The 55,860-nt window shown below is 43.4% G+C and overlaps 2 protein-coding genes across 5 annotated transcripts; one reads left to right on the top strand and one right to left on the bottom strand.

The window, feature by feature from the left end:
• Positions 1–8,475: 8,475 nt before the first annotated feature.
• B4GALT4 (beta-1,4-galactosyltransferase 4) lies at positions 8,476–37,033 on the top strand. Of its 3 annotated transcripts, XM_059493862.1 has the most exons (8): positions 8,747–8,965; positions 12,091–12,210; positions 21,785–22,264; positions 23,869–24,101; positions 27,543–27,730; positions 33,394–33,516; positions 35,874–35,978; positions 36,412–37,033. In XM_059493862.1, exons 3-8 carry the CDS (start codon positions 21,997–21,999, stop codon positions 36,551–36,553), a joined length of 1,059 nt encoding a protein of 352 aa, XP_059349845.1. In that variant the 5' UTR covers positions 8,747–8,965; positions 12,091–12,210; positions 21,785–21,996; the 3' UTR covers positions 36,554–37,033. The 3 variants fall into 3 exon arrangements, with proteins under 3 accessions (XP_059349843.1, XP_059349845.1, XP_059349844.1); XM_059493860.1 differs by lacking the exons at positions 8,747–8,965; positions 12,091–12,210 and adding an exon at positions 8,476–8,650; XM_059493861.1 differs by lacking the exon at positions 12,091–12,210 and having other exon boundaries at positions 8,755–8,965.
• A 901-nt stretch (positions 37,034–37,934) lies between these two features.
• Positions 37,935–52,368, bottom strand: LOC132087533 (beta-1,4-galactosyltransferase 3-like). 2 transcript variants are annotated; one of them, XM_059493865.1, is made up of 6 exons: positions 51,846–52,368; positions 44,819–45,054; positions 43,124–43,251; positions 42,319–42,441; positions 39,509–39,613; positions 37,935–38,587 (listed from the first exon to the last, which is right to left on the bottom strand). In XM_059493865.1, the coding sequence occupies exons 1-6, from the start codon at positions 52,087–52,089 to the stop codon at positions 38,446–38,448; spliced, it is 978 nt and encodes a 325-aa protein (XP_059349848.1). In that variant the 5' UTR covers positions 52,090–52,368; the 3' UTR covers positions 37,935–38,445. The 2 variants fall into 2 exon arrangements, with proteins under 2 accessions (XP_059349848.1, XP_059349847.1); XM_059493864.1 differs by having other exon boundaries at positions 43,061–43,251; positions 51,846–52,366.
• Positions 52,369–55,860: the final 3,492 nt, after the last annotated feature.

The raw sequence follows: 55,860 nt of genomic DNA, 5'->3' as shown, positions 1-55,860 counted from the left end.
AATTTTCATGTGCACTGATGGATATTTACCCCGTTGTCCAGTATGTAAAAGTTTTGACTGAGCAGTGCCAGCCTGACCGACAGATTCCCTAGTGCTGACTAACCAGGTGGCTTTTGCTAAATGTTTGAAGATTCCACCACCCATTGCTCTCAGTGCAGTCTTTAATAGTTCATTGCACTGCTCAATTTTTCCTGGACGCTGGTGTGCAATAGGGTGTGTAATATCCACTCACTACTATGTTTTTGGCCCAGTTGTCTACAAGGTTGTTTTGGAAGAGTCTCATTGTGTAAGACAGTTGTTTATGGCCTACCAGGTACCCACAAAACTAGCTTTTCAAGGCCCAGGATAGTTTTCTGTGTGGTGGTATGGGGCCCAGAATATGTTTCCAGCCCTCCACTAAGCCCATGGATGATCTGTGGTAGTGTGATTCATTCACTCTGCCAGGTCTCCTTGTATTTATATTTCAGCCCCTGTCCTTCATACTGGAGAGTCTTTAACCACTTGACTTGCTTAATTGCAGCATGCTGCACATTCATGGATAGCCTGGGTGACAGTGTCCATGGTCAAATCTACCCCTCAATCACTCTCTAATCTGTCTATAGTTGCATCGCTTTCTTGATGGCCTGAGGTGTCATGGGCCCACTGAGCTATAAATAATTCACCTTTATGTTGCCAATCCAGATCCGTCTGACCCACCTATTGGTTGTTTTGATGTTCTGCAGTGGCCTGACTCGAGCACATGAGCATTTATGTGATGCTCCTTCCCAACAAGGTTCTCCACCCAGGCAGCAATATCCTGCTAGAATGCAGCAGCCCAGTGGGTTTACCTCTGCACTGCCAGTTCCTCTGCTTCCATCACTGCAACCCCCTCCACAGGGCATTTGCCATCATCCCTGAGTCAGTAGAGTGGTAAAGTATCGGCCATTTTCCCCATTCAACAATGTCTAAAGCCAGCTGCATGGCTTTCACCTCTGCAAACTGACTGGACTTACCTTCTCCTTCAGCAGTTTCTGCAACTTGTCATAGGGGCACCCCATACAGCTGCCTTCCACCTCCAATGCTTTCCTACAACACAGCGGGACCCATCAATAAACAGGGCATATTGCTTCTCAATTTCTGATAATTTGTCATACTGTGCAGCCTCTTTGGCACATGTCACATTCTCCTATGACCATATTCTGAAATCTTTACCTTCTGGCCAGTTCATGATCACCTTCAAGATTCCTGGGTGCCTGGGTTTTCCTATTTGAGCTTGTTGTGTGGTCAGTGTTATCCCATTTATTCCACGTAGCCTCAGCTGTCTGAAGTGCAGTGGACACCTTCCCTTTGAGCATCCAGTCCAGCAGAGGTAGCCAGGGTGCCAGGAGCAGCTCTGCTTCAGTACCAGTCACTTCCAAAGCAACTCAAACCCCTTCATAAGGTGCAATTATCTCTTTTTCAGCTGGAATATAGCAAGCCTTAGATCCTCTGTATCCCTGTCTCCAAAAGCCATGGGGTTGACACCAAGTCGCCCATGGTGCTTTCTGCCAAAGGTTCCATGTCAGGTCAATCTCCCTGGCTGCAGCAGAGAGCACATTTCTAACATCTTGCCCTGCCCTGGCTGCAGCAGAGCATTTCTAACATCTTGCCCTGCCCAGACTGTCCCAAGGGCTATTGCATGAACCATCTCCTATTTAATTTGTTCTAAGACTTCTTGCTGCTCCAGGTCCCATTCGGTACCACTGTTCTGCTGGGTCACTTGATAGAGAGGACAGTAATTTGGAATGTGCATTCTCCAAAAACCCATAACACCTAAGAAATCTCGTCTTTCTTTCTTGCTAGATGCTGGACATGTGGCTGTTGTTTTGCTGATCACGCCTACTGGGATCTAATGATGTCCATCTTGTCTGGGTGACATATAACATCTTCCTTGAAGGGATGCTTTGACAGAAGTCTGCTTCAAAGGCTGAGGACTTGTGTCCCTTTCCTAATAAGATTGTCAGTGCCCCTTTCCCTAGAGAGTAACCCCAAATGATTGGCTTCCCTACTTGCTAATTCCAGGCTGCTAGTCCCATTATCCCAGCATTTTAGCAGCCAAGTGATAATGTGTTCACCTGGACAATAGATGAAATCTTTTCCCATAATGCATGACTCACTCAGTGATAGGGATTGAGTGGTGGTTACTTTTTGTTCTGCTTCTTCCTCCTTTTCTTGGGGTAGCCCTGCTTTGTCCCCCTTTGCTAAATTAGCAGACTTTTGTGTTCATTTCTTCTTGTCTATAGGGGTGACTGACACTGGCATGGGTTGGGTCTCTGGTTCAGCTGCAGTCTCTGTCACTGGGGTTGGAGTAGTTGCAGTGCCTAATGCTTTGCCATCAGATCCAGACCATCTCGTCCCCTTGAGGTACTGAAGAGTGTTGAACAGGGATGAGTAGGTGTGGGCCAGGCCCCAGCACATCTCAGTGACCTGTGCCTGTCTGGAACTGACAGGGTAACAGCATTCTTTTCCCAAATATTTATTCTGCACTTGTTCAGGGAGGAGGCTCCCAGACACTGGAGGTGCCCACTGTCCTAGGTACTTGCCACATGCTATCCCACACATCCTGCTACTTTCAACTATCCAAACTCAGGGAATTCTCTTGGTCTTATTCTTAAATAGTTCTTTAACTGTAAACAAGACCTGGAACACATTCAGCATTCCTGGAAATAGGACCGTGCTGGTTTCAACATCACAAGGACATTCACAATTTTCAAAACCCTCAAACACTACTGTAATTAGCCTGGCAGGAAAGGGGAAAGTGTGGAAAGATATCTCCTCCATAGGTTGTCTCCTGGAGAAGGAAAGACAAAAGGTGTGATTATTGGTAGTTCCCAACAGATGGCTCTCGAAGAACAGAGGTGAGCAATGCTGAGTACACACATCAGATTAGTCTTGCAACCAGTAATTCTATCATATCACAAGCCAGCATTACAAAGTACAATAAAATGATAACCTCAGCCCAGACCTCAAAGGTGATAAAGCCAAGAGAGGGAACGCACGCTGCAAGCAAAGTGCTGCATAATACAGCCCTGAGAACAAGTGCAATGACTCTGAGAGCAAGTAAATCAATGTTGTGACCAGTGATCGTTAAACCAATGCAGTGAATTCTTATAACAAATTTGTTTTAACGTGCTCTGGTCAGATCTGTCCTTATCTCAACCCTCAGTGTTTCATGTTGGGTGCCAAAAAGGATATTGACACAGTGTAACACCAGCTGGCAACTAAGTAACACCCAGACTCACTGCCCCACCCACCCCACAGAGGGATGGGGAGGAGAACTGGAAAAAGATCAAATCTGTGGGCTGGGATAAGAGCAACTTAATAATTGACATAAAGTAAAACATTAATGCAACTAGTAATAATTGTAATGAAAACAGAGATAGCGGAAAGAGAGAGAGAAATAAAAGTCAATATAAGAAAAGTCAACAAGCCAACAGTCATGCACAATACAGTTGCTCACCACCCACTGACTGATGCCCAGCCTATCCCCTAGAAGCCAGCAGTGACTCCTGGCCATCTTCTTCCAGTTTGTACACTGAGCATGACATTCTATGGTATGGAATACCCCGTTGGCCTGCCTGGGACAGCTGTCCTGGTGATGCTCCCTCCCAGTTTCTTGTGCACCTGCTCCCTAGCAGAGAATTAGAAGCTGAAAAATTCTTCACTTAGGGTAAGCGGTACTTAGCAACAACAACAACATCATTGTATAATCAACATTATTCTCATACTGAATTCAAAACACGGCACCGTACCAGCTACTAGGAAGAAAATTGACTCTATCCCAGCCAAAACCAGGACAGCTGTTCTGTTTTACTTTTAAAACAAATGTCTGGAAGGGGCTCTGGTAAAGTCTTTTTGGCTTATCAATGTCATTGGGCTTGTTTCTGACAGAGAATTCTCCCTCTTTATTCCCTGCCAGCAGATCAGGGTCTGTGCCTCATGCATTCATTCACTTTCCTTGCTTCTGCCTCAGCAGCATCCTCGCATAATTTCCATGTCTACAAACTGGATCACAGATGCTGCTCAGTGAACAGACTGATTGTGTCTGCCTCACTGCCCTCACACCTCAGCCTTGCTGATCCTTCCCCTTTAGCCACAGAAATGACCAGTGACAGCCCAGCTGTACCAACAGACTGTGTCTGTAGTTCTGTGTCTGAACCTCTGTAATGCACACCTTGTACTAGGAAATCTGCCAAAGCATTCCATTGCTCCAGATCAGCTGCAAAAATTACCCAAACAAAACAATGAAATATTTAAGAAGACAAATTGTTCTTATCCTCAGTCCAGTTGTCTCTGAGGCCTGAGAGGCCTGCTCCAAGAGAAACCTGATCTTTGTGTGAAATACGCCCAGGAGATCTTAGCTGATGGAACTGTGCAACAAACCACAGTACAGTAGGAGACAGATCTGTGCTAATTCAACAGGGGTGAAATTCCTTCTCAGTCACAAATCTGAACAGCAGTTCAAGTCCAGACACATGCAGATGGACTTTACAGCTGCTGCACATTTTGACTAGAAGAAGTAATTTTGTGCTATTTATAAAAGTTAGGCTTATGACTTGAGTACAGCTTTGGTTGGATGCTTTAAAGGTTTACACACCCTCCTCCCTAGCATATTATGTATTAATTGTTATGCCTACAGGATTCAATAAAATGGTATGGAGACTTAGGTGTCTCATCTTTTCATTTCTCATTTTCACATGGCAATGTTAATGTGGCCAGAACTATCATGGTGTGACAATTTATACCCATTTACCCTTGATATAATATTTCAGAAATAACTTGGATTTTTCTGCCAGGGTCCTTGTATGCAATCCATGGCATGTTGTATTTTTATCACTGAATTTATCAAAGAGCTGCATGAATGTTTGAGACCTTGCTTTCCTCATACTTGCGAGGAAACTGTAATCCAGATTGAGCCAAGGAAACTAGTACTGAGGAACAAGGATCAGGTCAGGCAGAATGGGAAAGGTGAGACCCTCCTTGCTAAGTTTTGTGAAATCCCCCTTAGTTATCAGTCTTCTAACTTATCTTTCTTGGGACTTTAGCATAAATCATTGGGTTACATGTGTGAGAAGATCATCAAAGTAAACAGGCCCAGGCTCAAAAAGACCCTTCTTTGATTAAATGTGTAATTGCTGCAGGATCTTAGATAAAACACTCCTACTGAGTCATGCAACACTAGTTTGCCCCCAGCAAACACTAACAGTATAAAACTTTTATGCTGTAAGCATATTTGATTTTCCTATCTGTTCCTTCCAACTCTCATTTCCTTTCTGATATTTAGGTTAATGCCCTTTTCATGTACTTCTCGCTTCTGCTACGCTTCGTGTCTGTTTTCTGCTGTCCCTGAGAAAACATAGATCCCTTTTACTGCTCACTCTCCTTCCTGTTTCAAATCCTTTTCCTGTCTGACTGGCTCATCAATTTTTCATTTCATCAAACACCTCCTCTATCCTTTCACTCCAGGGCTATTGTTCCACAAACTCTGGGGCATAAACAGGTGATCCTGAACAGGAACAATCCTTTAAATTTACCCTGGGAGCACCCAATGTGGACTTTGTGTCCAAGAAAACAGGTCTTCTACGCATCTTCTAAAAGTATGCGTTATAAACAAATTTATTTCAAGTCACTGATGTCTATGGGAGTAGGAAACCAACCTGCAGGGCTTCAAAATCTACTGCAGCTCAACAAATAGCAGCATTAACAACATGATCTGATTCTGTTTGCTCAGAAACTCTGCCATTTCTATGGCACAGTATTGAGATAAACTAGTAGCATTAACAACCTGCTGAGAGGGATTTGATTTCTTAGGGAAACCTTTTATGTTGTGCTAGGCAAGTTGATGAGGTATCAGGTTTGCTGTTAATATCATTGCTGCTTCCAGACTGGAAAAAAAATTCTTTTCATCACCTCAATGTAATAATGTTGCTCAGCATGTCATGTACTGTGTGACCTTCTCCCAGCTGGAGATGTAGCATTCCACTGAAATACGTACTGCTAAGTTTACAGATAATTATTTATTGGATAGCATTATTTCCACAACTAATGATCTTTGCTCCTTTTCAAACATTTAAAGAATTTCATTTTACACCTTGAAAACCTTGAGGCATGGGGAAATTTGGGGAAAACCCATCTTGTACTACATTTGCATGTGATGTGGAGCTCAGCAATGGTTGATATTCTGGCTGGGTTCAGTCCCTGTCGTATTCTACAAGTGAGAATAAAATCAGCAGCTAAGGAGCACACCTAAGACAACCTGAATATTTGAGGTAGGGGAAAATGTAAGGTTTGCTTAATGAAAGAATAAAGATAGATCACTGAAGGAGCCCCCAGATTCAGGTTGTTTCTCAAGACTGCTCCCATGAGATCCACAAGGTGTTATTTTTTGGAACAAGCATAACATTTATTCCAGAGAAAATAAACCTGGTTAAACAAAGTGAGACAAACGTTAAATTTACAAGATAAGAATGTTTGTGGAGGAAAACACAAAGAGAGACTTTTATAGAAATGCAGTGTCCCATGGGCCATAAACAGAGTTAATTGCTGTTCTCAGATTGTTTCCCACATTGCCTGTGATCACTGCCATAGGCCAAGTTTCCCTTTACATACACCCTTTAGACCCCTGCAGCACAGTATTCCTGATGGCTGCAAGTCCACACAATGCTTTCAGATCCTCTGCATAACTGAGTTTGTTTCTAGCATCTTCACACATACCTTTGTATTTTATCTCTCCCTTCCCTATCCTATGAGACCACCAGTACGGTAATTTCAGGTCTCATTATTTGCTTCCTTCTCTTTGTTGGTCTGTAGGACGTGTGATCTGCTGTGTGCACTGGGATTTAAGATACACGCAGGTTAAATCTGTGGTATGAGGGTGGAGTGACAAAGTGATAATGCCAGTGCACTCTCAATGGGTCAAACAATGACTAACACTGTGGGTCACTCTCTCAGAAGTGTGTCGTCTGTATCTACAGTTCTGACTGACACAGCACTAACAGAAACATACTACATTCGAGACCGATGTATTCTGGCAGATTTCTTTACAATCAGGAAGTAGCATCTGGATCTGATAAATACAGAACACCATTAAACTTGACTAAAACTATCAACAGGTGTGACTGATGCCACTAGGAAAGGGGCCACTCATACAGCTAATACTGCACAACTACTCACATCCCTTTTAATTTTGGATTATCAACATTCTTTACTATTTACAAACAGAAGGAATGTAATACTATCCTTCATTCTCCCTCAGATCTAATTTTTGATAATTTTATTGTTTTGCCTTTTTTTGATTTCTTACACTTTTAAACAGAAACTTTCTACTCTCTGGTTCTTTCAACAGAAGTAATCTTTCTCCACAAAAGAGAATGAATTTTCCCCTATTCTTGAAGGACTTTTGTGGTGCTTCAGAGCAGATGCCCCATGGGTGCAGCTGTATGCAGTGTGGGTGGCATATTCCAGCTCCTGGCAGGCATATATGCAGGGCCATAGAGAAGCAAGCCTCTAAAGCAGGGCAGCATCATGGTCATCCACACTGCTCCCATTTTGCTTTCCTTGCTATGGTCAGTGAAGCTGCTTAGTTATTTGGTCACATAGTTTAAAATAATTGGCCTTTTTGGCAGGAAGGGGTGGTTAGGTTGAAAAGGTTTGCATGATTAAACAAGCGATGCTAAGTTACAGCAATGTGAACTCTGGTTAATCCATACGGTGATCTAATGTGTAGTGCAGGTAAAAACACCTTTGATTTTGAGGCTTTTTCCAAATATTAACTTCCTAGCAACAGCACCTTCAGCCATCTGCATGTGGGCACCAAACTTGAAGGGGTTTTCTGCACTCTTAGAGCTCGACACCAAAAGATCTGTTGTGATTTCACTTAAGGAAGGGGAACAACATTCCCGCCCCTGAGCAACTAGGTTTTCGAAGCAGGCATTTTAAGTTCTTATCACTACGAACTCCTGCGGAGCCCCAGTTAATTTTCACTGTAAAGAAGTGCTGAATACCACAGAGCCGCAGAAGCACAGAAGGGTTCGGGTCGAAAGGACCTTAAGGATTCGCTGGCTCCACCTCCCGCCACGGGCAGGGACATCTTCCATAGATACGTCTGGAGAGGAAGTGAGACTCGGCTGCTGAGAAGCACCAGCCATGCAAACGCTGTGATGCCCAAACTCTCGGAGCTCCCCCGCAGCTCCAAAAAAACCAAACTCCAGGCGGTTCAGCATTCCCGTAAATAGCACGAGCTGGCAGAGTTCTGTCACCGCCACCAACGCCCCCGGCGTGCCAAGCCGCTGGCACGGTCCGAGCGGCGCTGACAGAGCCGCGCCTGGCGCGTTTGCTCGGGAAGCACAAAGCAAACAGGCGGCTGCGGCCCGGCGGCCCGCTATTCCCGGGATGGCCCGGCAGCGGCAGCGGCAGCGGGAGGGGCGCTGAGGGGAGCGCGGGAGGGGCGGTGCGGCACCAGGGCGCCTGCGCGAGCGGGCGGGTGGGCGGCGGGCCGGGGGCCGCGGCGGGAGCGCGGCCGTGGCACCGGGAGTGTGTCCTGTCCCTGTCCCTGTCCCTGCGGCACCGGGAACCACGCCGGGAGCCTGTCCGTGCCCCTGTGGCCCTGAGGGCAGTGGGAGGCGCGGGCCCCGTAAGTACGAGCTCCGCCTGGGGAGCAGGGGAGCGCGGTGAGGGGCTGCCCGTCCTGAGAGCGAGCGGCAGAACCGCGGGGGCGGGTGTGGAAATAGCGCTGGGGATAACGAGTGTCCGGCCGGCGCTTCGGGTTGGGATCGTTAGCGAAAGGCGAAGGGTGTTGGTTTCATTGCACCTCCTCGGACTTGGAGCATCTGGTCCATGGCCGAAACTGGGTCGTCTTGTGCAGCTCGGGACTTCCAGGGAGTCCGTGTCTGTGGGGGGAGCCCCTCATGGAGCATCACAGGCGGGACTTGAGGCGGTGATCGTACCAGTAAGTCTACCGGGACATAATGTTCATCATAGCCTAGCTTCACTGAAATAATTGGCCGTAGTTATATATTTAAAAATTACGTACTCGGTGGAAGTAGTTACTGTACTCGGGATCGGGAATTGTAAGTTAGGAGGACGTCTGCAGTGCACTGGTTTTTGCATTTAAGTACAGCTTTGGATGGTTTTGTGTTGAAATAAATGTTATTTTCTCCATTTCACACGTGGAGACCGGAGAACAGGCAAGTGATGCTCTTCACTAAACATTTTCTCACTGCCAAGACATAAATGATTTCACTTGCTTCTCCTGATGTTAATTTGGAAGAGCCAGAATAGTGATCAGTGGGCTTGAAAGGAGACTTGGACAAGTTCACAGAAACTGTCATTTGACAAAAATACTCCAGGTGATGATGGAAGCAACTACCTGAAAGGAGGTTGTAGCCAGGTGGGGGTTGGTCTCTTCTCCCAGGAAACCAGTGACAGGACAAGAAGACACAGTCTTAAGCTGTGCCAGGGGAAGTTTAGGTTAGACATTATGAAGAAATCCTTCATAGAAAGAGTGATTGGGCATTGGAATGAGCTGCCAGGGAGGTGGTGGAGTCACTGTCCCTGGAGATGTTTAAAAACATCTGGATGTGGCACTTAGTGCCATGGTTTAGTTGATAAGGTGGTGTTAGGTCATAGATTGGACTTGATGATCTCAAACGATCATGATTTCTAACATAGCTAATTCTGTGATTCTGTGAAATGTGTTTGCAGGTGTTGAGGGGGAGCAGAAGTGGGGCTACTAGCATGAGTATTCAATCAGGTTTTAGCTCTGAATCATAATATAAATGCTTTTAAAGTAGAGCTCTGATAAGATCTGAAACTTTGCAGGCTTTAGACTTTCACAGCATTTTGGTAGTAACAGTCAAAAAGGAGAAAGTGTGTATTCAGTTATTACTAACGCTTGCTTGTCTCAAAGAATTAACAATGAATATCTCTCGTGGATTTAACATTTTTTCTACCCCTTCATTTAACAGCTGTGGAAGTTCCCAAGAGACAGCTGAGGCAGCCAAAAAGACAGTTTTCAATAGAGAGGTTTAGAGAAAAGGAAGGTGAAAGTTTGATGTCTTTCAGATAGCTACTATTAAAAGAACCCGGACAAATAAACTTTGTGGTCAGTTTGCAGTCCTCAAATATTTACAGTTTTTTCAGTAAAGTTGGTAGCTATGTGAGATGCTTTCTCTAAATATTTTTTTTTATTTGCCAACTCAGTGATGATTCTGTAGGTCTGCTGTTGTTAATTACAAACACTGATTAAATTTAGACTATGTAGAAGTGCAACTGTGGGGTTTTGTATTATTCTCTCTCACTGCTCAATGTGGATAATGTTGCATGAACCTTTCTTTAACAGTGTGAAGTATCACCTTTCATCCAAGATAATGTATCTGTGACTGAATTTTCTTGATAAACACTTCCTTTAGGTATGATTGATCTTGCTTTGATTTATGTAGATATTTCCTTGTCATTTTTGTAAAAGCTGTGTTTCATTTTCACAAATATGTTTCAGTTAGAAATAAGACATTTGCTACTTCAACTTTGGAAAGCTTGAGTTTTTGTTTTTCTCTTTGGTTTGAGCTGGCATGTCCTTCTCTTTTAAATAATATGTAGGAGAAAAATAGAAATTGGAGGCTGCTTGATTGCTGGCTTTCTGTGATATGATCTTAAGTCTAAGTTAGCTTTATGAGTTTGGTGAACTTGGTTTTTGTTAGTTTGAAGGAGGTGTGCCTTGAGATTCTGTAGCCTAGGTGAATGACACAAGAATTTGGTTAAAAACTCTTTTCTTTTTTGCAAATACGTAGTTCAAAAGTCACCTGGCAGGTCTGCTGCTGGGATAGCTGTTTTTTTTTTTTGCATCAGAGACTGGAGGCTTTGCCCTGCATACAAATGGGACTTTGCAAATATTGTAAAATAATGGGAGAGTGCTTCCTTCACTTTGTCTTTATGGGTTCAACGTATTTAGGGTGTTTTATAAGTATTTTGTCTTCTGTTTGAAGTGCTTTGGCACGCCTACAAGTAACATGCCTTACAGCTACAACTGTGTCATCTTGGTGTCCTGAGAGCAACAGCTGAGTAAATATTTATTTATCAGGCAGGGAATTGTGGGATAAAGCTATCATGCATTATAATTCAGATAATCCCTTTAAACAGATACAGTGGTGATTATAAATGTGTGCACTTACAAGTAATAGCAATGTGTTTGGCTCTGATGTTGATGAGGCATCATCAGCACTAATCTTGTGCTTCCCCTCAGTCTTCAGTCCTGTAGTTGATTTCTGAACTCTTGCATCTGATTTTGTTCATCAGTGAGAGGGGAAGGGGTAAGACCTGCACAGTAGGTCCAAAAGGTTTAACAATATCCTGACTCTCAGGAGTATATTTTTCAAATTACTTCTGCAAGCATTTGGTTAAAATTTCTTGTTGCAATGTTGTGCTAGTTTTGAGCTCCAAAATGTTGTTCTAGGCCATATCACTTCCAAGGGGTTTGAGTTAGAGCTCTTAAATTGTATGTTTGAAACTTTTCTACTGTATAAAAATCCATCAGCAGATTGGTTGAAAACTGGCATAGGTGTAAATTGTGTTTTAACATGGAAGAAGTCCTGTACACTTAATAGCTTAACAAAGTCATGCTGTCTGTACAGCTTTCTGATGGATGTTTTTGCAGTAGGCCCTGAGAATTGATAATCCTTATTCAGATAAGACTGCAAAAATAACAAAAAAGTAAATCTGTTCATGCCTAAGGAAGCTTTACCTGGAATGTCTTTGATACAGTTCTCATGCTGAAGCACTTTCATGAGAAACAAAAAATGTTCTTCATGAGAAAAAAAATTAATTTTTAGTTATGCTTTCATAATACATGTTCAACTCTATTAATTGTCTGGGTTTTTTTTTTTACAACTTTGTTCATAGATACACATAGACTGAAAATTATAAATGTATTAAGTAGCCACAGGCCTACACTACTTCTGTATTGCTGTAGCTATCTGTGGTTGACACTTTCATTTAAAAAAATGTATTGTGAAGCTGAAATAAGAATATTTGATATTGTAATATAATGGTTTTCTCAGATGTTATTTTACTCTGCAGGAGGGAATTGAGTGAGAAATTTAACCAGAAATGTGTTGAAGTGTTTTTGTAAAGGCCTCTGACATCTGTCGTTTATACTGACTGATGCCACTTCAGCAAGGCCACAGCTGCCAGAAAAAGGTAGAGTATTGCTGACTTGAGTGGTGACCTGAGCATTCCATTACACATGAGGTTCCTGTGTTCACAGAGATCTGTGTGATCTCTGTGTGATCATGTGTTTTTTCAGGACAGTCCACTCATTTTGGGCAGGAAGGTGTTTTTAAAAAGTGCAGTATTCCTTAAATGTTTCTGTGGTAAGCATTAGGGAGCGATGGGCTGTGCCAGAACTCTCTGCTGCATCCCTCACTCTGTTGCTTTGGCTGGGCTTGAGCTGACTGTGCCGTGTCTTACAGTGAGCTCAGTGCCTCAGCTGTACTTGTGTAACAAGAGGGGCCATTCATAAATGTGATTCTTGGCTTGGAGATGCTAGATTGCATTTCCTAGCCTAGCACCAGGGTTCACTGTGCCTCAGGAAAGTGAAAACTGTGCTGCAGGATAGGAGTAGCACCCGCTCATTTGCTGTGGCTGGGGAGAACTCTCTCACCTGAGGGTGCAGTTGTCAGTCTCATGTTGCAGCAGGAGATGCCTTGAAAGGAGCTGTAGCCTGGGGCATCCTGGCCTGGATCAGCAGCAGTGTGTCCAGCAGGATTAGGGTAGTGCTTGTCCCCCTGTACTCAGCACTGGTGAGGCCACACCTTGAGTCCTGTGTCCCTTTCTCGGCCCCTCACTACAGGAAGGACATTGAGGTGCTGAAACAAGTCTGGACAAGGGCAGCAGAAGTGGTGAAGGGCCTGGAGCAAAAGTCCTGTGAGGAGCAGCTGAGGGAGCTGGGGTTGTTTAGCCAGGAGAAAAGAAACCTCAGGAGAGACCTGACCTCTCTTTAGAATTACCTGAAAGGGTTGGTCTCTTCTCCCAAGTAGCAATCAACAGGACAAGAGGAAATAGCCTCAAGCTGCCCCAGGGGAGGCTCAGATTGGATGTTGGGAAACATTTCTTTATGGAAAGGATTGTCAAGCCCTGGAGCAGGCTGCCTTTTGAAGTGATTGAGTCACTGTTTCTGGAAGTATTCCCTAGTCATGTAGATGTGGTGCTTAGGGACATGGTTTAGTGGTGGGCTTGGCAATGCTGGGTTAGCAGGTGAACTCAATGATCATGGAGGTTTTTTCCAACCTAGATGATTCTATAATTCTGTGACCTGCATTCCTTGTCCCCCTGCACTGTTGTGGGTTGGGAAGTGGATAAGGTGGGAATGAATGATTGAAGTTGAGCCTGGGAAGAAGGAAGTGGAGGGGAAGTGTACTTTTTGCCTCTCACCATCCTACTCAATTTTTAATTGACAACAAAATAATTTTCCCCAGGTTGAGTCTGCCTTGTCAGTTGTAAGTGACCTCTGAGTCTTTACCTCCCCCTCTTCTGTTCCAGAGTGGTAAAATGAGAGTCTAGCAGGCAGAAAATCAGGAACACACGTTCAAAGGACAATGGACTTCACATATACCAGTGCTTAGGGACTGCTGCATTTGTCTGATGCATTCCCAGTGGAGACAGTTGCTCAGCTTATTGATCATAAACCAGAGCAGGCTGGAACATGGGAATAGCACTCCTTGTTTAGGTAATGTTGTGAGTGGAAGAACAATGGTGTCCCTGTTAGGGATATGGAAGATAATGAGACACTTCTATTTTCTTATCTGTCCTGCATGTCAGAGTTAAAAATGTATGGAAAGTTCTTTCTCAGTGCTCTTTTGCTATGAGGTTCTCTTTTTATGTACTGGATTTATTGTATTTATCTGCCAAACCTTTCCTCATTTACATCGTTGCAATCGCTTCTTTGGTGATGTCCACACCCCTGGAGACAGTAAGTTGTGTAAGCTAAAATATCCAGGCTATTCCCCTGGTTTCAGCAGGGATAGAGTTAATTTTCTTCCTAGAAGCTGGTACAGGGGTGTGTTTTTTGTTTAGTATGAGAATTAAGTTGATAACACAGGAATGTTTTGGTTGTTGCTGAGACGTGTTTTCCCCAAGTCATGGACTTCTTAGTTTCCCATGTTCTGCCAGTGAAAATGCTGGAGTGGCACAAGAATTTGTGAGGGCACAGCTGAACCAAAATGGCCAAAGGAATATTCCATACCAAAGGACATCATGCTCAGTGTATCACCTGAGGGGTGGGCTGGCCAGGGACAGCTGCTCAGGGTCTGGCTGGGCATTGGTGAGCAACTGCATCATGTCTGTTGTATATTCTAATTCTCATTATTGCCACAGTTATTCTAATTATTATTTTCTTCCTTTTATGTCCTATTAAACAGTTTTTATCTCAGCCTGTGAGTTTTCTCACTTCTACTTTTCTGATTCTCTCCCCCCTCCCACTGTTGGTGCAGAGTTGAGGGAGTGGCTGTGTGGTGTTGAGTTGCCAGCTGGGGTTAAACCACAGCAGCTATTTCCTGGTGTGTTAGGTATTCTTTTATTTTTTTTTTTTTTTGGTTTGTAATTCAGGGAGCTGGAGCTGCCAGTACCTTTGCTCTTTATATTGAGTATCAAGCAGTTATCAAGGAATAAAGGGTGTGGAGTCAGCACATCTGTGTATCTCTTTGTATTCTTGACATAACTGGAGTATTTAGCTGGCAGTGGCTGTTACCGTAATCAGGCCCCACAAGAGCAACTTGGTCTGTTTCTTTTTAACTCATACGTTTCCTCTTTAAAATTGCCTGGTTCCAGGCAGTTTGTAGAATGTTACCTGTCGTTGCCTGGAAATATCTGTTATCATTCTCCTAAAATAACCATTCCCAGTCAACTGAAAGCTGAACTACTGTTTTTCTGCTGGTTGTCATATCAGTTTTTCTGACATTTTTCAGTGGGAAGTGTAGACAAAGGATTACAGAAGGTTGCTAGAAATTCTGCTTGCTTCCTAATCCAGCTAGCTCTGTGTTTTCATGAGAGCTTGTGCTGGTGCAGAGAAATTCTAGTTTGGGGACTGGACCAGAGAGAAAGATGAGATGGTGACATTTGAGACCCAGACTGGTTTGGCTTTGTGATTGATCAGTTTAAACATGCGCTAGTGCTAAAGGTTCTTTCTGCACTACTGAGTGTCTGAAATGAGGAAGCTTTCCCCTGAAATTCTTGTGCAGTCCTGAAAATAGAGAAGACCTTTGTGGCACAGAGGAGGTGCCACTGACTGGGGAAGCCTTGAAATACCTTCCTGCTTGGAATGCATGTGTTGCCCAAAAGAGTTCAAACGGGTTTGAGTTACAAGAAATCTAACACTTGTCATGAGGCTGTACCTACTCTTTCTCTCCCATCCTTCTCTGCAATCCACCTTACCCATGTACCCTGTGTCTACTCAGGTCGTTGCAGTGCTGCATCCCTGGTAGTCTGAGGGAGCCCCAGATGGGTGAGATGACAAAGTGACACCTCTGTTTTGATCCAGCTGATTCTGTGGGGTTGCTGGAGGAGTTTTACGGGTCAGAGTGGTGGAAAAAGCACCAGGGAAGGACAGCCTAGTAATAGGAAGTTGCTTTCCATGAAAAGGGTCAGTGAGCCAGGCTGTTTGCATAAAGTAGATGCTTGCATAAAGTAGAGTAGGGACTGCCATCAATGGGTCTGTTTAGGTGATAACAGAGAGGAGTGAAGTGGGAGCACTGGGACTTCTCCTCAGATATGGACAAGAGAATGGGCAGCTTGATGTGTGTAAGAAGAATGACATCTCTTAATGTCTGAAATCTCCAAATGGAAAAGATGCTAAAAGGGCACTGGTAGATTGTGGTTTGCTTTTAGGAGCAAAGGCTTGAGCCTTTGTTTCCACTGGGAGGGTTTGTTGTGGGAATTATTTCTGAGCAGTATTGCTTCTGTCCCGGTATGCCTGAGTGCCAGTGTGCTGGTTCTGCTGTGCCAGGAGGAAAGGAGGGAGGCTGGCTGCCGTCCCGGGCTCGTTCATGAGCTGAGGGAGGAGCATGTGGGACAGCACCGTGGAGCCTCTTTGGCCTGAGGAAAAGTGGGATGTGTTGGCTCCTTTTTTTTTTTTTTTTCTTTTTCCTTTTAAATTTTTTTTCCCATCCTGTGATATTGAGCTGATTCTTTCCTGCAGCCTGTGAGAGGTAACAGAGGTCTCTTTATGGTGTGGGATTTCCTGGATAAAAAGTATCTGATGCTTGTGAAGTGCTCTGCGTAGTTTTTGGAGTGAGTGTTCGACAGAAAGGAGCGATGTGGCAGCAGCAGTGAGTGGTTTAATGTGTTTTCTTTATTTGGCTTGAAATTCTGAGACGTGAAAAGAGAATTTGTTTGAGGATTTGATTTATATTTTTTGTTGTTTGTTTTTCTTTTGAAGTAGCATAATTTCTTGGTGGGTTTTAAATAGGAAGAGGTAATAGGATTATGAAAGTGTTGCGTAAAAGAGGTGTTAAAAGCTATTGGTTTAACTGCCCTAATAAGAAACTAATCTGTTGAAAAGAAGGAAATGCCTGTGAAAGGAGCAGGTATAGACTCTTGTAAAACTTGAAGACTTGAACTATCCTGCATAGAAAAGCTGATGCTGTACAGTGATCTTTCTACCTTGCCAGTTGTCAGGAATTTTAATTCCTTCTTGGTGGATATCGTGAAGAAGACTGCTACACTTCCTGAGGTACCCGGAGCTAACCCTTTGCTGCTTTTGATTCTGGCCTAGATAAAATAACAAATAATTGTCTGTTTAGTGCAGAGCTGATTAAATGCAGTCCCAGGGAACTCTTTCATGCTTCATTTCCTGCTTGAACTTATTACAGTTTTTAGAGTTAGGTTGAAGTGAATGCTCGTTGCTGCTGAACCTGTTCTGCTGCCTTTGGAATTTGTGCATGAGCTTGAGGAGCTTGCAGGGGCTTCTAGAAAATCCTCTGTGGGAAATCTGTCCTTACTCGACCATGTGAAACAGGTAGTCAAAGTTGGTTTGTGTAAATTAAAAATTAATTTTCCTTTTGTCAGATGAAAATATATTTCACTCCTATAGGGTAAATAGTTTTAAATGTGAACATATGAAAGGTAAAATTTAGGCATCATGTTCTCACTGATTGTTTATACTGTTAAGCATAACTTTTTTTGGATAAGTACTCTAGGCTTTAGCATAATCATCACAATGACAGTTTTAATCTAAAAATGTATCAGGGAAAAATCACGGTTTGGAACATAATGAGTTTTTATCAACTCCAGTTACTTACCAAATTTTGTTCATAAGGTTATTTTCCTTCACATATATCTAGATCAAGGCTATCAGTTCTCAGCCTTCTGGCTGATACTGACTTTGTCTAGGAATTCTGCAATGGTGAAAAAGAACAGCCTTTAGTCCAGTATTCCTGGCCACTTCTGAGCTTGGTAGTGCTACTGCCTCCAATCAGGAGACAAATGCCCAGGCTGACCCTGCAGCCCTTACATGGGGAACCAGCTTGTACATGTGTTGCTTGCTCATTCTGTGCTTACACAGTGTGTCATACTCCAATGCATGTGTGTTTCTGCTGGGAAAACCCTGGGTGAATATGGATGGGTTCTGGTCATCCTAGTTTGCTTCAGAAGTCTTGTCCATGCTGGAACCTTGCTTACTGTTTTGTACTACCTGGATGGAAAAGGGCAAGTTAGGGCTTTGTGTTTGTGCCGTCATGCTCAAAGATGAGAACTGAACGCCCCTGTTCCTGGAGGAGTCATACAGCTCCGTGTCCTGCATGGGTTCCTGCAGATAAATATCTTATGAGCAGTGCCAGGAACCTTCCAACAAGGAAGCAGGGTTTGGAGTGTGATTCAAAACACATTGCAGCCTATAGAACTTGGCTTGTCAGACAAGCTGCAGAGCACAGGGACAGTTGTTGGTACAGATGTGGTTTGGGGAAGGCAGAACACTCACTATTTTTGTGCCTCAACATGATTAGGGAGCTATTTGGAATTGTGTTACAGCATCTGTCTAGATACAAGTATAGCTGCATGTAGATGGAGACCTTTCACCTTTTCCATCAATTTTAGAATTCTGACTTATGCCACATTTGCATAACTGTGGCTTTTTATGCATTTTGAAATGGGTACTGTAGTGGTTTTGACCTTGTGGTCTGAAGGGCCATTCCCTTCTAGCCAGCTGTAACTTTCTAAACTAGCTTTGGTTATGCTTCACTGAGATTTTTTTTGACAAGAAAGTTGCACTTTGTTTCCTATGAAAGTTTCTTTGGTCTGTTTTATGAAGGTCACACACAACTAGAGTCAGGTTTCAGAGCTATGAGAAGAGTTTAGCTGCACCACAAGTGTTCTCCCACCCATGTTTAAGGGTTGGTCACCCTGAATTATGAAGTGCAGGAGAAAAAAGAACCATGTTTCCAGCTTCTGAGATACTATTGTTTCTAGCAAGATTTGTTCAGTATTGAATTTTTGCTTGCACATGGTATAATGTATGACTAGGTGGCCTTTTCTCACCACCACCCCTAACCAATGTATCAGCCATAATCCAGGGATATCAAAGATGAAAAGATGTGCTTTATTAACTATATAGGGAACAAAAGAAAGATGGGAAGTTGATCAGTGGGATGGGGGACTTGGTTGTTCAGGATGTGGGAAGGACTTAGCTACTGGATATTCCTTCTGCCTTAGTTGTTACTGAGTTGTTACTGTCAAGACTATTAAGGCTGGAGTAGGTTTTGCATGACTATTCTAATCAGTATTTGATTAAGACTATTCCATTAATAATGATTTCATGTTATGTATTATAACTCTGCCTTTTTACTACTTCTCCAAGTATGGCTTTTTAGCAGCAGGCCCTGAGCCTAACTTTTTCTTTAACAAGGTCCAAGCTCTGGTCTTTTTGACTCTGGGTTAGCTGCCTGAGTTGGCAACCAAGGTACTTTAGGCTTGCTGGTGAAAAATGACCTTTTTAACTGAAAAGTCCTTAGTGTGAAATGGTAACACAACACCCTCCAGAGGTGCAATGGCCAAGGTTTTTTTTTTTTTTTTTTGTTTCTTGGATTTCTTGGACAGGCACGTTCTTATTGAGGCTTAACTTCTTGCTTGTCCTTTTATTCTCATTGTCTTCTTAAGTTCCCAAGTTCTCAGTATCTGGCAGGAGTCATACAAGTGACAGCTCTTCACTTCTTCATTCATAAGGGTACAGTTCTTCCACAGTTCTTCCTTCTCTGTTGATAGAATCAGGTTTGCCTTTCTGCGCACATGCCATTCTCATGTTTCAGGGGAAGAAAGCCAGGCAAACCACCTTTTAACCTCTGAAGTAATGATGGAAGGTAAATTGGTGTGTCAATTGATTCAACTGTGTTTTTCCATTTCAAATACCAAAATCCTTTGTGTGTCTGCATTTCGAAATAAGCGCTGTATTCTCTGTAGATAACACAAAAAAAACAAACTGTAGGTTTCTGAAATGTGAATTATTGCCCCTCTGCATGAGAGTTGTGATGAGCTGAAGGTGACTAACGGTTGTGATCATGTGTGCATATCTATGATGCCCTGCTCAAGTGTATTTTAAGCAGGAGCAGCATTCTGTTGCTGCCATAGAAGCCAGTGGAGATGTGAGTTTAGTTATTATGGGAAATTATTCACACTGACAGTAGAATAGTGTGAAGATTTGTCAGAGACAAGTAACATGAACTCCTAGTAGCAACTACTTCTAGAATCTTGCAGAGCTGACAAAGGAAATTCATATGTGTGAGATTTGAATTTGGAGTGGAGGAGAGTAGAAATAAGGTTGGTGCAGTAAGTTCATAATTTATGTCCATAATTTTAACAGCCTAGTACCTTAGCAATTTTACACCTGCATGTTCTTCCTGATATTTTAACAAAACCAACAAAATATTTCAGAATCCACTTCTTCTGATTAATACTGACTGTCTCCTGTTTATTCTTTATGTGTTTTCCCACAGATAGTTAATTTTTAACTTTATTTATGAACAAAATAATTTCTTATGGGGGACAGCCCATTTGCACTAATCTGAGTACCAGTGGTGAGCAACTGTTTTAACTCTTTTTAAAGATTGTAGTCCATTTCTGGGAAAGTGGGAAGCTGTGAATATAATAATCACCTTTTGATAGTTGTTCACTGCATGTAAAGTTCAGTTTTTTAACTTTCATGCTGACCTTTAATTAATTAATGATTAATCTGGGGTGCACTTGGATTGGGTGATGGAGAAGGAAATTCTCTCCTTGTGAGACCTTTGGATTTTTAGGAGGAAACTACACCCTTTGGAGGAAGTGCTTCACCTGATGAATACTGTATAGTAGCTGAAAGGCAGCAATTTAGATTATTCTATAGAAACTTGTAGAGTTTAGATAAGGAAATTCTAAGGTCTTTGATTTATTAATTACAGGCTATTATCACCCATGTGGTCCACACTGCTCTCAGATGATTCATAGAGCTTATCACTGATTTCCTGTGAGCAACAGTTTCAGGGTGTAAACTGGTGAGGAAGAGTGGACATTTTGTCTTTTATTGGAGTCCCTTTACTTGGAGCATTGCTATGTGTTTCATGTGACTGGGGAGAGCAGGTTGGCTGTTCCATGAAGTGCTTGCCAGGAAGGACAGCAGCTGGTAATTCCCAGTGAACCCAAAAAGCTTGGGAGTTCATCTTGGTCGTCCTGGGTCAGGGTCCCACTGATCAGCAAAATTCCCTAGAAGACACCAGGCCTAAACTAGTGGAAATGTGGAGTTACTGCACTCCTTGTGCCTGTGGATATCTCTCCAGGGTCTCATGTACTTTAGAGGCTGGTATAAAATAACCTTTTCCATGTTTTTATGTTTCTTCTCTTTGATCTAGCCTGTTTCATGCGCATAGTCTTTGATCATTGCCTTTGCTTCACTTAGTCTCAATCCTTGTTCTTCTCAGAGGCTGCAGTTTTCTTGTGTGTTTTCTGTATCAGAGCTCTCTTTCACTAAAATTTCATTCTTTCTTTGCTATGAAATGATAATAGCAGCCAAAAGAAGTAGAGTGGTAGCTATAGTATGATGGCAGTGAAAGGCTGTATGAAAATGGAGCCCTTGAAAGAGGGCAGGAGGGGGAATAAAGGATTGGCTCCTCACAGACATAACACCTTTGAAAAGCTGAACCTTTCTCTTAAAAAGCAGGAAGACTTTCCTCCTTCAAGTGTATGAGAGGAGGAATACTGAACAAAGATCCAAAAGGTGGTACTGACATGCAGCAGATAAAGACCAATGATTTCTGATACCAGTCAGTGTTGTTTCACACTGCATTGTGCAGAGCAACATAACATCAATAATACTGTCTTTCAGAAGAAAACAGTTCATTTCTGCAAAGATTCATGTGCTTTTCATTTCAGATGGGCTTTACTCATAGCCAGCAGAATCTCTTGCTTTGCAGCTGTTGTTAATTTTGGTAGGAACAGAAGTAATAAAACCTGTGTATTGCCAGACACTGTACACACACATAACATGGGATAGTGGTTGCACTTTCTGATCTGAAAAAAAAAGAAAGATTGAGAGAGAAGAACAAAACAGGAAAGTGATTTGCATAAAATCATGCAGCTGGTTTATGACTGAACTAAGACCAAAGATCATGGTCTTGGTTTCTGACCAGTTGATCGTACTCGCTGTTCCTTTTGTGTATTGTCATAACCTATGTTCATGGAATCTGTGAGGGTGTAGCAGTGGAGGTGGTAGAAACTCATTTTCTCCTTCCTTTTTTCTTTTTTTGTGGTCCAGGTTAAAGTCATATTTTGTGACATTTGAAGAGGAAACAATACTATGGCTCCATGAATTTCAAAACTGCAGGAAGTGTGGCAGCCCTCCCTACCTCCAGCTTTACTTCCCTACTGTGATGTTCTTACTGGGAGCTGTGGTTTCATCCCTGCAGGATATGCAGTGACCTGCTTCATCATCAGAGGAGAAGAAGCTGTTTGTGGATTGGGGAAGCCATGGCCTTGGGCTGGAATGTTTTTAACCTCTTCTATAAGTTCAAAGTATTGGTGCTTGTCACTTTATTTGTGATGGTGCTATGGACCACATTCAGTTACTTAGTGGACACCAGACAGGAAATTCCTAAAGCTAAGAGCATGATGGAGTTTTTCTGGAAGGTAACTCGCCTGGAGCACAGTCAAAAGGAAGAGAAGATTGAATCCACTGCAGATGCTCCCATGGTGGAGTCATTTCAGGATTCCTGCCCAGCTCTGTCTCCATACCTGCGTAAGTGATGCTGTTTTCCTCTCCTCTCTGACAGCTTCATCCACTGCAGTGCTGCTGACTTCCCAGCCATATTCCAGCTGGATTCCTTTCCTGTGAAACCAATACAGCCAGTTGCAGGAAGCACTGCTGGGTGAGGGACTGTCTTGTGGCACCCAGTGCCCTTGCTGGGTCTAGCTGGGAGAGCAGCTGGTGCTGGGCTCTGCATTTGTTGATAAAACAGAGCACACCAGTGATACACCAGTAACTTGCTGACTGTGAACAGTGTTTGCACTCTGCTGAGGCTTTGTCTCTGTCAGTCCTGGCCCCCTAAAATCCAGTGGGATGGGCAGGAGGCTGGGAGTGAACACAGCTCAGACTGCTGATCCCAGCTGACTGCAGGGGTATTCCATAGCCTGTGACTGTGCCATTCATCATGCTCAGCAGTAAAAGCTTGGGGAAAGGAGGAAGGAGGGATGTTCATGGTGGCAGCATTTGTCCTCCCAACAGCTGCTGTGGTGTATGTGGTGAAGCCCTTCCCTGGATGTGGCCAATGCTGCCTGCCAATGGGGATTAATGAAGAAATTTTTCTTTTTCCCTTGCTTACACATGCATCTTTTTATTTAAAAAAAATTAATTTTTTAAAAAATGAAATTATTTTTGTCTTAACCACAAGTGTTTTCATCTTTCCTCAGTTTTTCGCCATTTTATTATTTAAATATACTTTTTTGCATCTGTATTAACAATTTAAGGACTTCATAACACTATTGGAGTTGGTGCTAATTATGATGAAGGTTCAAATGGGTGACTGTTTTCCTGGTTTGGGCATTTTTATTATTATACTTTTTTCTTGGCTTGGTACTGCAGCAGCACCAGGCTCCTGCTTTGCATCATTATTGTGTCATTTTCTTCATTATCAGTATCATGTCATTATCCTCTTTCTCTTTCTTATTGTGAACCTGATTAGGGATTTGTTTGGGAAGCTAGATTCTTCCTTCTTCCCTGATGTAGTACATAAACCTTTGTCTCCCTGCACACCCTGACCCCAAGACACATTTGATTCAGCAAATGCAGCAATGACTGCAGCCATCACAGTTGCCTGTATCATACTTTTTCATGGGCTTGCTGAGTTCAGAGGAGCTGGGATTATAGCTCAGTGCAAGAGAAGGGATAAAAATTTCATTTGGCTACAGAAAGCTTTGGTGTACTTTATCTTATTAATTTATAGCCTTAAGCCTGTTGTGCTTTTTTTTGTGCTTTAGATACTGATGACTTCTTACAGCCACAGTCCTGTGTTTCTTTCCATTTCTTCTCCTTTGCTTTGCCCTGGCAGTCATTCCTGCCCAATTCTTCTACAGTAGCTTAGATCTTCTCTTGGTTTTTTAAAAAATATTTTTATTTTATTGCCACTACTTCACAGTCACTTTAAGCAACTAACATGCTTGACATCCTCTCCTTCCACTGCCTGCATAGAATCCTTGTAGTGCTACTTTTCTCTTGGAAGGGCAGGGAAGCCAGCTGGGGCTTGAACCTGGATTTCTTTCACTGGTTACACAGTGCCTCATAACGTGACTGGGCCAGCCACAGCCTGAAACAACTCAGGAAATGTTCTTGTGCTTCTCTTACAGGAGGTGCCAGCAAACTCTTCTTCAAACCATCTGTTACACTGGAAGAGGTGCAAAAGGAGAACCCTCAGGTAGCCAAGGGCAGGTACCACCCTGTGGAGTGCTCAGCCCTGCAGCACGTGGCCATCCTTATCCCTCACCGCCACCGGGAGAAGCATCTGCTGTACCTCCTGCAGCACCTGCACCCCTTCCTGCAAAGGCAGCAGCTGGATTATGGCATCTATGTCATCCACCAGGTGAGGCAGCTGTGCAGAGCTGGTTGGGTGAGGGTGATGGCTGTGCCCTGCAGCCTGAGGAGGGGCTTCTGCTGCCTCTGCTGTCTGACACCAGTCCTCCAAGCCTGCTTCCAACAATTCTGCTTGCTGAGGGATGCAACACTGCCTGCAGCCACTGCTGCTGACATTCCTGGATCTCAGGGCTGGGGAGTATTGGCAGTGTCTCTAACTGGTGTTAATTTCTCAGTCTGAGTAACTTGGTGTTTCTGAGTTAGCATGCAGGGTAAGCATCTTTTGCACTGCTAATGCAAGTGACTTCTCTTGCAGTATCCACACATGTAACTAGGCTGGCCTGTCTGTCTTCACATTTGGAGTCATTTGGATAGAAGGCCCCAGTTTGTCTGTAGCCCTTCCCTCCCATCAGGCTCTTGTGCTTAGTAAGTTTTGTGTACTGTGGTTTTATTTTTGCTTTCTCAAACTAAACATGACAGCTGCTGCTTGTAGCTGCTTTGTTTGCCCAGCAAGTGCAGTGGGAAGTAGTTGTCATGGAAGAGCACTTGGTTCCTGAAAGATTTACTAATTTCTTGATTTACATTTTTTCTAGCAAGGCTGTTCCAGTGGCTAAAATTAAGCAGACCTGTGCCGCATTGTCTTTCATCAAGGTGCTTATGTTCTAATTGCATGTGCTAAAAGCATTATATGTTTCTCTTTTGTAATATGTTGTCTTTTTCTTGATCATCTGTTATGTTTGCTTTCTTTTACTGTTGTTTACTTGCATGTTCTGCTTTGGCTCCAAAAAGTCATTTGAGACAGTTGAAGAAAAAGGTGATCATAAATTAATACAGTTTCTCTTCCCTCCTGATTAAAGAGCCTAGAGTCAATTAATCAGTATGAGACAGTGCTTTCTAGGTGAAAGCTTCCACTCTTAGCTTCTGCTCAGCTGAAAATCTCAGCAGAAGACCAATAAAAGTTGTGGCATGATATTTTTACTTGGAATGAATTGTTCTTTCATTGTTTAGAGTCATCATGTGGCCTCTAGAGTGGAAAAATGAGGGCTTTTTTTCTGCATTAATATGTACTATAATCATACATTTGCTGGCTCATTCTAGCAGGAAGCAGTGGTTAGCAATAAATTACTGGGAGAATGGGCATATCTTTTTAATTTATTGAAATATGTGAAGTGGAGAACTGCTGTTGTCCTGTTAGCAATAAGTAATACAAAAGTATGGAATTTTTGTCTGATGAGCACAACAGTGTCAAGTCTGAACTTGTTCTATCAGAGATTGTGCTTGGAAGGTTGAAGCTTTCACATAGCTCTTCCATGTAGATAGGCATGCCCAAAGACTGGAAAGTGGGTCTAACAAAACTCTGCTGGGGCAAATCCATTTTCTCTCTCGATTTGTGATGTCAGAAGTTGTTCTAAGTCTCTTTTGAGGAACGACAATACTCACTCTACTTTGGAGGTAGATTAAATGGGCCTTTTGTATTTTTTTTCTGTGAACCACTGGAGGGCTTACTCCAGATTTCTTCTTTATGGGCTGCTTTTAACATCTCTAAAGTTGTGCTCCTCTAAATGTGTGTATACATGAGTGCTGCACTCCAAACAAGGTGAGTTTGTAATCCTTAAAGGGTGAATGATTTCTTTCCCAACATAAGTTTGCCCTGTGGTCAGTGTTATTCTTCCATAGAAACAAAGGGAGACAACTCTGTCCTTGACAAAAGATGAGTAAATTTTGCTGTTTGTTCAGTATATGGTCTGACATGGCAAACTGCCCTTCCTGGAAAGCCATGTCAGCTGGCATTTGGCTGTTGTGGTGGCTTGCACTAATAAGAACAGCACTTAAGCAGATGGAAGAGGCTGTCCTGAACTAAGCTGGGTTTGATACTCGACACAAGTGATGTTCTCCAAATGTACCTTACCAGACATCTGGTTTGTTCTGTTCACTCAAAAACCTATGTTTTCATTCTCAGGAGGAGGCTGTCTCATGGGTATTTTTATATATGGGACTTTTTAAGGAAAAAAAACCACACCAAAAAACTCCCCATTCAGAAATTTGACATCTTGATTTTGGGTAAATTGTATCTAAACTTGTTACTGGAAAATTTCCTTCCAGATGATGGATGCAATTGATTATCCATCTTGTAATTTCTCAGAATGGGCACTGTATTGTATTTTTCAGACTGCAGGTATGGAGTCATAAATCTTCTTCATTCTGGGGCAGATGGTTGTTTTAGTGAACAAATTCTACTTTAGAGCAAAGTGTTACTTTTTAGAACAATAAAACATGCTTTGTATACAACAGCTTTTCTCTACAGCTCACCTTCTCTCAGCCTGGTGAGGCCAGCTTCTTTCTCATTTTCCATTGGCCCTCTTTCTGTCCAGGCATCTTTGAGAAAATTTGCTAGAATTCCAAGCAGTTTCTCTTGAAAACGTTTTTTTATTATTCTTTCAAGTACACAGGTTCCTTGCTCAGGAAAATGACTGTCCTGTCTGTGTCTGGGAGGGCTGGGGTTGGCCCTCTGGCTCCCAAGTGGGAACTTGAGGTAAATCCCCACTTTGTCCTCAGGAGCAGAAAGCCTTCTGCAGACTGGTACAGTGTGCAGCCAGGTAAAAAATGAAAATAGCAAGATAAGCACATGTCTTGCTCCAAACTGAATGTTGACATGATAAGCTTACAAAACTGCCAGGTGTGTGTGGATATACTTGCACCTCAGCAGTGAAGAATTAAGAGTTTTGAAAAGTGAATACTAAGTAACTTACAGCAAAAGCAAACAATGGAGAGAAGTTAAAAGGTGAAGCTCTGTGCTAGGAGCACATCCCCTGCAACAGCATCATCAGGCTATAGGTGGGAGGTAAAAATGAAGAGACCTGCTTTTCACTCCCACTCTGCCACTTACGTGTGAGCTGAGGAAATACAGGGAGCTCTTTCAGCATTGCTGTCCTCCAAGCTGAGGGGACAGGCATTAATAGTTCATGGCAAGGGCTCTGACATCTAGAGACTAATTAGCATGGGATTAACATGGGGGTTTGGTTTGGTTTTGCTTTTCTTAAAAAGAACTTCCATGAGCCTTACTGACACAGTTGTATGGAACACCAGTTTCTAGACTGTACTGGTACCTCTTCTGTTCTGGAGCCTGAGGGTAGCTCCAGGACTGGGACAGAAGGGTGGTTGAGCCATGGAGCAATCACACTTGTGGTGCCCAGCTCAGCACAGGCTTTCCTGGCCCTGGCTGGGTGTGGTTGTGAGGGATGGAGGCTGGAGAAACACTTTGCACTGTTGGCCACTCCAGTGCTGTGCCCAGTGTGAAGGGGCACCCTGTGCAGTTACTGCTCCTGAGGTGCTGGAAAAGCCACACGGGTGTGGTTGCAACCATGCAATCAGAACAAGTGCCCAGGAGCAGCTCTGGTTCAAAAGCTGTGGCACCTTCTTCAGAGTTGTTTTTTCCCATTCTTTTCCACAGGCTGGCAACACCAAATTTAATCGAGCCAAACTGCTGAATGTAGGATACCTAGAGGCTCTAAAGGAAGCAAACTGGGACTGTTTCATTTTCCATGATGTGGATCTGGTGCCAGAAAATGACTTTAACATTTACATGTGTGACACACAACCAAAGCACCTTGTAGTTGGCAGGAACAGTACTGGATACAGGTAGGAAACCAGGAATATGGAAAGAATACCAACAGGGAAATGCCATGTTACTGATAATGTTCCTCTTCTGATGGAGCTGTGTGCTGGTATCTACCCTTCCTCATGACACGAGGTTTCTGGTGTTAACACTTCACCTCTCTGGGGTACAGAACTGGACAGACACCTCTGCAGTCAGCCCTGTGGTCACCTGCACAAATGATGATTGTCACTGTTTTGGTTTCTGGAGTTGAATTAAGAGGCATTTTGAGAGGAAAGCAATGTGCCCGAGGTTGTGCAGAGACCTTCTTGCAAAACCAGATACACATTTGCAAGTTTCCTGATCCTGTGATTTGAAGGTGTGATCTTACTGTAACAGAACTTGCTGCTCACTTCTGCTGTTGAAGAGGTAATGTCTGATACTGAGAGCTCAAGTGGGGGAATTTGCCAAGGCATAGGGCTGTCCTTTAATTATTTGACTGAACAGTGTATAACACAGGATCATTCTGATTTTTAAATGAGTCCCCTAGGTGCTCATGTGATATAAATAGTTCAAGGTGAAAAGTCAAGTTCAGTCTACCTCAGAGAGAAAAGGCTCCTGAGCTTGGTGAATTTAATGACCAAACATGTTCTCATTGAACTTGTTTCTTTCAAGATTCATTCATGTCACATCACTCTAAATATTGATTAGAAGTGGGCTTTTCAAAAACTGATCTCAAAGTACTTTGAAGTAAAGCTCTGCTTTGCTTCTGCATTTCCTTTGTTAAATATATGAGAATGAGGTGGGATGTGCCAATACTGACACAGAATAATATTCATGTTCCAGTCATATAGTGAAAGCTGGAACAAGTACATACGTATTAGGCTTGTGACAGGCTTTTGGAGCACTTGCAGAGCCTTGCAGAGTATTCCACTGGAATGCTGGTGGCTTGAATTTGATAATTCAACTTGAATTGATAAGTAATACTTCTTCTGTGTCACTGCCTGTGTTTATGCATCCATGAAGTGGGGTTAATAATGCTCTGCTTCCAAGGCATGTCTGAAGGAATTCAGATTCTGAGCTCAAGAATGATACTTGAACTGAGCTGATACTGCAGGTTGATACCAATCCTAGTTGGGTGACCTCAGTGTTTTGCTGCAGCTGAGGTGAGCATACTGAGACATTGCCCAGATAAGGTAGAGAAAACTGAACCCATCCATGTTCTGTATTAACACAAATTGTCTTGGGCAGAAATGTGGGTTGGTTTGTGTTTTGTGGGACTTTTTAATGTTGGTTTTGGGGTGTTTTTTAGGGTAGTGGGTTCTTTTTTTTTTTTTTTTTTCTTTTTTGTTTGTCTGTTTTTTGGTTTTGGGGTTTTATTAATTTCCTGATCTGGGGTGGGGGGGAATTATTTTTCTTCCAGGGGGGTATATTCTATTGTGATGCAGTGTGCAGTAATCTTAGCAGCCATGTGCCTTTGGAGATCCAGTGCTTTATCTTTAGCTACATAAACTACAGCTCAGTTTTGGATTCTTTTAGACAGAAGACTTATATATATATAAGTTTTGAAGATAAGGTTGGGAAAACTCTTCTATTTTAATTAAGGTTTTTCCTTGAGACCAGCACAATATCTTTTCCTCCTGACCATTCCTATTATTTGTGTTCTTCAGTCCAATTTTAAGAATTCCAAAGGAGCTGATGTTCTCTTGTCCTCAGGGAAGGGTAGTTACGGGGGCTGTTACAGAGATGCATTTTTGCAGGTGACGTCAGCTGGGAGCAAGTTATGCCTGGGCTCTGCCAGATCTGTGCTGCCTGAGGAGGGTTGAGTGGGCAGCATTGTCCTGGTTACAGATCACAGAATGGAGGGGGTTGGAAGAGACCTCTGGGAATCATCCAGTCCAACCCCTCTGCCAAGGCAGGGTCAGCTAGAGCAGGTGACACAAGAACTCGCCCAGGTGGGTTTGGAATGTCTCCAGAGAGGGAGAGTCCACAGCCTTCCTAAGCAGCCTGTTCTAGTGCTCTGCCACCCTCCAAGGAAAGAAGTTCTTCCTCATGTTGAGGTGAAACTTTCTGTGTTGTAGTTTATGGCCTTGCCATCCTGTCAGTGGAAACCATTCAAGGGTCTGGCACCACCCCCTTGGCACTCACTTTGCAGATATTTATTTGCATTGATGAAATCATCTCTCAGTCTTCTCTTCTCCAGATTAAACAGGCCCAGCTCCCGTAGCCTCTTCTTATAAGAGAGATGCTCCTCATCATCCTTGTAGCCTCTGCTACACCCTCTCCAGCAGTTCCTTGTCTTTCTTGAGCTGTGGAGCCCAGAACTGAACAGAGCACTCCAGATGTGGCCTCTCTAGGGCTGAGCAGGGGAGGAGAATCCTCCCCTTGTCCTACTAACCCCACTTCTGCCAGTGCACCCCAGCTCTGGCTCCTTTGGTGTCTCCTCTGTGTGGTGGTGTTCACAGGGGTCCCAGGAAGAGGGAAGAGACGAGGATCTGACTCCATGTTTCAGAAGGCTTGATTTATTATTTTATGATATGTATTATATTAAAACTATGCTAAAAGAATAGAAGAAAGGATTTCATCAGAAGGCTAGCAAGGATTAGAATAAGACTGGAATAATAATAAAATCTTGTGACTGTCAGTCTGAGACAGCTGGACTATGATTGGCCATTAATTAGAAACAACCACATGAGACCAATCACAGATGCACCTGTTGCATTCCACAGCAGCAGATAATTATTGTTTACATTTTGTTCCTGAGGCCTCTCAATTTCTCAGGAGAAAAAATCCTAAGGAAAGGATTTTCATAGAATGTGTCTGTGACACCTCTGCAGTGGTGCAGGGGAATTACAGGGTGAATAAGCAAGCACTGGGGTGTGTATATGGGTGTGTGCCTGGGAAGCAGTTCCCAAATGGTCAGGCTGCTGGAATGGGATGTGGCCTTGTAGGTGACTGTCCTGAAAGCAGGGCTGGGAAGGGCTCTGCCTGCTGTTCCTGTTTATGGGACCACCTTGCTGTCCATTCCATTTGTTTACTGCATTCCTCTGGAGTATCCATAGCAGAAGTCTCAAGGTAGTAATGTGTAATTAAAACTTGATGGAACTTCTCTACTGTGGCTTCTCTCTTCTGGGGAGGTGATAAAGGAGAGAGAACAAATCTGTTCACAAGTCAGGCCTGACCAACCTGATAGCCTTCTCTGATTTGCCTAGCTTGGAGGAGGGTGCAGTAGTGGATAATGGTTATCTTAGGTAGGCTTTCAGCACTGTCTCCCATAATGGCCCCAGTGACCAAGTGATGAAGTATGGACTGGTAAGTGGACAGTGAGAGGGGCTAAAACTGCCAGAACTGCTGGGCTCAAAGGGTTCTTATCAATAGAGCAAAGTCCACGTGGAGGCCAGTCACTAGTGGTTTACAGCAGACCTTTATAGTGGGGCTGGTACTAGTTAGAGTCTTCATCATAACCTGGAAGATGCAGCAGATTGCACCCTCAGCAGGTTTTCAGAGGACAGAAATCTCACAGGGCTGGTTTGTGTGGCAGGGCCTTTGTCAGGCTGGAGAATGTGGCCAGCAGGAATCTGAACAGAGAAGTTCAACAAAGGGAAATGCAGTGTGCTGCACCTGGAGAGAAGTAACTTTGTGCACCAGTAGCTGCTGGGGGCCAACTGTCTGGAAAGCAGCTTTACCATAAAGGACCTTGGGCCAGCAGGGTGCCCTTGTGACAAAGGTCAGTGGCATCTTGGGCGGGGGGTTATCAGCAGGTTTTGGGGAGGTGATTGTTTCTTTCTTTCTACCTCAGCATCATGGAGATGATACCTGGAGTACTGTGTGGAGAGTCTGGTTCAAGCATGGCTTAAAGAAAGAGGCCATGAAGGCATACAGTTGAGAGAAAAGGTAGTTGTAAAGCAATTCCCAGGCTTGATTCTATAAACAATTAGGCTCTCTCAAGCACCACTTTATAAACAATAAGGTTCTCAGACAGTCTTCCCATAACAGGCAAAACACTCTGTCCTTGGGCTCTCTGGGAAAAGATAGCTACTCTGAGAACAGATATGGAAGTTTTGGGAACTTGTCATATCACAGTGAGAACGCTGGTCCTGTTTTCAATAAACAAATCATAGGTATTGTAAAACAAAAGGAGGGGTTAGAGTTTTCTCTGTTAACCTATCATGAGTTTGGATTTTGCAATATGCATGAAGTTAATTAACACTGTTATATAAAGTGGCTGATTGATCAATAAATCGAAGTCAATGCTGATCAACGACAAGGTGGGTTGGCTTCCTTCGCTTTCGACAGTACTGTGCCCAGTTCTGGGACATACTGGAGCAAGTCCAGAGGAGAGCCTGAGAACGAGATTAAGAGAATGCAGCATCTGACATGTGAGGGAGGCTGAGAGTGCTGGGGCTGAGAGAGAAGGCAGAGGGGGATCTTGGAAATGTGTATACATACCTAATGGAAGGGAGTAAAGACAGACTGGAGCCAGATCCTTCTCAGTGAAAGGCAAGTGGTAATGGGCACAAACAGGAAATTCCACTTAAACATATGAAAAAGTTTTTTTTTTACTGTGAGGATTGCCAATACTTGGAACAGGTTTCCCATACAAATTGCTGAGTCTCCATCCTTGGAGATGCTCAGAATCTGACTGAACATGTTCCTCAGCAAGTTGCTCTAGTAAACCCTGCTCTGAGCAGAGGGGTTGGATTATGGGATCTCCAGGGGTCCCTTTGTACACAAAATCACAATTTCTCTGTGATGTACACAATTCCTCTGTGATGCTGTGAGCAAAAATCAGCCAGGAAAAGTCTTGAGGGAGATTGTGTTGTGAGGGTCTTGTGTTGATTTATTTTCTCCTTTGCTGTTTTTTAAATTACATTGATGGTAAGCCAGAAATAATAATAACCATTGTCTAGCATGTCCAATGCCATAATGTGTACTTTCCAGCCCTGGCAATTTGTTAATCTGTTTAGATTCACATACATGTACAAATGCAATCTGTAGCCACGTGCCCATCACCTCTGAATGGGCTGGGGCAGGATAATAGAGGCTGTGTTGTAATGTTCCCTTCAGGGCCAAGACAGAGAGCATCATAGAAAGCAATTAGCAGAATGGCCTAAGAAGGCAAATAAACATGATATGTAAACATCTTGTAAAAGTAGATGCATTTTTCAGGATGAGGAATGTAAAAGTTAGAAATTAATCTCCTTTAGAGCTGAGCCCCATTGCATTGGGTTACTAAGTAACTTGCACTGTACCTTATCTTGGAATTTTTATGGCACAGTAGCACATATGCCCTTGCCTGTGAACTGATTTCTTTCCAAAAGAAAGTTTTTCAGATTGAGCTCTAAGACAATCAGTGGCTCACTGTTGTTATTGCAGAGCTTCCGCTATATTAGTGCATAGCTGTGTTGCTGTTCTATACCTGAGAGTCCTTGAAATGAAGCACCTGCTTGGCTGGCAGGGGAATTGTAAAGAGAGAGAAGCTTCTGAATAAGACTCTCTTCTCTCAGTTGGAGAGGTAATTTTTTCTGGCCTAAAGCAACTCATCATCTTTTTGTGAAAAGAGAAAGAGAACAGGACCAGCTTTTAAGGATCTGTGCACCCTTAACTCTGTGAAAGACAAGTCTAGACCTGGAGTTATCAGGGTGATGTTTTCATTGTTGATAGAATTTGACTTTTAATTTTTCATTCTCTCTTCTTGTACATCTAGGTTACGGTACCGGGGATATTTTGGAGGTGTTACTGCTCTTACAAGAGATCAGTTTTCCAAAGTGAATGGATTCTCTAACAACTACTGGGGTTGGGGTGGAGAAGATGATGACCTTCGAATCAGGTAAACAATGAGGAACTAGTTTTAAAGAAATTTTAGAAGTTGGCCCTTTTAGAAATTTTAGAACTTTGCACTAAGCCTCCAAGAGCAAAACACCCCAGGGGCGTTCATTCAGAACAGGACTGAACAGTATTGCAGTGGAGATGTGAAGTCCAAGATGCAGTTCTGTGAGCATTTCCTCTTTGCAAGGGTTAGGTGTGTCCAATGCCTAATCCTCTTCCTCATGGCACTTTTGGCTGCGTGTGGGTTAAGTTCTTTGGTTGGTCTGCTTTGGTTTTGTTTCAGACACGCAGTATTTGTATTCTTGCTTGGAAATTGGTTATAATTGAAGTCTGGAGTGTGGTTTGCCAGAGATGCAGAAATGTAAGGAGTTCCAGTGCTTTGCTAGAATGTGGGAGTGTTTTGGTGGGACTGGGTGTTTTGCATTCATTGACTACTGGATTTAATCCAAGTAGGGCTTAGTTTGTATTTGTGTAGTGTTGATTATAGTGAAGACAGCAAATAACTTGAATTTTAGAAAGGCTACATATACATGCATATGCCCTTTGCTCTTGTGAAAACTCATTTGCAGATGTGCCTGTCAACACAGGAGAAACCTGTTGTCTGGAGAGGTTTAGTGGGACAAAGAAGTCTACCAAACTTTTATGTTGAACTTTTGCTCTTTGCCTAGGAATAAACCTCTAATCCTGCACTGCTATTAGTAAATAGAGAAAAAACCACAAGCAAACAGCAGATAAGAACCCACTACTCTACAAGCTCTGCTGGCAGAGCCTATCAGTTTGTAACTCAGTTTATACTCTGTCATTTTTAAGTTCTTATCCTTTTCAGTTGCTTAAATTTGCAAACACTTTGGGGACATAAAATTTATATCTCTGGTGATGTTATGTAAATATAGAGGGGATTAAGTATGTTAGAAGTTAGGAACTTGCAAATGAAAAGTGTTTCTCGGTGTCAGTTCAGCAGATTGGTCAGCTCTACCTGAAGAAATTGGAAAGGTCTGCTGCAGGTATGGGTTTCTGTCCCTTAACCACAACTGTTTTTTCTTTCTTACTCCTGGCTAGATGCACCAACTTCTCTGTGACCTCCTGGGAGCTGACTTTTATAGTTCAGGGAGTGGCTTGGTGCTATTTTATTCCCTGGCTTCCCATGGGTAATAGTTCTTTCTGATATTCCCTTGGGCAGCAGAGAAGCAGCAGGACAGCAGGATTTACTGTGGGTCTCTACAATCTTTGCAAGGGGTTGGAAACAAGTGATGTTTTTGTGTGGCACATTGTAACTTTGCACTATTGAGGTCTTGGTGGGGAAACCAAGTCCCGACCCAGTGTGTGCTCTGCAGCCGGACTTGGCTTGTGCCTTGGGCTGGCCTGGTGACCGAGTTTGCAGGGGTAGGTAATGGCAAGCTTGCTGTCTGGTGGGCTGTTGTGCAGAGATCCTTGGAGCCTTCCCGAGGGAAGTCAGCAGATGGCAGCATCCCTTCGGTGCTCGGGACTCTCACATTCTGCTGATCTGCCTCGGAAACAAAGGTGATGGTCTCTTTTGGGCCCCCTCCTAAGGCGTGTATCTCAGAGAGATTCTTCAGATCATTTGTTGTAGTTGTTTGATAATTTAGTTCTACAAAGTCATGGAAATCTGTAAGGGGCTCAGTTTTTTCAAATCTTGGTTTCCTATTTTTCTTTCAGCTGATGAGTGACTAGCAAAAGGTGGACTATTCCTTAATTCCCTTGTCATAAAGTTTTTTTCTGCTGTCAGGGCAAAGCTGTGCTCCAAAGGTATGTGTAAGGTCAGAAACTCCAACTAAGCAACTGATGTCAGACATTTAAATCCATGCATAGGGCTCAGTGCTTCTGGCATTGTTCTCAGAGAAATTTGCTTAATGTGAACAAATAAAAGTTTTGCAGCTGTCTGACAGCTACTAAAAAAGAAAACAAGCTTTTAATTTATTTTTGGAGAACTATCAAGTATAAGGGTTTTATTGCAGGGCTTAAGATGGACTTGTTGCAGAACATGTGGAAACTTGCTACAGGGCAGTGCAGAGTAGTCCAGTCAATATTGATATAAATGTACTCTGTTTTATAATGTCTGCTTAAAGCTCTACATCTCTATTGTAAGTAGTTACCTGCTTCTGTTCAAAAGAAAGGTGTATCTGTCACCCCCCCAGACCTCTTCTCCAGGAATGCAACTCTGAGCCTCATTTCTCTGGCAAAATGGGTTGTGGAAGAGATGCAGATTAGCTCTTACAACTCTGTATTTGCTTCCACAGCATCTACAAGAGATGGGGTCTCCAACTGTTGGGTTTTCTTCATTAACAGCTGGTTTAGAGGTGTTGTGTTCCTCACAACACTTTTTATTGCTTCTTGCAGGGTTGAGATGCAGAAGATGAAAGTGGTGAGGCCGCCTGCTGATGTGGCCAGGTACACAATGATCTTCCACAACCGTGACCATGGTAACGAGGAGAATCGAGAGAGGTGGGTCAGGAGCAGGTTTCTGCCTTGCACTGTCATGGTCTGTGGCTGAGCCAGGCAGCTGGGGGACAAGGTCTTTGCTCCAGGCCAAACAGGCTTCTTGTGGTACCCAGAGGCTCTGGGGGACACCCCTGTGACAACACTGTTCACAGCTGGCAGCTGCTTCCTCTACATGAGATCTTCCTAGAACTGACTGGGTGGTGTTCCATAGAAACTTCCAAAATTACACTTCCATAGGTATGATTATAGCAAGATTTCAGAGATTGAGCCAAAGGATTTTTCTCCCCATATGTGACTGTGCTGAAAACAGAACAACTTTGTATTTCTAGTAGATAAAAAGCCGTAGCTTTGCTTCCAAATTTACTACCATTGGGAAAGAGACCAAAACTCCTCTCCTGTGCATGTCAGTGAAGGTTTTTCTCCTCTTTGTCCTCAGGATGAAGCTCCTCCGTCAGGTCTCTAGAACATGGAAGACAGACGGGCTGAATTCCTGTTCCTATCAACTGCTCTCTGTGGAACACAACCCACTTTACATCAACATCACAGTGGACTTCAGTGTGCAGCCCAAGGTCTCATAGGGGCCAGCACTTCCCAGGTTATAGGAAATGGCAACAGATCTCCTTTGTGGCTGCTGTTAGAGCAGATGACTTCCAGCACCTGCTTGGGAGAGTCCTTCAGTAGCACAGGAGCAAGTAAAGTGCTCCTTCACAGCATCTCATTGGGTGGTTGAGAGTTTCCTTTTGTGAGGACTGGAGTTACAGACTGACCCAAGGGACAGTTCCTCGTGTTCTTCTATGCACTTTTTGCTGGGACATTAGAAAACGTGTCCTTGTTTGGGCTGGTCCAAGGACTTGAACCAAGTCTCTGAAAAAATACTTGGTTTTGCAACTCTTTCTAAAGTTATTTTTGGTCACAATAATTCTTCAAAGAACTACAAACTTGATGAGAAAAGTAAAATTTTTTTGGCCTAAGGAAAAACTGCTTATGTGTGAGAGAAGAGCAGTAATGGTAATGGGTAAAGAGATGTTACAAATTTCTCAATAAATGCAGTCCACTGAGCTCCAGAGTGTCTCGTCCTTCACACCACAATGTCCCCTGCTGAGGGGGACATGTCCTGTGGCAGTGATCAGTCTCATTCTGCAGCAGGATCCCTGTTACTCTGCAGGGATGGGGAAGGAAAGGCAGTAGCCAGCTCTGTTGGAGGGGGAGAAATTCCACTCCACTAATTTTAATGCTTTGGGCCACACTGTTAGCAGAGTGTGACCCAGGCCATTGTCATCTGTGAGTCTTGCTTAAGTAACCAGCTGTTCCACTGTGCTGCTGGATTTGAGCAGAAGTCTTGATTAGAGCACTGGACCTACTGCATTGTATTTAACTGTCTTTACATGTTGATGTGAAGGCAGGCTTGGGAGAGTTTCTTTTAGGACATTATTCCAATTGTGGAGAAGAGTGAAACTAGATGTTTGTAAGTACAGTGGCATGGATGCAGCTTTTCAGTGATGAAGGAGTTTTTGTATCTTCAAGGAACAAGCCAAAATACCCTGTGTCACACTCTCAAAATAACTGGACCTGGCAGGCAGTGCTACAGACTCAGTTGGCAGAGAAAGTAAGTTTACAGCAAGGGCAACGGTTTGGGCTGACTGTGTCAATCTCACAATCAGGTAAGTACAAATGCTTTCCTGCAGGGTCACAGCTCCACTGTTGACATGTTTGACCTCAAGGAAAAACTAATATTTAATTTCTCACCAGTATTTTATATTGAAGACAGCTCAGCATTCAGTGATACCTAATGTCTGAGCAACAGCTGTAGCAGTAGATTAATTTCCCTGCTCTGAGCAGGAGGTTAGACTTAGGTGACAGCCTCAGGTCCCACTCAGTCTGCATTACTTGCAGCTACAATAAAACAATTTCAACAGTTGTGGTTCAGGTCAGAAAAAAAAAAATCAGGGATTTAAACTCTGGTTTGCCTGGTTTCAGGGCAACTTTCTCTTTTATTACACTCTCATTCAGTATTCTATAAAACTGTTCAGCCAAACACATAACTCCATTTATACTCAAATTTACAAAAGATATTTATAGAACAGTAAATGGCTTCAACACCTTCTCAAAATACAACCTGTCAGAGGCCAATCTGACAGAATGGCTTGCATCCCAATTAACACTTAAGTACAAAGCAGGACAGAGCTGTCCAGCTACTGAACAAAGGTTCCAGAAAGCTTGGATTTGCTTACCATCACAGATATGGCTCAGGGGTCAGTTTTACAGTGACTTGGACTATTTTTACAGTAAGCCACAGACTGTTTAGTAGCTGTCATATCCTGTTCCTGGAGCCTCTTCTAAATCTGAAACAGTTTGAAGAAAAAGGAAAGGCAAAAGGGTTAATCTCAGGTGGGGCAGACGCCACAGGAAAATGGGAGAGATTGGCTGAATGCCCATGTGGCACCCAACCTCTGCTTTTGTTTTCAGTCTCTTAAGAAAATGGGGGAACATATCCAATGTCCACAGTGATCTTGGTATAAAGAGGATGCTTAGTCCTGGAAAGGAGCCTGAACTGTAATGTATTCATTCCATCAGCTTTCCATGTTTTTCTGGTGTTGTGTTGGGAAGGAGGCCTGAGGGAGAAAGAAGACCTGCAGTTATAAGAACGAAGGTAACATTGGCAGCTGAAGCTGCAGAAGAAAGAGTCTTCCAGAGGGCAGAAAAGCCCTGAGACAATTCTTCCCATGATACAGACTGAACAGATTAGAGTGAGTTCACAGTGAGTATTCCAAAGAAGGAGGACAATTCAGACTGGACCCTGATCATAGAGGGAGACCAGTGAGGTGGCAGCTAGAGTCTCCAAAAACCAAGGAGCTGTCAGCAGCCTAGAGAGACCTGGGAGTGCAAGGCAGAAGTTTGCAGCCACAGTGTACACAGGCTGCTGTAGGTAGGTTTTTGACAGGGTTGTTATGGAAACCTGAGTTTTGAGATGATACAGAGAGATCTGCACTGCTGGTATGAGAAGCCTCCACCACACTTGACCCAACACCCTCCTCCAGCTCTTCTATATAAAACAGTCTTTGATAAAGTCTCTCATAGCACCTTTCTCATGTCTTCAAACTATAATATTGCTTTCCACTATTTTAATGGCACGTTGTAACTCCACACAGACTGAACAGCAAGCTTTTAATATTGGGAACTTGTAACACAGTGCCCCTTCAAACTGAAATCTCCCTATTTATAAGACCGGCAATATTTTTTCCTTTAAGTTTTACTCCCTATATAATTTCATGTTTAAATCTAGTGTTAGCTTCCTAGCTGGCATCTGTCCTTCACAATAGGAAGAAAAGGCAGGAAACTAGGAGAAACCCTTCAAGTGTGAAGACAGGAGCTGAATGATTCAGTTGAAAGTGACTGGGGGCTGTTTTTAAACAGCCTTCCTAAAGCGGAAAAAGCAGCAGTGACATGAGGCACATGCAGCCCGTGCTGGGGAAGGTGACAGCAAGAGCCAAGCTGTCCCAAGGCCCAGAGCAGCCCCCAGCCCCACCAGGTACCTCCTCCAAGGATCTGGGATCTCTGTCTCTTCCTTGTAGTCTGTCACTCGGTAGCGGCCAATGTGAGGGGATGTCCGGACTATTTTCATTCCTGCCAAGTGAATCCTGTAAAACAACATATAAAAGTGTTTGCTTGGGCATAGAGATGCCACTTCCAGGCTTATGGTCAGAGATGATTTTCAGTGCTAATGCAATAAAAACAAAGTGCAGAAGCAGCACAGGGCCACATGACCTTCTCTAGCGGGCTCTAGGCCAGGCTTGGGCTAGAAAGCTCCCAGCTGCAGTGCACTTTGACAGGGCACAAGGGGATTAGAGCAAGCAGGGAATGAACATCAGCATACAGAGCATTCAAGAGCAGTTCCCCTGACTCTGAAAAATGAGCATTATTCCACTTCCTCCTAAGAGTGAAGCTTTTGCTGCCTAGAGGTCCATCACCTGAACTTTAAGGGAAAAGAAAAAAAAAAAAAAAGACCTCATACTTGCAGTTTCTGAAAGGAAGCCAGTCCTGAGTTTCAAAACCAGATTAAGCCTCTCTTCTTTGAGAAGTGCCATTCATTCAGATGGCCTGATTAGACTGGTTCATAAAAGATTAGGGATAAATACAGGCACCAGACAAACATATGTAAACTCAGCTGCAGTACAGTTAGATAAGAGAAGAGGAACTGAAGGCTCAGAATTCCAGAACAGAGCTTCTAAGCCCAGCATTCTGGGTGACTTTCAAGCAACTCACAGCCCACTGCTGATAGCACCTATGTTACTTTGCCAATAAAAAGTGCCTTCAACAGTGCTAGCTAAACCTCCACTAGTGCTACCACACCTCTGTTATCACAGGACAGCCCTCAGGCAGAGAAAATTCCTGTGAATGTAAGAATGAATGTTTGCTCAGTTGAGGTTATCTAACTGGCATGTTTGCAGCATTTGACTGCGTTCCATTGGGATCTGATACAGCAGGAATGTTAGGAAGCTGAAAGGCCACAGAATTGAAAATATTTGTCAGGCTAGAGCCACCAGATGATTATAACACTTCACTGACAGTGTTATAGTTCCATTATTTCACATGGAGTTTTAGACAGTTTCTTTTTTTCTGAACATAAGCTTATGGCACATTCAACCATAAAGAGACAAAAAAACAAGAACACTAAACTAGCTTTGCTGTCACAGTTTTTTTGCATTACAAATAAGACTAAAACTGAATTGTTAATACATTCATTTACTGGTAAGAAGAGTCCAAGAGACCTTCCTGTAGTTGAAAATGTTAACACATGAGTGGCTCCAATTAGAATAGTGTTTTCTTCTGGTATTTGCTACAACTTGTACTAGAGAGTACTGCAGTCTGGCAACTATAAGAGCAGCTGGCAGTTTTTTTTCATTAACTCTGCTTTTTAATAAGCAATATCCCAGAAAAAAAAATCATCTTTGCACAGAATTTTTGAAAACTGGACACTGAAATGTCAAAAAAAAAAGATGCATTATTTTTTTGATACATGGTAAGAAGTGCTTGAGCTACTCCCAATATCCAGATCCCAGCTGGTCACTGAAGAACAGCCAGCTCATTCCTAACTTCTGCAGGCTGAGACTTCAGAATGTGAATAAATCATTAACAGGCATTGTCCACAGCCCCCATGTATCTCTGGGCCAAAACATTGCTAATCATTAGTGTAAGTTTTCTCTGAAAACATAGGCTCTAATTCCCTTCCAGAAAGGGCTATTCTGGGAGCTATAGAATTCACTTGCCTTCCAGGATTCTCTTCAAAGAAGTGCACTCCTATGCATAACTGGCATGACTCTACCCTAGGTACCAAAACCCAAATTAGATGCCTAAGCTATACTAAGAGCAGCTGAATAGACCCAGCATTGTAGTACTTGATATAAAGATCTATTTTCCTGGCATTCTATTCCTTTCATAAATGCTGACTCTCTAAACAACCGTACAACCTTTTAGTTGGCTTTCTCTGAAAGGCAAAGGAGGAATTCTATATTAGAAAATCTGGCTTTCAATTCCCAGATGAATGCTGCTTTGAAAAAAACCCTGTAACTTGTCACGTTACGCAAGACAAAAATAACAAAGGCTTCCATGGTCAGTTTAGTTTTATAAACTCCCCATGAGCCTGCCTCAGTGCTGGATGGTGCACAGGAAGGTGCACAGTGCAATTCCAAAGCTGAATAAAGAAGCTGCAGCCATGATTCTGTACTTGAAGAATTCACATTAGGCAGAGCACCTGGAACTAAACTCATCTATAGAATGCTGCTGCCAAGGCAACCAAAGTACAAGAAAAACCATCAACTCTTGCTGTCACTGACTCACGCTGGTACACAGGCTCCTCCATCACCCAGCACTGCAGACAAAAGACAGAATTCCTTGTGCTCCTTAATCCCAAGTGTCAGTGATTAGGTAACACTTGGAGCAGCCTAAATGCACTTAACTTAAATTCCCAACTGTCTGAGAATTAGTTAAGCACCTTCTTATTCCTCAAGGTTGCAGATTCCTTCCCTCCCTTGGGGCTGTCAACATCAGTGGAGGCACTTGTCAACCACAAGTGATTATCACCCCTTGCACTGAAGGCACAAGGATGTGAAATAACATTCTGCTCCCCAGAAATGAGAAAGCTTCATTTTCCCAGCACATAGTGATTGGATTCATAGGTTCTGACCATTTCCTGACATAAAGCATTCCCAATAGCAACAGCATTTGGGATTATAATGGTACTGCAAGCACACTAAGGAACAATGTGGTTGGTTCCTTTCCTAGGGTGCTGTTATGCTTCACTTGCCAGCGTAGATCCACTTCAACCTGTCCTGTGCACTGGTACCTTGTAGCAATGTCATCATTTTCACCACCATCGCCCCAGTAGGTGTTGGGAAACCCATTCATCTTCATGTAATGTTCTGGAGTCAGAGCAGACACGCCCCCAAAAAAGGACTTGTATGGCAGACTAAAAGAGAAAACAAACAGGCAAACAAACACCACCCTCCAAAAAAACCCAACCACCAAAAACCAGAGTTCACTACTGAAGGTAATGCCTGTCCTCACAACTAACAGTGTGATCCAAGTCACACATACATGAATTGCATACTTGCAGGCACTCTCATGACAATGCCAAACCCCAAACCAGTAAACCCAGTGTAATTCCCATCATGTTCCATTCCCCTCAATGTTTCTCACCACGTTCCCCCAAAACTGACCAAAGTAAAGCTGGTTTCAAAGTTTGTATCTTGGATCAGTTTAAAGTATCGGTATCCTAGCACATCATATTCCACCTGATCCAATATTCCCACCTTATACTTTTTTTCTTAAAGGAAAATCAAACAGAAACCTGCCAGTCATTTGCCAAGCTGAGCTAACTGTGGAACAGGGAACTACAGGCAAGGAAACATTCAAGATTGCATGCTTGAGTCAAAAATATCCTTTTCTAGGAAGTAACTGCTGCAAAACTAACACACAGAAAACTTCATTAAGTTTGTGTCTTTCACTGTTCCCACCCTTTCCCATACTTTCTAACCGGAAGTGAAGCAACTGGAATATATCCACAGAAAGCAAATGGAGGCACTCACGTGTACTGAAACTTATCTATGGCACTGGCCATGTGCTTGGGATAATATTCATCACAAACGTACAGGTTATAATCATTCTCAGGCACCAGGTCAATGTCATGCAGGACAAGGCAGTCCCACTCTTCATCCTTCATGGCCTCCCGGACACCAACATTGAGCAGCTTTGCTCGGTTAAATGAACCAGTCCCTACCTGGAAAAGAAAACCTACATTTCTTCACCAAAACAACACAGATGTTGTAAGATAGCTCAGTTAAAATTTGTTTTAGTCAAAAAGCCTTATTCAAATGAATGAATCAATACTGGCTGCAAATTCCATGCTCCCAGCTTTGAAAATGTCACCCACCCTCTCCACAACATTCTCAACAATTGTCAGCTTTGCTGTGTCAGGGGCCTTGCACTGTTGGCACCTCTCAAGAGATCCATCTATAAGCCATTCCTCAGGTAAACAGGTGTACAGCAACACTTTTGCCCTGACTACTGTTTACTAAAACTTACAAATCAGAAAAAGATCTTGGTCAAACAAAAAGCTTCTTTGCCCTCCCAATAAACTATTGGTTTTAACTGATGAATCCAAAACTTGCTCCCTTGCCACTGATCTTTTGCAACACCAGTCCATGTCAGGTACAAAAGGCTGCTTGACCTGCACAGACTGCCCTGCCAAGCCACATGTTTGTATGCGACATAGACTAAAAATATCCAGCTTCACTCCAGCATTCAGTCTCCAATTCTGCTCAGTAGTCACACTGAAGCTACAGACAAACCACATGCAAATCTCAGAAAGAGGAAAACAAAAGTTACAACTGCCCTGGGTTACAAAAGGAAAGCTGCGGGGTGTAACCAAACTCTACTTTCCTCTACATCATTTTCAGACAAACTCTTAAAGAAGGGTCGCTTGCAGCAGCTGCCCAGTGCACAGCCACCCCTCAGGATACAGCTGGGTGTTACATAAGGAAAAAAGAGGCAGCCCTGTGAGGCAGGGTAGTGTTTCTTTCTCTTCACACTCAGTTGTGGTACCTCCCTCCGGTAAAGCAGCAGTCCCACCCATCCTGAAGGGTCTCCGCTAAGGGGCCATCATGAACTCAATGGCACCAGCAGAACACCTGGCAACAACCACCAAGGACTCCAAAAATATTCTGTCCCTCATAGGACTACATCATTCCATTGTGAAACTCCCTGCCCTGGGAGGTACCACCTGAACCTGACCACATATCATCTCGATTTGGGGACTTGGAACACCATCACTGCTCAAGGGACCCAGAGGAGGACCAGACCTTCCACAGGACCACCGTTTTCAACACTGCAGCCATCACTTAATCAGGCTGTGACCACCATCCTGACCAACAGGGGGACAGGCTGTCACTTAAACCCAGTGTTTTTGTATTAATGCATTTATTGTAATCTTTCTATTAAGTTGTAATTCCGATCTGAAATCTTTCTCAAGGTGATTGTCTGGCAGTTCATTACTCCTGCTGGTTTACTTTCACAACCACTTAGTGACAAATTTATACTCCCAGGAAAAAAAAAAAAAAAACACAACAAAACCACAACAGAACCAAATAATAGCAGAAGGATGATCTTGACAAGTGGTACATTATTTCAGTCATTAGCAGTCATGGAGGCAGGACAGCTATCTGACCTCCTCCCAGCCCATGCATAAAGCACCATTTCCACATCACAAGAGTCACATTTCTTCTTCAGAACCCAGCCCTTAAGTGGTGTGGCTGAGCTCCCAGCAGGCACATTAGACTTGGATTTACCTGCTGGATCAGGTAGATGGTGTAGCTGAGCTGCTGGCGCTGCAGGAAGGGATGGATGTAGTAGAGAAGGTGGCGGAGTTTCTTCTCCTGGTTCCTGTAGGCCACGAGGATGGCGGATTTGTAGCGGGCAAAGCAGTGAGGTGGCCTGTAGTGGCCACCAGACTGAACAAAAGGATTTCTTTTTATGATCATCCTTTCACTAGGGAGCACCTTGAAGGTGATGGTTAATGGACCAACTATAAGGAGAGACAGAAAAAAGAATCATCAGGAGAAACATCAATGATCTATCTTTTTTCAGACCTACGAGATCAGCTACCCATGTTTGCTCCTTCAGACAGCAGCCCCACCAGAGAAGAGTTAACAACACCCACGCAGATGTGGCTCAGTGATGAATTTCACTGCTGCCTGCTGGCCAGCTCAGCACCAGGGGACACACACACCACCTGCCAGGCATGCCGAGCCCGGGCACGGCCAGCAAGCCCCACTGGGCTGCGGCACAGCTGCTGCTCCCTGGGACTGCCTGCCTGCTACAGCCTGGTGCTGCTTAGATGAGATCCTTGAGTAAGTGGATTCGCTGAAAGAAACAGCGCTGAAAATTATTCAAGATGAACAGACACATCTGCTTTTGCTACCCATTTGGAAAATTTCTCTAGGCCTCTTTCAGAAGAGATTCAAGGACAAAGATGTGCAAGTGGATATTCAGCAGGTCAGGGGAGAAACAGTTTGAAGCCTGGATGAATAGAAATGCTTAGAAAATGTCAGTTCTACCTTTAAAAGCATTTCAAGTTCAATTTGATGTTACAATCACATGCCACAATAGCTGAATTTGCTATATTATTTCATTTTATACACTTTGATAAGCAGGCAGTACTTCAAAATCTGGGAGAAGCAGATGACAGACCTGAGAAAGAAGAAAGATATTATATTTTCAGGAACAGGCACAGGATAGCAAAAGAAACTATACATGGTTGTTGTTCTACTCAGCACCTCTTTTTAAAATACAAAATATACTGGATATCTTCAAGAGTTATTGCCTAATTATAAAAAAATCTGCATTTTTACATGAATTCTTCCATTCTTCAGATGGAAAAATACTGACAAGTCATAAGTGAAAAAGAATCCATATAAAGTGTCAATGCCCATTTTAACACAAACCTCATTGTTACAGTATAAATAAACAAATTCTACAATTATCTAAATGCCTGTACTCCTGGGTTGTGAGAAAAGCTTCCAGAAGCAGCAGAAAACTTGTATTTATACAGAAATCAGTGTGTCTTAATGGTTTTCTACAACTGTGAACTTTTAAGAAAATAATACACAGATGCAGAACAAGATTACCATCCAATGCTTAAATGAACTAGGAAAAAACTTTCACCCAAATCATAATTAGAAGCTGGCGATTTCAAATGACAGTTCTATTAAAAAATTCTTTGCAGGCCATGTTACCAAAGGCAAAATCTTTTTTTCACCAAAAGTGTGCAAGGCAAGTTTGTAGCTGGTGGTGGTTTTTTTTTTTTTCATAGCTATAAACAAGATTTTCTTTTCTTTCCAAGCTGATAATTAACACTATGGCTGTCCTAAATCAAGGTTTTAGTATCTTCTAAGTGAGACTCCCTCTTAAACCACTGAAATAAATAATTCTCTCAAAAACCTTCTGATAATGAAGCATGGGAGAGAGAAAGCAAACATTTAGGCCTAGTGTTTAGGAGCTTTCATTTGAGCAGGAGAAGGTACAGGTGTGTTTTACGACTAAATAAGCAAGTGAGTCCAGAATATGCTTCCTTCAGTCCATCCTACATTCAAATCTCTGCTACAATTCTAACAAAAACAAACAAAAAAATTGAGCCTGCCCACATCCACATCCTGTTTAACTGACACAGAAAGAGGCAACATCCCTCCACTGGTTTTGGGGGTTTGCTTGGTTCATTGGTTTTGGGTTGGTTGCAGGATTTTTAGAGCAGTAACATGCTTAATGAGTAAATTTGCCCTAAAATTCAAAGTGTCCATTCTGAACCAGGGAACATTTTGCTACTATGAGGAAGCTGGTACACCTCATATTTCTGATGGGCAAACCTGTATTTGATAAGTGTCTCCTTTTCTCCCTCAAGGAACACACAAATGGCATTTCCTGAAGGTCAGTCTGAAGAGCCACTCATCCCATTTCTCACGCTGTCAAAAATGTCTGGTCTGAATCTTACTGTGTGGGTTTTCATTGGTTTCTGTTGGTTGGTTTGTTTTTAAAAAGAAAGCCTGACTTCTGCTTGTCAGCAATATTTTGCAATAGCTGACTCCTAAACATCACTTTTCAGTCCTTCTCCAACTACTTAAAATACAGGAGAATTTGATTTTCACTGCATTACCCGCAGCAGGAAAGCAGAGTACACTGCCATATATTTGTACCCAAAACAGAAGAGAGGTTCTTCAGAGAATCATTGTGAGGGCTGTGAACCTAGGTCACATTTACAGTGAACATTTCATGAGGTTATTTCCTACCTCTGTGCAGGCAGCTTCCCTTTCCACCCTTAAGACTCCCACGTTTCAGTCCAACAATGTTATCAACCTGTAGTTTATGTTGCTGTTTAGATTAATGGACTCCCTGATTATCAGATCTTTCAACCTAAAGCACCATTAACCACTGATTCGATGACAACTGGAGCTTGCTAAAGAAGTATTATATTCAGGGATTTCAACTATAGATCATTGCTCTAAAGAAAAAATAATAAAGGGAATTAATCCCTTTTATTCTCCCACAAAGGCAAGGTTTTGTTTTCTGTAAAACAATTGGGACTCTGTATTGCAGAGTAAGATTCTGCAGCAACAATCTTCAAATTCCAGAAAAAATAAGACCTTAATTTGAATGTAAAGGCATGAGCAGGACAATGCGAATAACTTCACTCCTGTTCTCTCCTTCCATACCCAAGCATTCCAGGAGTGTAACATTTGTATTTTCCAGGTTTTTCAAGATACTGTGTTCTCCTATGCTGCCTGGCTCCAGATCTCAAAAAAATCAGCTCAGAAGCTTAATCTGGAATATGCCAAGGGAAGGAAGAAAAAAAAAAAGAGTGTGACTTACATCCCCAAAACCTCTGGCTGCCCTACACTCCTTGGCTACAAGCTACATTCCGGCTCTCATGTCTCCCTGCCGTCCAACTAACAAAAGGCTAATGCAATCTAATCCAATTAATTCCCAAATGTGAGCAGAGCACTTGCAGGCTGGACCAAAGAGGGATAAATAAAACTGCCAAAGCACAGCCTTGGAAAAGGAGGAAAAAAACATCTTACACATACTAGGAAGCACAGGATCCCTGTTGAGGCAGAGTACAGAATCAACACCCTGAAGTGTCCAAGCAATTTTTCCATGGCCAATTTTGTCATTGTTCCAAAGATGTTTCTGTGCCTGTACCATCACACAGAGGGTGTTTAATGAATATGAAATTTCAGTGTACAGTTAGGTCTCACAATTCCCTGTCTGTGTTAGCTAGTGCCACTGACAGCACACTCCCTGCTTGCTTCACTCCCTAGACAACACACTTCCCTGTGAGGGGACCTATGGGCCTTGGCCATATCTATCCCACCTTACGAAAGGAACTCCAGGACTTCTGAACTCAGAGTTTGCAGCTGTAACCACCAAGCCCAATGAGAATAACCAGAACTTACACAAGATGAACAGACAGGAACAGTAGCATGGGTGAATGCTGCACTCAGATACTGCAGCACCACACACTACATTAACAGAGTCATATTTCTGTAATTCTACCAGTGCTTGGGGAAAAAATAAAAAATCAGACCAACAGCTTTCATTTAAGCATCAGTTTCTAATGACAGAATACAAGGCTGCCTCAATGGCACCTGAAAATAAATCTCAGCATTAGCACTGCCACTTCTTTATTTCTCTTTCAATCCAAGAGAAGAAACTCTGGCAGCATTAGAAAACATAGCAGGAGCTACTTAATACAACAGATGGCCCTGCTCATGAAAAGGTTATGACAGATGGGAGTGAAAGGCAGTAACTACTATAAGAAGGGCTTGGAAAAAATCCTTCCATAGCATGAGCAAATTATAAACAGCAAACTTACAGACAGAACTTTCAACTATTAAAGTCCTCGAGGGCCACACCAACTTATTCAGCACGTACCATGCACAAAGGAAGGTACCCCTTTAAACCAAACCAGAAATAATACAATACAGCCAAATCTTCTAGCACCAAACTTTTTCTTTGTGAGTAGAAAAGATGAACTGAAGCAAGGTAACTTGCATGCAATGTGAGAAAGTCAGATTTTGAATTTAAAAGCTATTTAGTTATGTTTAACGAAGTATAACCCTGGCATATAAGCACTTCACTTTTTCTAAAAACAGAGGAGGAAGAAACAGGCAATGGGTTATTTGTGTAGAAACTTTAACTTCTGAGGGAACTCAAGTAATTTATTCACTTTATTAGTGAAGACACTGAATACCTGCAATGCTTTTCAAGTTCTTGGTCACAAAATGTTCAGTGGACACCACTAGGTGTTTAAAAGCACCACTAGTCAGCAGGAGTCTAGTTCCTCCAAGGCAGAGATGATTAGCAATTACACTTCAATTCTTACTTCACAGCCCTGGAAGAACCAAGTTGCTGCAGATTCAGGAGACAGGAAACAGACAGATGAGCTGCAAGCTGATTAACATTCACACAGTTATCAAAATGATCTACTACATATATAAATGGAAAAAGTGCTGCACTTCATAAAAGCCCTGATGCAGAAACCATTTAAGCCATTTGGCATCCTTCCAGGTACTTTAACACACTTTAGAGTGGGCACTGTGACTTATTACCATCTCTGAGCAGGAGGCTGAGTCCTCAAGAATTGATTTGAAATCTCATTTAATAGAGTTTATGAAATTAATATTAAAAGGCATTGCTCTCTGCAATATAATGCTTCCAAGAAACATCAGTCTCGTGAGAGATGATGGCAACAACTATTCAAGACATTTATAAAGTATTTATCTCAATTCATATGTGCCCATCACATATAAAACAAGGGACAACTCCCTCACAAAACAGCATGCTTCTCAGCTAAGAAAAAAGCAAAACACCCAGAAGAGGCTGGCATGCAGTGACAGAAGCAGTAATTTACATCCTATATTTCCAGGGAAATACCACTGAGTAAAAGTTAAGCAGTAGCAGAGACCTCATTTTTCTGAAGCTGAATTTGTATCAGTGCTCCAAATTACTTGTGTTTCACTTCAACAATGGTTCATATGCTCAGCTCAGTATTTTCATACAGCAAAGCTTACACAGTTACTTTGCTCATGGTTGGCTTTTTTTCCTCCCAGACAGCTTGCTGTTTGTTTCTGTCTGTGACTAACATCATGTTTCCATTTTAGCTCTGAAGTACCGCCTGCAGGACCATGCCCTGCTCTCAGCACTCTCAGTGATGGGCAGAGGAGGAGTTCTTCAAAAGATTTCCCAGCTCTAAGAGCACAGATTAGTGTAATTTTACTCTGTGTCCGCCTCCTCCATACACATCACTACTTTTACTTATCTGATGGTTTGCAGGCAAGCTGCAGAATTGTTTGGTTCTTTCTTTTTGACACTAAAGCTGTCTCATTTGACTCTTTAGGAGAGAGGATTTTCATCAGTAGTGGACACAAACTAGGTGCAGTCACATTTCTGCTGTGCTTTTTCAAATAAAACAATTCAGCCTGAAAAAAGGAATTGTAGCTCCCCAGAACTGAATGGGCTGCAGCGCACTGAGACCATGACACCAGCACCTGTGCAAAAAGGCTCTGTGCTACCAGGATTTCAGGAGTTGGTAGAGCCATTTCTATGGGAAATGCTGAAACACACACCCAAAGCTATCTTACACTTTCATCATACACACTGTGTGTACTTAATTTAACTGCAAGCATCAGGGGAAGGAAGAAAACATCTCAAAAGAACAAGCACCATTACAAAAGTTGCAGCCTGAGCAGGCTCATCCAAAGGGTCCCAGCAGAGCTCTCCAACCTAAGTAAGCAACCTGACATAAGAGCACTGGCTTCCCACAGAACTTCCACATGAACCAAGGTCAACCATTTGCTCCTAATGGACTCCATGTGCAGTGACCAGCTTTCCTAGAACAGCAGTCCAAGGCTAAGGGCTAGGTGTAGACAACATTTAGACATGCAGAAACCTGTGTAGTATGGAAAAAGCTGACAAGAGTAACTTACCACACGGTACTCTAAGAAGGTGATGGCCCAAACCAGCTGTAAGTGCATGCTGATGGAACTGAATCCATTCATGGCTGGCTGAGTCAAAGGGATTCACTATTGCCTGAGCAGCACCACCACTTTACTGGAAACACACCTGCTTTATACACCTGGTTTGACTTTGCACTGACTTAAAATTTCTCAATTGTTTTAGTACTGCAACAGCTGGATGAATGCTGCTTCTTGGATCAGCTCTGGTTTGGTCCTACTGTGAATACAAATTAACCTGTGACCAGATTTTTAGGTCTAACAAAGAAATTTCTAAGCCTAAAGGATGTGTGACAATCATAGACTAGAAGATCACCATGAAGAGCAAGGTGCCATCCTCATTCATCCTCCTTAAGCTGATTTCAAGTCAACTTAATCAATTTATATTGAACTACAGATTTGATATAAGGCTTAAGACAAAGAACCAAGGTGTTAAAGTCAGAAGTCAATATTATGCAGTTTCTAAATTGTTGGGTCACTTTACACAAGACTGCCAAGAAAAAAAAAACAAAAAAGCATTACTAACTTGATATTATCACCATGCACTGTTTTTGCTTTTGCTCTACAGTCTTGACATCTGTGTAACCAAACTCTCAATATTGGAAATTTATAGGCCAGTAAAACACTTTTCCCCGCACAAGCAGTAAAACAACACGGGTTGTTAACAGGAGAGAATTTTGGCAGCGAAAGTACACCAGCACACCTGTTTCAAAGTTTGTAGAAGATACAACTTACATTTATGACACCTTCAGGGTTATGAAGGAGGTTCTTTCAAACCACCTTTCCAGGGTTTTTGGAGGTTCATACCTACCCAGGACTGGGGACTGCGCTGAGCAGTAGGGCATGGTGTCCTCACTGGGAGCCTGGGTGAACAAGCTGAGGTTTGTGTACACATCGTGGGGCTTCGAGTAATCCACCACCACCACCTGAGGCGCCTCTACAAACCCGCGGAACACACGCGAAGGTCCGCTTCGGTAGAGGATCAGGATAAATATTGCTTGGAAGACAAACACAAACAGCAGGAAACAATGATTTTCCATACGGGAGAGGAACATCGTTTTTAGCCCATGCTCCAGGATCAGGGCGGCGAGGAGCTGAAGTGCCTTCCAGGGGCTGCCGTTCCACGCTCGGGGCTACATCGCTGTGCAGACCTCCTCCTCCCCCTCCTTCTTCTCCTCCAACTTTCTGAGGCGGCAGCGTGCTCCCCTAGCTGGGCTTCATCAGGACGCCGAGAGCCAGACCTCCCCTTCGCGGTGCGAGCTGAGCCAGGCGGGCTGGAGGAAGGGACGAGCCGGCCGAGCCAGAGCCAGCCCGCTCGGAGCTCCGGGGCAGCGGCACGGGCTCGCTGTGGCACAGGCGCAGCGCCCGCCCTCCCCCGCCCGCCTTCCGGCGAGACTACAGCTCCCAGAACGCACGGCGGGGTAGGGCGGGCCCCTGGCCGGGCCGTGCTGCCGCTCAGCATGCTGGGAGATGTAGTCATCTTCCCCCCTCCGTCAGCGGCCGCCGCTGTGGGCGAGGAGGGAGAAGGATGTGGTGGCTGCTGAACTGCACCCCGTGTCTCTCTCGTCGGTGAGACGAGACCCCGACTGCTGTCTCCACTTTAAATTGGCTATTAAACTGGTCAGGGAGAGATGAATGGAAATTTAGACATTGCAATGGACTGCCCAGGGAGGTGGCGGAGTCTCCGTCCCTGGAGGTGTGTAAGGAAAGACTGGGCGTGGCCCTCAGTGCCATGGGCTGGTTGCCGTGGCGGTGTTCGGTCATAGGCCGGACTCAATATTATCACAGAAGTCTTTTCCAAACTGATTGATTGGGTGATTCTGTGGAATGGATCCACCTCAGCCAGTGCCTAAAGGGACCACAGCAGCCTGGCCGCTGTGAGAGGCCTCCTGCCATGGCCATGCTGCCCTGAAAAATTTAAGCTTTTATGCCCCTCTCTTTTCTGGCTGATTTTGAAAAAAGGTGGGGCTTAGATTGTGCTGTCAGTCATTTGTCTGCTCTTATGTGCCTGCTTTTTCTTAGAGGAAAAGACATTTTACAGATATTAAATTCCTACACAGCTACGAAGAAGAGTTTGTGTTGGCCGCGTTTGCACTGGGAAGAGGGTTAGAAGGAAATCTGTGAGGGGGAGCAGGCTCCCTGAGCTCACCATCAGCCTCCCTGAGCTCACCATCAGGCTCCCAGAGCTCAGCGCCAGGCTCCCTGAGCTCAGCATCCCGTTCCAAGGCATGGCCACTGGCCCAGCAGCCAGCCCATGAGTGCTGGCCCAGACCAGGCACAGCACTGAGCACTGCCCAGACAGACTGCCAGCCCCTTTACCAGGAGATATTCTAAAGCCGTCTGGACACAGTCCTGAGGAATGTGCTCTGAGGGACCCTGCTTGAGCAAGAGGGTTGGACCAGATGGTCGCCAGTGGTCGCTCCCAGTCTTATCTATTCTGTGATTCATGTGCTGCTGTTTGCCTTCCAAATGGGATGGCATGGCAGGAAGATGTTGGGAGAGTGATATCACTTTTATGAGGAGCTGGGAGTACTCTTGCTTCAGAGTTGGACTGAGATGCATGAGACACATCTATGGGAAACTTGATCTCAGTCATTCTCCTGTGCAGAACAACCATGATTCAATTAAAGCGGATTGCTTAAGGCCTGGATACAAATTGTCATCATTTCACATTTAATTTTAACTTAATTGGGTTTTTAAATAAAAAATGTAGAGAACTTTTCCTCAGGCAAAGTCTTGCTTTACTGAAATCCATGCAATGCTGCTGCCACAAGGTTGCTTTTTTTGTACATCTACATCTACTGTTTACATTCTCCTTGTGCCATTCCCTCTGCAATGACAGCAAACCCACCCTGCTTGCCTTCCCCTCCATAAAACAAAGCAACGCTCACTGTTCTGCTGATAGCTCCAGCAAGTACAATGCCAAGGACAGGAAAGAATTAATCTCTGCATCAGCTGAGAAACAAAGAAAGGAATCAGATTTTCATGGTATGACCTGGGGCTGCAGCTGGCAGTTGTTTCAGGGCCAGTAGTGCTTTATGTTTCTCTTGCAATCCCTCCTTGGGTCACAGTAGGAAATCTCAATGTAGGAAGAATTTGGACAAAGCATGTCTGCCTCCCTCTGTCTTGGAGAAGGGAGCATGTGGACCATTAGAGCTGCCCCACTTCAGTGGCTCTGCAACTTCCTTGCAGTCAGGGCGTAGTTGTAAAAATTGCCACCCTGTGCCAGTTCTTGGGCAGAAGAATGAGGTCAGATGGAAACAGCCTACCCTAATCTGTATTTTCACCTGTGTGTATATTTGCTCTCCAGACTGGAAAACTAAATGCAGGCAGATCAGCTGTGTGCAGAGGAACCAGCCAGCATGTGTTTCTCTGTGAGCTCAGGGAACTGAATCTCCAGGTATGTCTCCCTCAGGAGCCTTCCAAACCAAATACAGTTCCTCTCCTTCCCCTTCAACTATCAGCACTGGAATGAGTGGATCATAAACCCAACCACGAGCCTTTTCCTCACCAGAAAGCAAGCAAGCCAGGAAGAGCAAAGTACAGGTCAGAACTTCATGGTGCCAGCAGGTCTGAGCCTTTTCAAGGTCACAGTGCTCCTGTTTTTAACAGAGCTGTGGAAACTAGGGTGTGTTTTGAATTAAAAATGAATTGGATTGCTTAAATGCAAAAAAAATAATGTAACTGTCTCCACTGAAGTGTGGAAGGGAGGTGGGAGGAATTTTAGCAACCTTTGTGCAGAGATTTATTGAGGGCAGTGATGGAGGAAAACAATGTGAGACTGGATCTGTAAGAACCAGGCACTGGGCTGGATTCACAGTCAAAGGTCTGCCTTTCTCATTTTCACACAGCTCCCTGGGAAATAATGTTGAATGCATAAAAAAAAAAAAAAAAAAAAAAAAAAAAAAAAAAAAAAAAAAAAAAAACAAAAACAAAAACAAAAAAAAAACCCCAAACCTAAACCAAACCAAACCAAACACTATCTTCAACAGAGCTTGAAATTAGGTTTGTGCAAGAGCCTCTGGATTTTCCCAAGGGAGGGGGCTTTCCCTCCCTCCAAGTGTGGTTTCACTTCCAATCAGGCCCAAACATGATGAGAGACTGAGGGGGTGCCTCTCTCTGTTTAATGAGATTCATTCTTGCTTGCTCTTTTTCTCTCCCTTTCTCCTCTGTGCCCTGTCCTCTGGGGGCTGCACTAGATCCCTACTGAAAGTGCAGCAAAGTGGCTTTGGGAAGCTTTGCCTTGAAGATGCAGGGCCCGAGGAGGGGAGGAGCAGCTGGTGTAGCAGAGTGGTTGACACCAGGCTGGGTGCTCATACAGTGCTGGTCAATGTGCATTATCCAGTGCCCTCTCAGTCCCCAGGCGTTCCATTAAGGCAAGAGGAAGGTAGCATTAGTCCTTCTACAGCTGGATGCATTCAGCCAAGCAGAGCTGTCCCTCATTTTTGGGGAGTGAGGTGGTTTTAAACCATCACACTGTGTCTCCTAGTGAGGTGCATGTTTCAAGTACTATGGCCATAGCAGTTCTTTCTCAGCCTTTTGCAGGACCTTGGCTTGTAAACTTCACATTGTTCTTCTAGCAACATTTTTGTGAATGTGATTTTTTTTTTATTACATAGGCATGAATTTGGCTTGTTCTCTAGTATGCTAAATTTTCAGCAAGGCTTCCTCAGAGGAGTTTAAAAACTGCTTCCATGTTTCTGAGAGGTGGATGCCCTGCTGTTAAAAAACCCAGAGAGGTGATGTCATGTGCCTTGAACCAGTGATAGAGTAAAGTAGTGAGAGCTTTAGAAACAGAACCTGGATATCCAAGCTTCTCCTAGGCT

The sequence above is a fragment of the Ammospiza nelsoni genome, chromosome 2, assembly GCF_027579445.1.
Source record: "Ammospiza nelsoni isolate bAmmNel1 chromosome 2, bAmmNel1.pri, whole genome shotgun sequence".
NCBI lineage: Eukaryota > Metazoa > Chordata > Aves > Passeriformes > Passerellidae > Ammospiza > Ammospiza nelsoni.
This window is presented reverse-complemented; position numbering and strand designations above follow the sequence as displayed.

Bases quoted from the DNA above. Each gene is read 5' to 3' on its own strand.
- LOC132087533 (XM_059493864.1), bottom strand. From the start codon at position 52,089: ATGTTCCTCTCCCGTATGGAAAATCATTGTTTCCTGCTGTTTGTGTTT. The intron at 42,442-43,060 runs GTGAGTGCCTCC...TTTCTCTTTTAG, and splicing joins ATAGATAAGTTTCAGTACAC to TCTGCCATACAAGTCCTTTT. The intron at 38,588-39,508 runs GTACCTGGTGGG...TTTCTCCCTCAG, and splicing joins ATCCCAGATCCTTGGAGGAG to GCCTCCTTCCCAACACAACA.
- B4GALT4 (XM_059493860.1), top strand. From the start codon at position 21,997: ATGGCCTTGGGCTGGAATGTTTTTAACCTCTTCTATAAGTTCAAAGTA. The intron at 24,102-27,542 runs GTGAGGCAGCTG...TCTTTTCCACAG, and splicing joins GCATCTATGTCATCCACCAG to GCTGGCAACACCAAATTTAA. The intron at 27,731-33,393 runs GTAGGAAACCAG...TTGTACATCTAG, and splicing joins AGGAACAGTACTGGATACAG to GTTACGGTACCGGGGATATT.